The sequence below is a fragment of the Ixodes scapularis genome, unplaced genomic scaffold (genome assembly GCF_016920785.2).
Source record: "Ixodes scapularis isolate PalLabHiFi unplaced genomic scaffold, ASM1692078v2 PGA_scaffold0__279_contigs__length_252992795, whole genome shotgun sequence".
Taxonomy (NCBI): domain Eukaryota; kingdom Metazoa; phylum Arthropoda; class Arachnida; order Ixodida; family Ixodidae; genus Ixodes; species Ixodes scapularis.
In genome coordinates, this window is record NW_024609835.1 from 90,490,379 (window position 1) to 90,562,467 (window position 72,089).

Here is a 72,089-nt window from a genome sequence, read left to right on the forward strand (position 1 = left end):
GGTACTGCACTGGATGGATTTCTCATCTACGGTGGAGACACCTGACGCCCACTGGGCTTCCTGCTTTCGAACCAAACGCACGACGCAATTAGCACCATCAGATCGTGGCTGCGTTCGGGCTTAGATGAAACCAAGTGTAGAACACCGCACGGATTCCGAAGTGAATGGTCGCAGCGAAACACACGAAGGCATTGACGAAGAGTATGACGGAGGTTCAAAACGTGCAAAGCGGGATGTGTACATAGCGAATTAATTACGTGCCTTGTATTCACGGATTTCCTCTTTTGGATTACGGTCACTCATTGTTTTGCACTCGCGGTTTTTGAAATTCCTGCGCTATCCCATTTATATTTATTTTCTTCGGTGTCCCGAAAAATGAGCTTGTTAGAGGTGCTGGGCGCTTTCACGCTGCTACCACGTTGTGCCAATCAGCAAGTAGCGCATCACCGTGATGTCTCGTATACAACATAGCATTTTTTTTAGCGAAAATAGTTATTGTGCAGGCGAGCTGGGGGAAGTATACTGTTGTGATACGAACTCGAGACTGGGGCACGTAAAATGAAACAATTTGAAGTGCAGGGGGGAAACAGCGGACAGAGAGCGCCTCGAAACGTTGATGCGTCGAGGGATTGTTTGCCTTCTATTCTTTTCTCTTTCTCACTTTACGTTCTTCCTTTTCTTCTTTAAAATATCGGGTTAATATCACCCTGGTAGTTTTTTGAATGCTGGGTTTGCTCGTCTGAGTGTAGAATTCTGGCAACTTAAAACCTGGCGTCCGTGCACTCAACACGGTCTAACATTTTAGATATCAAATAAATCTTCACTAATAGCGCGCAAGTTCGCAGGCACGTTTTTTTGGAAGACTAACCTTTTCATTCAAGCGTAAAAAAAAAATAAACCTGACAACAACCTGTTAGTGACGCGCATGCGAGTATTGCTTTTGTCGTTTTCGATTGTAGTTGGACGAGACACCGGCAGCTGACGACTTTGCCATGCAAGAAAGCATAACTCTAAATTTGGTACCTCTCGAAATAGCAGCAGACAGGAGTCATGTTCATAAGCGATGCAGACATGCACAATATCTACACAAACAAAATAAATGCACACTTTATGGCACTAAAGGCAGACCTAGTCAACGCAATAAGATTGCCCGTTTGCACTGGTTTGAAATTTCTTCAGATTTTGTACCTTTGACTGGAGAAAAGGAAGCCGCTTAGATGTCTCAGGATACAATACAAGACCATGATGTAAGGCGCAAGAAACAACGGCCACAAAGAGGAAAGCACACGCACAGGAGCCTTTAAAAGGAAGAAGACACACACAGGCACCTTCTCCCTTGTGTTCGTTGTTTTTGCGCCTTGCACCATGCTTCATAACATTCACCAACTTGCCCAACCACAAGTTCTACAAAGCAAGAGCGTTTGGCTAGATAATTAGATAATTTTAATTATCTGACTTAAAGCTAAGACCTTTTTAGGATGGGTACAAACTGCTGTTGTAGCAATTTAGTAATTCATATTGACCTTTTATTTATTTGGGCAACTATTTATTTCCGGGAACCTTAGTATTTAATTAGTAGAGGGTTTTAGGTATATGATGCATATATTCGGTATATGGTGTATAGGTTGAAAACACAGTAATGATAATGAAGCTATTCAGCGTGTCAGGTACATAGATCCATGAACAGAAATCGACATATCTTTTTTGTTGAAAATAGATACAGGTTCTTCAAAACACCGTTGTGTGCATGTACAGGGTCGTCAAGATAAATCCGAAAAATTAATAATATTCAGGTAAAACGCAAAAATGTAGGAAATATTAATATATGTGTACCAAACTTGGTACAAAATTTGAAAATATCTGAAAGAAAATGAAATTATTCGAAATTATCCCCATCAGGTGCCACGAGCTTCGCAAGCGTGGACCTGAAACGGCACCAAGACGGAGACGAGGACACATGAACAAGACGGCTTCGTTTCCGTCTTGTTCATGTGTCATCACCGGTATTATTGAGGCCTTCAGGACATCTTTGGTGTTGTGAATCGTGGCATTCACCTTTGCCTCGACCACGCCCCACACAGAGTAGTCGAGAGGATTGCAGTCTGGATTCGAGGGAGGCCAGAAATCAGGGGCCTACGGTAGGGCATGTGATCGTAGAGCCAGGCCTCTTCTTTGCCTTGTGAGCTGAAGCAGAGTCCTGCTGAATCACCCTTCCAGCGGTCACCTGGTCCATCCAGGGCTTTACAACCCTCTCTAGCACTTCGACGTAGCTCTCAAAGTTCACCCTCAGACAACTTTCGAAGATGTGGGGTGCCATGATGTATCCCTGGTTGCTCGCGACAGCCAGCACCATCACAGAGATGAATTGTTTGGTGTCCATGACTCTAGACACGTCAGAGGCATTCCGGCAGATCCATCAGCCATTCTGCCGATTCAGCTTTCTGTCTGGATGAAGTTTTTCTCGCCTGGAAAGAACCGCAGAAAGCCGGCGCTGTCGGGCTTTCTTGTTTTTCTTAGTGAGGACTTGGCAAATCATAAGCTAAAAGGACGTGTTCTGCCGGTCTTAGTGCAGTGCCAAACTGATTGTCGACCTTGCCACTCCCATTTCATTGTGGAGGTCGTTCTTGCTGCGCCCATGATCCTGTTAATTATTTTGCTTTGATTCGCAGACGAATTTTTAATTTCTTTTGCTATTCGACCGTCGTCTGTGCTTTGCTCGGTCTGCCGTAATGTCCCCTTGGCTGACAGAGTCTCTGAACATCTTGGTGGCAATGCCGCGAACTTGTGTTTTTTTGTAGCATACCTTGCAATGATTTGCTTGGACCATTTTCCAGTGCGAAGCGATTTCAGCATTGCCGCCCTCCAGTCGTATTTCCGTCAATTTTTGAGCAAGTCGCGAATTGTTTATTATGCGATTGTCCGCCGTCGAATGGCGTGGCCGCAGAAGCGGAATATGTCCGGTCAGCTTCACTTAGCCGGGTTGCCAGATCAAATCAGAACAAGCCCTGATTTGTCTTTACGACCCATTATATAAAAATGCGCAGTGATAGGTACATCACGATCATGATGAGAGGAGGAAGCACGACTAACATTATAATTCTGCTTAAAGAAATTACCACCCATGGTTGTGTACATACCTAGCTGAACGACTCTGAACACCGTAAACTAATGACATGTTTTCAGCAGGACGAAATATAATTATAAATTTGTACACATTGTTTTGCTTTTGGTCAACTAGAGACAACTGGAAGCATGGCGTCCCGACTGAATGCAAGCACGTGCAGCTTGCGCGTGAACATAGCTTTGGCAAGCTTGAAATTGCATGGGCTTGTCCTCACGAGCAGAGACATGGCGGTGGCCAGTGGCCTTGCTTGCAATCGTCTATGCTCTGCGTCAACTATTTTGTGCTACATTGTCAAAGCTACCGTAGCTTTGACTGTGCAGCAGTTCTGCACTGCTGCGAGAACTCGTGGCTCTGTCTTTTGCGCCTATTTGCTAGCGCTCGCGCAACTAGCTTTCACAGAGTCGGAGCACTGTAGAAGCTAGGCTAGCTTGGACAACGTAGCGCAAAATTGTTCACGCCGGGTACAGTTTTATTTTTTTTTGCGCGAGAAAGTTGTATTTTTCAAAAGATCAATCACTACGAACATTTACTCAAATCGAAATGATGTAATGGTTACGTCTATCCACCGTCCAATATGTCCGATTGTAGACAGAATTATACGTCAGAGAGATCAAACATTCTACAGCAATCAATCAAATTTAACACGTATTTGGGATTTGCATGCCATCTCTTTTGCTTTCTGTATAAACAGGAAGTCGATGGATTGATTAATTTGGCGTTTGTCATCGAGCATCATAGGATAAATACGTCTCTTTTATCTCAAGCTAGAAGGTGATGACCCTCCAGGCATGCCAGTTCAGCATGCAAACGTACGCTAAATTATTCATGCATTCATCTCGTCGCCCTTCGGCAAGTTGCTTCTGTCGATGCAGCTAAGAGCCGAATAAATTTTACCCTCGGTCTCTACGGGATCTCCGAGCTCGCTAACCTCAGATGCCTACCAGTGCAAGCACGCTCCAGTCTGTTAGATCTTGTCGGGGGCGGAGGAGTCTTCAGGATCAGATTCCTGGATACAAGGTGACTTACTGTTGTCATAGGTCATGCTTGTTGAGTGCCGTTTACACACCTGCAACCGAGTAGGACAGAGATAGAAAAGACCGGTTTTTAAGCCTTTTGCGACGACGTAGGACCTGCTCCGCAGCAACGCGTCCGGTCCTGTACCGTCGCATGGGGCTTAAGAACCGGTCCTTTCTCTCTCGATCCTACTCGGTTGCTAGTGTGTGAACGGCGCTTTACTGGATGTGAGCCGATGTTTGAGATCCTTGTCAATCTGTTAAGCCGAGATAAAAGTTGAGATTTCGCCGTTGACAGCTGTGGTGCTTATAGTTGGTGGCAGGTTAAGAACCCAGTAGTCGCTCCGCCTCCAGCACGCGTTCCTTGCCTTCTGCTGGGCTTAGGCTGCGCGCGCGACGAAGTGCTATCAAAGGCCAGAAGCTCGCGCCGATGGCGTGTAAGGTACTTCACACTGAGGTCTCAACCTATCACCGACTATGGGCTCTATGTGAGTGTTATGGCTTTCACGTTTAACCCACTCATTAGTTTACGATTCGCTAAGCGGACCACGGCGGCAATATCTCGTACAGGTTTCAGTTTGTACTCGGAGGCAGTGTTTTGCTTTCTGGCGACGAAGCAAGCTATGCCGGCGGCGTCTTCCGTTTTCAGAATGCGCATCCGGAAGCCTGAAAGAAGGCAATAAAGTAGCAATCCAATGATTGAGAGTAACTAAGTATGCACTATAATTTTCTCTTGAATGTCTTTGCACAGGACTCGCTAGTGCTGTAGTTATTCGTATGTTTCACGCTGGACTAGCTACTAGAAAGAAGACATACTTAAGGACGGCCGCACACAAGCCTATATACGTACGTGCCTCCAGTTACGTACTAATCAAACATTAAAACACTCAGAGGCGATCAGACATTTAAGTGGTATAACTATATTTAAATGATTTGGGTATTTTTGCGCCCTTCTCAGTGTAAAAGTACCTTATACGTTTGTCGGGTCTGAGTCCCGTCAATGCACACTTTGCATTTGTTTATGTGAGAATGTTCTTTCAGCTAATTTTCGAAACAAAAACAATAGTAAACTATTTTCGTTTGTTCCTGAAAAAAGTAAAACCCAATTTTTCACGCCGTGCGAGGGTTCTGACATGTTTCCGTTCGTATTTTCGGTGTGTTTAACCACTGATTGTTTTCACTATGGGATGTCACGTCGAAGTCATTGCCATGTCACGCAAGTTTTGTGCAGTGCCGGTTCAAGCGCTGGAATTCCAATAATGTGGGTAAACTTTTTCTGTCTACATTTTTAGAACGCCCCACGTGATCGTGATACTAGATCTCGACTTGCACACGCCGTTCCTCCGTGCAACTGTATGCCGCTTATTTACGCATCCCACTGCACCACTTCCGGGCTATGATATGTCGTGCATAAGTTTCACTTGTGAATAGTGTGACCTTAGTGTTGCCGTCAGTCGTCTAAATTAGTGAAACTAATTCACGAACGTGGCAAATGATAGACCTTTGAAATAAAATGAGGCAAGTTATAATTTTATATTGTGTTCAGGAATTTGTCCACATGTCATCTACGTGGATCGACTCGGTTAGATCTCAGTGTACCAGTTTTGCTTCACCAAGTTTTGTACTGCAGCGGGTTAGAACCTGTGATATATCACAGGTTTGGATCCGCTGCAATACAAGACTTGGTGGCGTTTTGTTTTCTACTGATTGGCACTTTTAGGGTGGCATGAGATAGACACTGGGAACTTCGCTAACAATCCCCTAGCTTCTAACAACCGTTCACCCAGATGCGTGAAGTTTCTTGAAAATATAAAAGTTTATCAGTCAGGTAACTTAATTCATAGTTTGCTTCTCGTATAATTGTTGCGCTAGGTTTTTTTTTTCACTTCGCGTCTTTCTATGCATGCCTGGAACTACAAACTTGTTGTGTGCGTGTTTATCGATGATGAAGATCAGAAACGGAAGAAAATTAAACTAAAACAATTAAACGATGTCATAAAGGTTTATAATGGTTTCGTTTGTCATAATCGGGTAGTAATTTGGGTTAGTTAGAGCCGAAATATCTACTTAAATACGTACACAAATCATTAACTTTCAACAGAGGTTTAATTTCGTCCGTCGCCTCTGCGCTGCTGCTGTGAGAAGTGTGTTCGTAACGATTCACCAGCTCGCCGGTTTCTAATGCTCCCGTTAGGCCTAGTTTGTCTCCACATCTTCACCGGGTTCCCACTTCCTCCCGTAAAGGCCATTCGCATATAGTTGACCAACACGCAAATTACAAGGGGATATCAGCAAATCACCGCTAATAAGACATCATTACTGCCACAAACTGAAGATGACTATTCCCAGCTTCAAGCGCCGCGCACTACAGACCCATCTGGCACGCCAAGCTTCCGCTAGAGCCCGGTGAGGATCCGCTTCCCGTACCGCTCAGCCTGTTCGGATGTTGCCAAGTCCGCCTCCTCGTCCATAACGATTTGTTTACGGGCATTACACACGCGCAATTAACATTCCTTGGGTTCGGGCCACCCGAAGCGCGGCGGCACCTTTATTCTTGTCCACCGAGAGTCGAGCAACGCCTCCTTGTCGGGCGGCCGGTTACATCATCTTACACAATGACCACGATCAGCTTACAGCATCGAGCATGTCCAAATCGACGTAAACGCGGAAGTGGTACCATCCAACAGACGTCTGGCGTTTTCCTGCGCGCGCGCACATTCATCAATGGGGGAGGAGACCACCCCAACGTCACATGGCCCGGCGGCGCGTTTCGTCTGTGGCAGCTTCATCACGAGCTGGTGACCATGCTCGCTTCCGCTCGGAGGACGAGGGGAAAAACGCAAAAGGCCGGTTACGAGAGGAGTGGTTTTCTTTGCATAGAGCGACCTTGGTTTGGCGGCGTCATTCGCCGATGAAGAGCTGCTCACTTTGCGCGCTTCTGGTTCAGAGAGCGTTTTCCGCCCGACTCGACCAGGTATTTCTGGTGGGATCTCGACCCGGTCACTGGAACTCGTCCGGGAGAGTGTGACCACGTCGGGTGTCATCGTCTTGGCCGGCGACGTTGTGTAGAACCAGCAACGTGTTTCAGAGGTAGGCCACCGAGTTTGCTCGTTTCTTTTCAAGTCTGGCGCGAATGCAGCGCTTGTCTTCCTCAGGCTTTTAAGAAAACTCCCAATTCTTAACCGTGTTCTAGTTGACTCTTTTAGAGCCGTAAGACAAAGGCCAGAGGTGTGACCACAGTGCATCACTTTGCTTATACTTGCGGTCATATTGTCGGCTTATTAAACGAGGAAATTTTTAGATATATTCCATACTTCAGCCCGAGACTTGGCAAGAAAAAAAAAAACAAAACAAAAAAGAAACGGACGTAACCAGACAATTTAGCAAGAATTGAATACTTCGCGTTGAAGTGTAGAATTAATTTGCTAGCTTGCCGGCGTTTTTAATCTTGTATATTTATATCCACCCCTGTTTTGCTTGTGAATCTAGTAACACTAGCCGCCATGACTGCAATTTAGGATTTGGCTGGCCTGCCTAGCCTGGTAAATGGCAACATCTACGTTGAGTGTCTTTGGGCTACCTTATTTTGACAGCTATCCGTGGCATTTAGGTGTCCTATGCTAGGCTTATCACGTTACAGTTCTTCAGATCTGATTAATGTACTGAGTTCGTAGGGTCTCTCAGGTATTTCGAATGCGGAAATCTTTTGGAGACCGTTTTCAATATTAAGTAAATATGAATTATGCTAACTCTTTCCTCTTGATAACGCATCTTCACAATTGGGTCCTACGTATCTTTTGGTACCTTGCATAGTGTAAAATTAAAATAGGTATTCTTATTAAGAAACAATAAAAAAAAGTATGTCTTTTGGTAAACATGTAGTAGCAATCTTTTGCTTATAAACAATCATGAAGGCTTTCGCTAAAATATTTTATAGTGCTTTTTAATAGTGGAGGGTTCAAATAGAATATTTAAAATGATTTTGCATCAGTTTCTTCGTGGTATGTAGAGGGTGTCACAAAAGAAAATTTACACGGTCTTTTTTACCGCAAAAATAAACTAGGCATCACCGCACGCTCATTCTTTGCCCAAAGGTAGCGCTAGAGGTCACAACCAGATGCCAAAGTTTCAGCCGGATCCGATAAGCTAATCAAAAGTTATATGTGATTTTCTGAAAATTTCAATGGGAAAATGGCGGCCGACGGTGTTTTCAAACACATGGGGCTCTATGGCACCAGAAACCGAAAACGGGCGAAAATGGTCTCCATTAGATACGATGCTTGTGTTAATGTGATGTAGATACGTGTGCTTGTGTTAAGGGTATCAAAATGCGAGCATTGGGCGCTTTCTTCATAAGATAACTTGACCTTCAGTACCTCTCGAACTTTACCTGGTGGAGTCGGTTGTGCAACATAGGGCTCGATGACTTCTCTTCCATTAGCGATGGCGAAATATCTGAGTTACAGCTAAGCATTGAATAGCAACCTGTTATGCAACGTGCTGGAGGAATTAGCTCGCTGACGCCGGGGATGCGCCGGGGTCGCACTGTTGACACATCATACAAGAGACAGTCAGCCAACACGAGCCACCGCGATATCCGTGGTTCGAATACCGCGTGCCCAAGTTTCTCCGCGAAATCATTGCCATGCGGCATTCAAAGCACGGATCCCACGGTGACTCGTGTTTGAGCACGCGCCAGACTGAGCCGCCGTAGCCGACTTTCTTTTGTTTTGCCGAAAGCCCCTTCATGTTTCAAAAATAGCGCAAGGTGTGTTTAATGCAAGAGGCACGTGCAACGTGCAGCCCTTGGGAAGATCATGACGACACAGCGCAGCACTGAACTAGATTTAAGGTCCCATATTCTTCCTAGAAGCGGCTCGCGGCACGTGTCTCGAGTATTTCCACAACAATGAATGACACCACTTTTTCCTGGATAAAAGGGCCCTAGTCTTACCGAGATGCCGAGCCACATAAGCAGGCGTTGACGAGCCTTCAAAGGCCTATGCTGGGGCGAAGGAGTAACACCTAAAATGACAATAACCTCTCCTGCTTTGGTGATGATGAAGTGAAGCGAACGGAATAACATTGAACAAAATCTGAAGGTCGGTTATGGCGGCGCCCATGCACAGCTGCTTGAAAGTGTTTATCAGCAGCATGATCCGGGCTTTAGGAAAACATCAATTACTTTTGAAGATAGAGTGAGCAGGCAGGCGAGTTGGTTGATGTTAAACATTTTTGAAATACCGGAGACGGCGAACGAAAAATGCGACAACAGATAAAATGTCTTAAAACGCAGCTCACAAAACGTCTTAAAACGCAGCTCACAAAACGTCTTAAAACGCAGCTTCTAAACACTATTGGCACAGTCGTTTATATGGTGGCGCCCGAGGCATCTATATCGCCGACGGCCGCAACCTCGGCATTAGCGAAACGTAAGTACGTAAAGGACGAGCGTGTTGTTTAGGGTGCTGAATATGAGGAAGGGACAAGGGATGGACGTGGTCTTCCACGCCAATACACCGTAAACGAACGAAGGGAGCAGAACAACGACATTCATGCTTTCGTATTCACAACTCATAAGATGTGATACGGTGTCCTCGGAATTTTTTAAGCGGGGTTCCGGATTTATGCAACATATATATAGTTTACTTATTTTTCGGTGCCTTTGCTCTTATTTCTCACCAGCAAGTTTGTTAGCGCACGTTATAAATTCAATGAGGCTGGAAAATGAGTTTATTTGCAGAATCATCAAACTTGTAGTTTAGCACTCTTGTTTTCAGTGTCGCACGTGTGGGAAAATTTACACTAAAGATTTCACAATAAGCTTGGGGCGTATCACTGAAACATTGGTAACCGTGACACTTTTCGTAGTGCACGCCGAAATTAAATTTTGGTCGTGCGCAACAAAAACAGAGCAGAAACATAATTTCTATATTTTTCTCCCAGGTTATTAGGGACTTGGTAGGTTTGAGCTTTGAACTTTATTACCAGTGCTCTTGGAGCACGAAAGTGGAGGAATAAAAGAGTTTCTCAATTTTATAAACGATCTATTAGTGGCGTGTTCTGAGGTGTTATTAGACTGAATTTCTCCCGCTCTTTATATTTGTCTTCCGCTAGTTGTGTAGACTAATGTTGCAGAATTCCACTTTCCGTTCTTCTGAAAAATTTAAAAGTTGTCTAGCTTATTCTTAGTATATGCCATCGTGCAATCTAAGTGAAGATGCAAGTGACTCTTGTTTCTTTTCATTTTGAAACAACAACAACAATCAGAAATCTACTCTGATAAACGGCCTTTTTTTTTGCTAACTGACTGATTTGGCTTGAAGAGCCTAGAATTTAGTCCAAAATTTAGGTGACGTTGCATACACTGACAAAAATGCGTACATACCAAAATCAGGTCGAAACGCAAAAAAACGCCACGCTCGTCTTTTTATTAAGCCTCAGCAGGTGGCTAAGTAAGTTAAGACGAGTCTTTAGGCGCGCCCCTCGACGAAAGTCGGCACAAGGCGTTTATTGACCATGAAGCGGGTAATGTGTAGTAAATGCGATCGTTGATACCCTACGAAAAGCGCAGCCGTCATTTACTTTCTGTGATTTACGGTACCAACCCGCGGGAAAACTGTAGAAACCATTTCTTCGAATGACTCGGCGCGAATGTTGGAATTGTCATGGTTCTTATGAATCTCGGCGGTGTCAACTTGGAATTTCCAAGTAGAGGCAAAACCGAGGTGATTTCTCAATATCCCAAGAAGATCACCCTTCAGAAGGAAAAGCGGTTTTCGTTCTTTGTGGTACTTTTTCCCCTCGATGATGGGACGGTGTTCGACATATCATTAGGTCGTGGGCGTTGCTAGGCAGCCTTTGTCCGCGTTCCTTTGTGTGTCTTATTTGCCTGGCAACACATCACATGCTTGGGGAGTGTTGTTTTGCTCCGTGAAAGGGGAACAAAACAAAAATAAAATAATTCTCTGAAATGTGAGGCGGGAAGACGCAGAGGCGTGGATAACATGGGTACATCATGCAAACAGTAAATAACTATCTTAAAACTTCGAACGTTTTTTGTTGAAATATTTTATGCGCATCTATGACACGTAACGTTCGAAGAGTCTCGCAGAGGGGGGGGGGGGGGAGGGGGAGGGGGAGGAGAGGAAACACTTGACCGCTCTTGCACGGAAATGTTGAAAGCAATTTCCGCAGAGCCGCAAATAAAAAAAAGAAAGGGAATTATTTTTGTCACAATATACGCAGCCTGTATGGGACAACACACGTTGGTATATAAACGCGCGTTTTGCTTTACGCGATATTGCTGTAGCCTGAAAAAAAAGATACCATTATCTTGCCGAGATAAGCTATCGGGGTCGTCTCGACACATAGTAGAAAGCAATTGTAACACGCTCGGCACCAGTGAATCGTTACAACTTGACTAACAAAGTCCGCAGAACTCAGGGCGTTTCTATGCTTTTATTTCGCAGGTAGAGACACGTATCTATCACTATGACGCCGATGCTTCTGTGGACGATCGTCGCTACGGTGGCCCTTTGGCAGTTTCCTTCTGCGCGCAGTCAGAACTGCAGTGATATCCATTTGCGCTACCACGAGAACCACACGCTGTGTAAATCTGAAGCGGGATGCAAGCTTCAGGTGACCGGGATCGAGGAAAACATGAAGCAGTTCATTCTCAAGCTGCATAACCACTATCGGAATCTCATCGCCTCTGGCAACGAAACCAACATGCCGCCAGCCAGCAACATGCTCGAGATGGTGAGTGCCTGTGCGTTTTGTTTTTATTATGGTGCCTGGGGCGCTACTCTGACTGGTGTGTTTAGCGCGCCTTCAAAAGTGTGCGTATTTTGATTTTTGCCCGAGGACGTCATAGAGCTGTCGTAGTGCTGCCTGTCGGAATGCTGATGGTGACACAGCATGTATAGGTCGACTCGGCGGACGCCTGTTCCACTGAAGGTGGCTCTGATGCCACGCAGTCGATGAAAACCAAAGCAGACACTTGTTTGGTCGCCGCGACGACAGCGACCTATATGTTCGCTCACTTCTTCACCCGAATTTCTATGACCAATCGCCCAGGATTACTACATCCAACAACATGCTTAACACACCGGATCTTGTGACGTAATTTGTTGCCACTTGGGACCACTTTCGAAGCATGGGCGTGATAGAACGATAGAAACACCACTAGAAGACGCGATCCGGACACTATACGTCTATTACAACTTTCTAGTGCTTATACCTAAGGTAAAACAAAATGCCGAGTCATTGAGCTGCGGACGTATGCGGCACGCCCGATTTTCGCTGAAGTGGGCTAGTACATATGCTCAGAACGCGTTCCATGACCCTTTAGACAAAAAATGGCAGCGCGCAGAAGTTAGGTTATGATTATAATGGTCGATATTTCGTTTCCCCCTATGATGAAGTAAAGCTCAAAACTGCGGCGGTCCGGGTCCAGTCACGAGCCAAAGAGGAACCTGGTGTTTGACGAAGCAATATATCATGTGGTTTCTAGCTCGCTCCTGATTGAACCTTGCTGCGCGTAGGTTTGACGTTTAGTACATCGTATACGGTGAAAGGAAGTACGATACATGCGGGTTTTTTTCGCGTCCACCTCCTTCCTTTTTAAATTTTTTACGGGTTATTGTTTTTATTCAATGTCGGTACACGGCGCACAATTACAGCATAATCTTTTATCTAGCCCAAGGTAAACACCGCCTTTATCTTCAAGATACTAACTGCCTTTTAACAGTAACATGATCTGTTTTGAAACAGGCCTACAATCTGATCCGCGCATTTAACCAGGTAATTGGGATTCAATAAAACAGCCAGTACAGACGATGATTTAAACTTAAAGCATTAGGCTCCGTACGAATCAAAGCTGTCTAGAAGTACAAGCAGAAACAAAAATTAATCGATTAATTTACGAAATGAGAGAGGGGTGTTCAGACGATTGCTCCCTCAACCCGACCATATATTTCTCCGTATCCATGCTCAAAGATTGGCCGCCGTCTGTGTGCAGCCTGGCCCTCACGGGAAAGTTCACGCAGTACCCTCGTAGATGCCGTAAACGAAGAACGGGACACGTGTGTACCCATTACGAGAATGCGAGCTGATCGCCGGGAACGGGAAAGCGCCGAGGCGGTAATTGTCAACTGGCGGAAACTTCCTCTAGAAGCGGGATGCAAACTAAATGGTCGGAGCAATGTCCCTGACTGCCGCACGTCACGTCGCTTTACGACGACCGGGGCGCTTCCGCGGGCGTCTCCTCAATCTTTTCTCCCTGAATGAAAGACGAGTGACGTCACAGAGCGAGTAGGCGACCTTATCGCACGCTGCCGCCATTGACGACGACATTGTGACGTCGTCCGCTGCCGTCATGGCGCCGTCCACTAGGGGTCTATTGGTACCGTTGTTCGGTCTAGCCTCGATTAGGGCCCGCTACGTTGAAGGTCAAACATAGTGACTTGGAATGGCGTGCCTCCCGGGATTGCTTTGGCGGGCGCCGAAGTGCATCATGCCTGCGGTGTCAGTGCCAGAAGCAGCCATGGTTCATTATTAGGGTTCTACGTTCTGCGATGAACATACAAATAAGCAGAAAAATAATCTCGCCGGTAAAAGAGAAAATAGCATTGTGTATTTGGATTTGTACGTAGTTCTGAATTTGTTGGCTACCAGCTGTAAAAACGCGACCGATTGTTATCTTTTCCTAAAATCCTGGGACAGCATTTCCGACTTTTTATCGTTTCCCACTTTTGTCTGCAAGGGTCAAAAAAAATGTTTTTGACCTATCAGAAAAAAAAAGGGGGGGGGGGGGGGGCACCGTTCCTACGACATGGGACAAAACACGCCCGGCTTTTCCTGCCGCTTAGAACTCTCCTCCTGGACGTGCCTCTTGCCTAGATATTCATTCGCCTCTCTCAAGCCCCCTTTCCTGTAACTTATGATCCGCACTGTTGACGAGCGTTAGATATATTCAGTGGGATTATTCAGTTCCTAACCACGATTGACAGGGAGCGGAAGCTCCTGGTAATTAAGCCTAGAAGTACCTAGATTTTGAAGTCACTGGCAGCAACATTATTGTTGTCTGCCCCTTTTTGCCGCGTACAAGTTTGAACAGCTAACACTAAGGACATCCTCCGCATCGTTGAGTACTCGAATTCCTATCAGCACATTAATCTCAAGAGGGCTTCTGGAGAGAAATGAAGGCATTGAATTCATTAACCATACGCTTACTTGTGACAAAAATAATAATAATGAAAGGCGGTTTTCTCCAACTCGCAAATCGCTGTGCTCTACCTGGGCCAATGATGCTTACCCCCCCCCCCCCTCCTCCCCAACCCTCCTCACACACGCACACAGACAAATTTGTACGGGAAGAAAAAACTAAAAAAGAAAAAAAGAAAAAAACTAAAATATTTTTTTATTTTGCCCGAGCAAGTTTGGAGGACACTTAAGCGTCGCCTTTAAGAGTGGAACGTGATAGCGTTATCGGGCCCCGTTCGCATCACCTTTTCATTCGCTTCTCATGCTCTTCCTGCCAGTGAGCAGGAAGTGCGGCGGACACGGTGGCCTAGTCAATGGCATGTATGGCTCGTAACCGAAAGGACGTGGGTGAGAAGCCCGCTTAAACTTGTTCAAATTTTTCTTTAAGGCAAATGAATTACTTTATAAGGGAAATCATTCGAGACATGCGGCGACCTTTATTAGCGTTGCGTGTCATATCTTAAAATCACTTTCATTCCGCGCTTGGCGTCACGTTTCACGTGAGCGTTGTGGTTCGTTTGAAATTCTTGCGTGAGGTCTTGTGGCGATGACCCTATCGACCAATCAGGATTTTCGCGTCCACGCTTTTCTTGTCACGCCACCGACGCCTGCTTTCAATTGCCATCGTCCTTAACCGTTTTGAACTCACTTTCGGGGGACTATCCTCTTTCTGATATGGCCATCGGTGAGAGGTCGAACTCACCAGAACTGCGTGATACTTCACGACGCAAGTAATCTAAAGATATGGGCGTACTCCGGTGCTTTCTTTCATAAAGCCGTTATCGTGTGCCCTCTGCCATTTTTAACAGGAATTTAGTTGTTAAGTGTGAAAATGAGACACTCCCTAGATTCCACTTCCTAGGAAAAGCACGTAAAAGTGAAAGGCTCGCTTAGGTACATGCTTTCTTGTCTCTCTTAGTTTAGCTCGTAGACAGTATAGTTATGTTGTGTGGTTGTTCAAACAGGGTAAAATTAGTCAGTCCCAATGGGCGTCTGGTGTTTCTGTTGTGGATGCAAACTTTAGCCAGTGCAGTGCGACTGCTAGCCTGGAATTCTTAACATGCATCAAGCAGCAGCTAAACACGACCTTATACAATATTTATTCAGATGGTGCAGCTCAACGGTGAGGATTGAACCCAAACTACCTAGGTTCTGCAGCTCACGTGATCCCCCCAGTAAGCAGTGGCGCTTTTTTTTTCTTTGTTCCGATGGAGTTGAACATGGTTTTAAAAACACTTAATGTGAATCATCACACGCGGGCCTTTTGAAATTCGATGCATGAAACCGGAAGAACTCGATATCTTAAAACAGATGTACACCCTGGACCCGGGGCTTTGTGTCACAAATACAAACAAAGTGCCGTTTTGCATTTCGTCCCTGTTATTACGTTAGCTAGGTCTTCACCAGCTCGCCTATGTTCCGACTATTACCGCATTTATAAGCCAAACGGACCGTCAAGGCAGAGCATGCGTTCAAAGTCCTTGAAAGATAGAAACCGCTGGCAGCTTAACCGTCACGCGGTTACATTAAACCTTGCAGACAAAGAGACATTAAACTCCGTCATGGGCCTATTCAGTGCAGATCTTCCCTGCCACGCGTCGGACCTTACAAAATGTTATCCGGTTTATGGGCTATGATTATCTACCTCGGTACCGATGGCTGCCAACCATACTTCTCCGAGCGTGAGTGGAAAGTCTGACTCAGAACCCCAATCTTGGGACAATCCAGAGAATAGCGGCGACCTTGATGGCCTCCCTCCGCCTCGTACCCGCCTTGTCAACCACTCCGGGCTGCATTTGGGAGGCCATTAAACAGCGGTTACGTAAAATGTTACTTGGCAATCAACAACGTTGGGCAGCGGCGATTTTCTTACGGTGTCAGACGAGTCCCTTTGTGGAGGCGTCACGACCTCTTTCGCATTATCACAGCTGCCGCCGCTGCTGGTGGCTCCGCAGATCAGCAGCGCACACGCTCAGTCACGATCGCCCGTCGACGCCCCGTGGGCACGAGTGGTGAGAATTCGAGAATCGAGGGGAAAGTTCCCTGCTGGGACTCGGCTGCCCTCGGACAAAGCTTGGCTCTTTGCCTCCATCCATCTGTAGACTTAGAAGATAGGTAATTTATAGTATCGCCTGACAATAGCCTAGAGGCATGTATACGACAGTACACTTTTTCTTATACAAAATACCTATGCGGTACAACAGTTTGCATGCCAAAGACAGAGTCAAAACGTAGATGTGGATTCCTTCGCGCAGGGCAGGCGTTTTATAACGCGGGGTTCTAGACAAAAAGCAACAGCACCAACAAAACAAACAACAAACAAGGTCTCCGGAATCAAAACAACCTGCCTGGAGAGTTTTCGGCAGAGTTAGTTAAAACGACCGAGTCGAGAAGTTGAACTAGCACGCGAATGAGCGAGCGAACGAGAGTTCGGCGCCACTGTGGTTGAGCATGCCCTTTTCTATGTTCCAGGACACGCTGAATTGTACCTTTGACTCGCGTTCTTCGCTTCCGCCCTCTTGCGCGGACTTGCTTATATCTGGGCGAGTAATATCCTCAAACGCTAAAGCGTGCTCGCATTATCAGACTGGGTGAGATAACAGTGTCGCCGTGCTCTCGGCCGCAGGCTATTTTTCAAATCTAGTTCAACTTATCATCTCGGGACGGGGTCACTGGAATTTTTTTATCATCGCTCGGTCGATTCAGCTTACGTTGTCGAAGTGTTTTTATTGCAATCACTTGTAAGAAGGCGAAAAGTAGCAAATGTTTCTAGAGGTGGCAAGGAACGACAACACATTTAGAAAGAGAGGAAAGCGGATCAGGCAGCATATTAGTTCTTTTGTGCAGATATTTTTTTTTATTTGTGCTGTTCAGAAATGAGGCGCTAAAGCTTGAAGTATGCGAGAAATCGTGATATAAAAATAAAAATAAACATATAAATAAAAAAATGAAACGAGACCCATTAAGTTGCTCTTCAGCCCTAGATCAAAAATATGTTGAACACTAGTAGCACAAGAGTTTCCGAATGACATTCGATGGGATTCACCATATGTTAGAAAGCGCTGTGTACAATTGGCTACACCTCTTAACAGGCTGTGGGATTTTTTTGTTTCTTAATAGTGTCAGCCTTCTTGAAATCAAAGATGCGTTCAGTGTACAATACAAAGTGGTGTGCCACAAAAGAAAGATCTTTGCTGAAATGAAAAGTTTTGTTTTTTCATCAAGATCTTTACGTACTGAATAGATAGGGGTTAACAAAACGTAATCCAAATATCAATTGAAAACAAGATGCAAATAAAATTTCAGATTGGTGCCCGCCTCATTAGGCGCCGATTGCTTTTGATTTTGTGATTCTGATATTTTTGAATCGTGGGATTAGTCATGGGTGTGCAAAAACTTTTTCACGGGATATATTTTCTCGCAACGATTTCATTATGAGCTTTTGGTGATTAACTGTTCGCAACACCACAGGGTGTTTCCACGTCAGATCGTACAGTGACTGTCCGAGTCATATTTTTGATATTTCTGTAAAAAGATATATGTGAAAACCATGTTCTTGGGAGGAACATTTAGGTATATGTGAACGCCGTAGTTAAATATTTCGCAGATAATTAAAATGAAGAAGCTCAAGGCGTGCTTAATGCCGAGATTTCACTATGGTAATTTGCACAGCCACCAGTGTCACACCAAAGCAAGCAAGTAATTAAAACGTTTTTCATTTATTTCATAAACAATTGGCAACATGCATGCCAAATATTAAAAATTACAACAAATATATATCGCTGCAAGCAAAAAATTACGAAACAAGTAAAAAACCACGTCTTTTAAACACATTCACAATTTTTTTACTAACAAACAAATTTATGCAAAACTTCGCAAAATATATTAAAGTGTGCGTTTTGAAATGGAGCTTCTGAATTTATAAGAATATTTGCTTAGCCGTCATTGTAGTTCTGTTATTAATGCAGAATCGTAAGTCATTTCTCCAAATGTATCAGAAATCACATCAATATTAAACAAAAACTACTTTTATTTTTTAAAACTTTCCTTAAAGACTGACGACCAGTTCGCGCTTTCCACTTTTCCCCTGCTTCCTCCTCTCCCCCTTTCCACCCATCCACCGTTGCCTGTTTCCTCCTCCCCCAGGGTGAGGAAGATCTTCTGCCTTGCAGAATCTCGTGTATGGTCGTCGGCCTTTAACTCCTTGCAGTAGCTTGAAATAACTTGGTATGGCAAAATATTAGGGAGAAAATGACATCCAATCGAGAAAAGCGACAACAAATGTTCACTCAAATTGAAGTAGCCTGTCTTCGTTCTTGGGACTTTGCAACACGAAGTCGGCTGCAAAGGTATTCTCTAGAACCGGCAAATTCTGTACAGCGGTGCTGCTCTATTGCAGAGCGTCGAAAGCCGTCATAACTTAAAACTATGGGTCTAGCAAGATTAAAATAAGGACAACAAGAACACAAAATCTCAAGAACAGCTCAGTTTATTAGACCACACCAAAACAAGAAAATATCAAAAAGAAAACTTGACGTCGCGAAGATTTGACCAGACGTGACTTGACAAGCTAAATCCTTACAACACTAGACAAGCTTCCGATAACGAGCATCCGCAAAGATAATTTCCGTCAAGACTACGAGAATCGACGCCTACAGTTGCGACAAGCCTTTGGGGGAACTGTAGGCTGTAATTTCTCAAAGTGTGAAAAGTTCAAAGACTAAAACCAAAACTTCTTTTAAAAGCTGAGAGGTGGGCCGAAGAAGAATGGAAGGCTGTTTCAGCTGATATTGTTCGCTATAGTCTCAGGCTACTCCTGTGCTTTGCGCCGACCGCCCTTGCTGCATCGGTGTTTCAACACAGACCCGCCATCGGCAGCACGGCATCCAGCGCCTCGCTGCATGCCGTGCTGTGAAGATTGCAGGCTTCAGACTGTGTATTTGTAAACAATTGGAACGGAGCATACAGGAGCTCTGACTCAGAACGTGGGAATAGCCGTACGTGCATCAGATACCGAGTAGTGGCATCTTTTTACAGGAATTAATTGTTGTTCAGCAACATTTAATTGTTGTTGAAGAGCGGGGCAGGTAAATTCAGATGCCGCATGGCATATATCCGCCACCGTGCCTCGAGAATGAATATTGTTGCGGAATATTGAATAATCCGCACGAATGCCACTGTATTCCTGCGGAACATGCGGCAGGTTGTCGTGTGTCTGGACCCCGCGTCACTGGGATGTTCGTGACGTTACGACGATTCCACTTCTCATTTCCCCAATGTATAATGTCGCGGATTACTGCGAGTGATTTGTGACTACTAAGGTGCGGAATTATGGGTTCCTCTGAATGCCTCTTGCGCTTTCAGCTTCTACTTGGAACGATACTCCCTTTTTAGTTCACGCTTTGAAATGCCAGTTCATTTACACGAGGTCCCACTCCACTGGTTATTCCTACACTGCTTTAAACTCCAATTTTACAATTTTCTTTATAAATACCTGAGACTGGGTGGAGAAACTTGAAGCAACCAAAGTAGAATAAATAGAGAAAGAATGACGAGGAAGCCAATGCCTCAAGCTCAACTCAACTGAATTTGAGACGTTGATTTATGTAGTCTTTTCTCTGCTTCTTGCACTTTGATAGCTTCCAAGTTCTCTATCCAGACTCGGGTGTTTCAAGAAAGCGGTAAACTTAACACCAGCTCGCATACGCCACAACTGTATTATCGTTAAACTGCAATATTTGTCTCATGTTTTTTTCCCCAGGAGTGGGACGATGACTTGGCGAGGGTGGCACAGGCCCATGCTAGCCAGTGCGAATTCGAGCACGACTGCCCTGCGTGCAGGCGAATGGGTAAGCTTCACCGCTCGATTTTGCCCGTCCGACGCTCGACGAGTATACGTGCGAACACTGTGCTCAATTCACGACATTGACGGTGCGGTGGAAGCTACGTGCTTATTGTACAAATCACACGCCCATCTTTCTCCACTCGATCGCGATACTGCCCATGACCCCACGCGAAGAGCGAAGTCATGTGACGAAGGGGAGGTGTTTGATTGGTCCGGTGGGAGCGTAGCTCCTACCGCATTGTCAGCTTAGGGGTGAACGGAGTACAAGCACATACCGGGAAGGATCGATGCTAGTAAGATCAAAATATTAACGCGATGTATTTTACGCTATGGCCGTTGTGCAGCGTAGTGGACAGTTTTTGAAATTCCTTCGCTAGCGGGATTTGAACCTACCGTGCACGCGAAAAAAAGGCAAATAAAACGTAAATCGTAAAAGCACAAAGGAAAGAGTAAGCCTGTGTAAAGACTTTATTGAAGTTTTCTCTCACGTATTTTTACAGTTTCGTGTCGTTCGCTGTCGGGCATTATGGTTTTTTATAAGGAGAGCGGAAACTGCCAGTTCTATATCAGTGCAATATTATTATTGGGACCTTTGCTGCGGTTATGCTTTCCCAACCCTCCGGGCAGAACCAAAAGAAAAGAAAAGAAGAATGGAAGCTGGACATATCTTAATGCTTCGTGAATGACATGGTGAAGTAGATCTAGAAGCTTCCCAAGTTTATAAACTAATGAGGAAACGTTTTTGCTACCGTAGCAGACCATAACCTTTTCTTTTAATGTATGCACTGGAATGCAATAACTAAAATGTATGCACTGGAATGTAAACACTGAAATGTGTACTCTGAACTCTATACACTGACATGTATACACTGAAATGTATACACTGAAATGTATACACAGGATTTAATACTCATGAATGAATACTCAGGAATAAATGCTCCGGAATGAATGCTCAGGAATGAATACAGATGAATGAATACACATGAGTGAGTACTCAGAAATAAATACACAGAAATGAGTACACAGCAGTGAACACACAGGAATGAATATATTTGGATGTATAAACACGTCCCCGCGTGTATTCGGCAGACTTCGACCCGTATTTTTAATTAACCGCACAATCCCCAGTTAACAAAAACGTTTTGGGCCAAATTTTTTTTTTTTGAAATTTAGGGTTTCAAAAGGCTAGAAGAAGCCGAATTTGAGCCAAACTTGACCTTCTTTGGCCAGAGTCTGGCTATCTTCGCCCTGATCCGCCAAACAAATGCCAAAGTTTAGTTTCACGGCGGGTAACGCGGTTGTCATCTGGCATCTTTGGGCCGAAATCATCGAACAAGTGCCAGATTTAGGCTTAACTGCTGGTGCTTCGGTGCATATGCGGCATCTTTGGCTCGAGTCTGGAACTTTGGCAATTACGTGGCGAGCCACAGAAAGGCCATAGAAACGCCAAAAAGAAAAGTACTCTTGAATTAACTATACGCTATGGAGCAAAACCGCATTAGGACCAAGTGAGGTCCCTAGGATTGCCAAGCTTATACCAAGTGACTCGTTTCTCTAACATGCTCCCTGGGCCGTCCTCAGTGAGGTAATGAAAGTTCCAGGGCGAAGCTCGCGTAAAAGCACAACCGGAGTACACTCTTGCGGGGTATGTCAGGCGCCTTGCTTAGACTCTGTCATTGACTCACTGGGGCCGTTGCTTTATGCTATCCGTGTAACGCCGAAACAGAGCTCAAGATGAGTCTGATACACCGAATAGGTCTTATTACAAATATTCTGTTCAGAATACCGCAAAAAAATTTTAAACGTTTACACATGATCACATTTTTTAACGCTTGATCCAGCGTCTGAACTATTCTGCTTTCACTATTAGTTGGGGCGGAAATAAACGAAAGAGAAACACGCAACTTGAACGGCTTTTGCGAGAGGTACAAATAAATAAAGAGAAGAGTGGCGAAGATAGTAGTTTTCAGCAGATGCACGTAGTTTCCGAAAATTATACGATCTGGTCGTTGTGGGCGAGCTTGGAAAATATACAAAAAGAAATACGGGAAAGGAGACACCTGCTGCAGGGTTTTTCAGTCGTGTTCTTGGAATGGGTGTTATCTGGCCATGGGCGTTCGTGATGCTCCCTTGACAAGTCCGTAATTCTGTTGTGCTGGAACATACTACTAACCGTTGCTGAGGTGTTCCGAACAGACAAAGATCTTTAGCCGCAGAAAGGATCAAAAAGAGTGCGGCTGTTATGTTCCTTCACCTAACAAAATTTGCATGGAAGCCGACGAAGATTTACATCTTAGCTTGGGTTTCACGGGTTAGCATTTGGCCCTTTTAACAGTTTCATTAACGGCATGGACACGTTTCTGAGAAGCAAGAGCGAAATTTCATCGCCGAACACGAGCCAGAAATGAGACGGTTTAAGACTTTTTTTTGTTGTTGTTAGTTGGGAGGTTTGGAAGCGTATGGTTGAAATATACGAGGAGTTATTAAATACACCAAAGTGTATGCATCTATGCATGGAGTTGAGAGTGTGTTTGGTACACAATAAGTTTTCTTTTTTTAATATGCCAAACATTGCATCCTAAGATATGACGCTTCCAGTACAGTTAGGGCTATTAAAATTGAACTAATAAATAAAAAGCATCGCTGTTAAGTACATATAACTTTTAATGTCTTCTTAGTGCCAATTAAGCAAAATAATCCCTAGAGTAGTCCAGTGCATAACTGTATTCCATGCGTTGGCGCAGTGATTGACTACATTATGAATTACGAAGAGACTAATTTAATTCGAGTTTTTGAATGAAATGAATGCCATTTTTATTTATACCTCATATGCGTGTAGCTTGCACTTAATGCAAAAGGTTTCACTTTTATGTCATATATAATTTGATGTTTCATAAAAACAATGTGCCCAAAAAGGATAAAGCACTGGCACACGAATCTCCAAATTAATTTTAGCTTTACCGACACGTGCTAGCTGTTTCATAAAAACAACAACAGCAACAACAAACTTGCGGCTGTTTGTTTTACGAATTAAAAAAAATTCGAACCTGCCTAAAGTGTGTATGATTTTTTTAATGACAAGTTCGGGGAGTTTAAAAACCTGCGGTTAAAATAATTACTAAAGCAGTTAAACGTATTATTGATTTCCATATGTTAACTCAAAAGTTGGCGGGAAGAAAAAAAAAAAAATCGAAGCGATAACATTACTGAAATCAGAAAATTCTATAATATTTGAGAAAAATCACGATGGCGGTCTCCGACAGTGTGAAAAGCTGTCGTAGGAATGCATGAAATAAACGTGAACTGCCCGTTGTGTGATGCAATGCTGTAATTGAAATTAATTAATTTTAATTATCCTCAATCCTAGCAATACAAGAACTTTGAGAGGACGGTTCTGTTTGTCCCTTGACGTTTATTTAGGTGACGCAAAACAACAACAACAAAAAAATGAATGTTTTATTTGCTACATCTGCCACAGTAAACGGATGTTCGCCACCATTGTCACATTGATGCATGTCATTTATTGTTTTGACGAAAGATGCCGGTTTACTCTAATCGAACAGAAAAGTTCTCGGACGTGGGACAGAACTTGTGCCTGGACCGCACTACACGGGACAACCCCCAGCCGGACTGGGAGAGCTGCATTCGGCGCTGGTACGACGAGGTGACCCTGTTTCCCAACAACACTCGCTCGCCCTTCCAGTTCGACGTGGTCACAGGACACTTCACGCAGGTAATGTGCCCCTCGGGAACGCTTTAACACGGAACGTGTTTATGGGCTACATTTCACGGGAAAAGCGTTAAGCTCGGCCGTAACAAAAAGCCGTGGCACGTAATTAAGAGCAAGATAAAGCGCACATAGCCCATAATAAGCGATGCATAAGGATACAAAGCATCTAAAGGCGTACTTAATCATAATTAGGGAGATTTACCGAGCGGCGCGGCGGGGAATCGAACCCCGGACCGTGCCATCCGCAATCCGACGCCTTTACTTGGTGCCACAAGGAGGGGCGTACGGTACCGCAAGCAGCTCAACTAAGTATGGCTCAAGGGTGCCTGCGGTAGTCGGTGACTGTCGGCGCTCTCACACAATGTCACGGATCCTAAATTAATTTCTTTGAGACAAGTTTGAATTTTTTTGGTTTTCATCTGGAACCGCTGAAAATGAAATGTAGCGGAATTGGATGTGCGTTGGTCTAAGAATAACTGCGCTCCTTTTAGATGGTGTGGGCGACAACGTGGAAAATCGGCTGCGGCTACGCCAGGTATCCGTCCAAGGACCACCCTTTCGTGTACGACCTCCTCTACACCTGCGACTATGGACCTGGGTAAGCAGACAGTTTCTGAGGTCCCGACTTTCGCATAATACCGATGCCCATTGAGATTGTCTTACGTGTTCTTTCTACTGCCCTCTGCTACCTTCGTTTGAGCGTATTTTTGATTAATACTCATGAGACCTCAAAGAACCTGTTGCGCTAATTCACGAAATTCAGTGATTTGTTAGTAACCCAAAATTACGTGATTCTTTCGTGTGTTTTTTTTCTTTTGTCTTTTTTATATTAATTCTGTCATTCACTCCTTTGCAGGGGCAACTTTATTGGTGGCGACATGTACGAGGACGGAGAAGCGTGCTCTCAGTGCCCCGAGGGAACTTGTTGCGGCGGCTCGTGCGACGAACAAGGCATCGAAAGTAGATTCAAAAGCTTATGCAGTGAGTCTTTTGTTTCCTGTCGACATACGTTTTACGCCGTGTCATGGGACATCCTTCTTTTTTTTTTTGTTGAGGAAAGTTGAGGGAAGTTAAATTAGACAATTTGCAAAGATCAGTCGTCTCACCGACTGAGTTCGCCTAAACATGTTTGAAGGAGATGTTTCGTGTCGGTTTTACCGTTTACGTTAACGTTGGAATGTTGGCTAGCAAAAAGGCGAAGGTTATTTCAGCACAAAACGAAGCTCTATGCTTAACTAACTATAAATTGGCGTTAAACAAGTCCTACATAAAAAATCTACAGCGTAAAACCAGGCGTTTCCTGTGAAACATTCGTTAAATAGTGAATCGACGTTCAATCGTTTTGTCCGTCTTGTAGCTTTACCTTCAACAATGTCTTATTTGATAGGAATGGTCCTAGTGAGAAGTGACGTCACACTGTACTGTTTTTCAAACAACCTACGACGTAAAATTACAAGGGACGTGAAAATAAAGGACGGAATTTAAGAGCGCTGAGGGTAATCTTGTCTTCCACACTGGATAAGTAACGAAGATGATACCGCTGGCTCTTGCAACTTTCTGCATATACCACACAGCGATATTATAATTTAGCTAAATTGGTTCACATCTGGTCTTTACAATCATTGCAACGAATCGGCCGTATCAAATCCAAAGAAGGCAAGAAGTAACTTAGCTAATTGGTTTGATGTATTTTAGTTTTATTTGCTGATCGCCTAAACTATAATGAAAATCCCAGCCTGCACTGTTTCACACCTAGGCGCATATGTAGATTTTCGAGCGTGGAGCTTTAGAATCGTGTTGTTGAAATAATCTAGCAGTGACCCAGCGAATAAAGTTTTAATCTCGCGTATCAGCTGGGATGAATGAGCGAACAAGAATGTATATTTTCGAATGTACTGTCGTAACAAAATATAATAAAAAAGACATTATTTTCAACTTAGGCTCGAAAATAGACTATAAAAATAAGCTAATCTACGAGATCCCAACAAATGCCTTTTTGTGCGTTTTCTGGGGGTGCTTCTGTTAAACGGACCATGACAATCCTGTTATGCAGAGCCAACAACTCCCGACGGCCCGAGTACAGCGGTGTCAAGAAACGGCTTGATATGGGCCTGCCTCTTCAACAACGAGACCCAGGAGTCATGCAAGATCACGGATGACCCACCACAGGCTTTTAAACACAGGACGCTTTTTTCGTGTAAGTGAACCTAAGCAAGCAATATTCGTTTAGGTGTACGCCAAAGATATTTTATAAAATTCTGCTTTTTTAAATGTTTAAGAGGAACTGAGACTGTAACCCTCCCAACAGTTAGCTTACGCAGAGAAGTGTGCCGGAGATAGCAATGCAGCGGTTTCGTGAGATCTGGGACAGTTTACCTCATTGCTCGGCAACGAAAACTGAATCATGGCTGAGAAACTTGACTCAGATGAAGAACTGAAACTCGCTTTGTTTCCAGATTTATATTCGTTTACTCGCATATTCTTTCAGACAAAGATTGTGACAGTTTAAACGGGACGGAATCGCAGAGGGGCTTTCGCATCCTACTATATCATTGTTATGCTTTCGTGACTTTTCTTGATAAATTAAGTGTATCATTATTTTGTTTACAGGCAATAGACTGTGCTACTCAACTTTTCCAAGATCTCGAGCGAAGCTAACCGGAAGTGAATGTGTTTTAACAAAGAAAACCCGATAGGCCGATCTAACCAGCCATTTTCGTTGCGCCACTGCTGCCGCCATGCATCGTGGGAACTGTAATCTTTCTGTGCGAGCGACAACTCCGTTGCGGGTCTGCGCGAGTACAGCACGAGACAGCAAGAGCTGTCTCGTGCACTGGCGCCTGCTTCGTGTGAACTACAGTTACAGCGGCTTCACGCATCCGTCGCATGCGTGAAAATTGGTTAATTTTTTATTGACATTCTGTTTAGGGTGATTCCAATTTTTGCAGTACCGGACGCGAACGGTATGCGCTCACACAGAACATAGGAAGAAATCGTTAACAAGATGCCGGCGTAGCACTGACGATGCCGAGAGAGCTCATGTAAGGAGACACTCTTTCAATGGCTCCAGAACAAAACGAAAAATAATGGTCGCGAATAAAATTCGTCAGATGACATCACCCTAAGCAAAGCGCACATGAAGGCACCCTTGTCTTGTTGGTTCAATGTAGGTGTGCACACTTACAGCGATTTCGACGTTAACATCAGTTTTTCCACCGACCCCGCAGCTGGCTTCCTGGAGACGGTTGTGGAAGGCGGACAGCGTGCAGAGGTTACCTTCAGCCGGTTAATCAAGGGCGGGACAACGCCGTTCTGCATGACGATCGAGTACAGCAAGGGACCCAACATGGCCGGCGAGCGCTCCAACAGCACCCTTCGACTGTTCCTCACGTCGCCCGCCCTGCCTCTGTTTCAAGTGGACGCGGAGATGGGCCGTGGAGTTTCCGGACACCAGACTTACGGTTTCTCCATGGACATCAGCCTTCCCGTTCAAGTAAGTTCAAGCAAGTTCAAGCTTAGGCTGCTGTAATAAGCGCTTCTTTGAAACCTTATGCTCCCCAAGATGTACCGCAGATGACGCGAGCCGTCGAAGTCAGTCCAATACCGTATAACTGCCACGCAGTGTTGGCGGTAGCGCGTCACAAGTAACGGCGTTACCGGTACCACGTTACTATTTTCGGTGACGTTGTAACGTACTCGTTACATTTTCAAAATCGTAACGGGTAACGCACTTACGTTACTTGTTCCGAGTAACGTGTAAAATTACGTTACTCATCTTCTTTCCGAGGCTTAAAAATATTACTTTTCAATTCTTTTTCTTTGTATTTCTAAGCGCCAAGTTATATAAATGTGTAAGCTTTTTTGTTTTTCTTTGCGTTTTTTCTCTTCGGTGTTTAGGTAGAACCGTAAAAAAGATAAGGTAATTATGTTCAGTTTCTTGATGGACATAATATTTCTTGGAATATCGCGCTTATGCATATTTGTACGGTTGAAAGAGTAAAATGTGTTAATTCAGAATAATAAAAAAAGTAACGTAAAAGTAACTTGCGTTATTCTTTAACGGTAACTGTAACGGTAACGCGTTCCTTTTATTTGCAAGTAACGAGTAACGTATTTCGTTATTCTTTTACGGTAACGCCTGCAACACTGCGCCACGTGACCTCGAGAGGGGGCGCAGTGATGCTCGAGTCGAGTGGTCAAGTGATACTTTCACAGCATTGAAGTGGCTGGGATGCAGCGTCCTCTTTGGTACATTGTAATGGGAAGCACGTATATTCATAATCAATGCCCAAACTCTTTGCGAGCCTTCCGCGTGACCGTATTTTACATTTATTTCTGACGTTTTCTTTTTCTCACGAGAATATTTCATTTCAGTGTAGAGCGTGCTCAACTGTTCAATTTAACGCGGGAGCGGTAGCCGAAACTGGTATCAGAGCTGTCTAGCGACCAAATCAATGATGCGCCAAAGAATAAAGAGGCTCTTCTTACGATTGTCGCCACTCCCCGATACAATTATCGCATGACCTCCTCGGTTCTTCGTTTTTTTTTCTTTCACCCACGCTTTAAATTTTTACTTCTTTGTTTTGTTGCTTTTGCCACTCTGTTTAGTCGCACCTACGCATTTACCATGCGGGGCTACGATATCTCGGTGTCCTTGCAGTGTCTCTGTCCTTGCAGTGTCTTTGATAAGGAACACCCTCTTTAAAAAAAAAAAAAAAATCAAAGAGCGACATTTTTTTTTTCTTTTTGTCGCCGAGTTGAAAACAACGGCGGCATAAGCTGCCAGAGTGAGCCGTTAGATGACGGATGCAGCCTCTCCGGCCACCGCTTCCGCGTTATATATAACTGTTGAGTACACTGTACGTTTATCTAGTGCCAGCGGTCAGGTCTTGGTGTTGTTTTTATCCTTACTTAGATTATGTATTCTGCGCCATTTCAATATTTATCTAAACAACGTTGTGTCATGATTTTAAGTTTCGTTCCCAAGGTTGATAACAAATTAATAAGGACGTCATACTTATTTAGGCACTGCTCTAATTATACTTGACACACCCATTGTGATAAGGGTGTTCAAGCAAAACAAGTTTTGGGTAAGGTAACCTGCGTCTTGCTAGTACCGCGAAGAAATAGCTAAACCTTTATGTATTACACTTCTACTGAAAGGATGAGCACAGGGACGGAAACGACGACACATCGACTTTGAACGCATAAATAATTTATTTGAAGTGGACAGTAAACCAGTGTCGCCGCACCTCAAAGGCAGACCGACTTTACGCTGTATAATCACGAACGTAAGATTTTTTTCGTTTTTGGTTGCCATCACCATGTTGGTACGTTTTGGGTGACAAGTGTCCAGGATAAGTCGGTCAAAACAGATTCCGGTTCTCTACTGAGCGAAAATCGTCTCCCGTGTTCTGGGCCCACTTGAGGTATAAATTATTTGCTTTGTTGTTTGAAGATAATGCCTTAAAAAGAGGAGGAATCGAATTTTATATCATGCATCGTTTCCTGAGAAAATTTAAAATCGGTAACTTTCCAATTTTATATCCAGCCCTTAATACTTTCGCTGAATGTAATTTTGATTTTTCTTTTTCAGATCGGTTTTTCGTTTTCTGTTCCGGAGAATTCTACAGCACAGTACTTCAGCATCTACAAAGTTGTAAACACTCACGGTGCATGCCAATACTGAGACATGCGATTTTCTTATGTTTACGTTTAGAGTTGAGTGCTATCCCCTCGTCCTCTTGTGCACTTTTGTGAAATGTACGACGAGCACAATTTAATGCTCAGTCTGTTACGCCGATGACTTCTGTATTATATTCTTGTCTAGTGTAATATATTTCACTGAACAAACTGAAAATATTGTTGCTTTTTAGCGCAAGCCTCACTGGCTGTATTATTGAGCATCTTTTTTATATAATGGTTTGCATTTTACTTTACCATCAGTTGTTTTTATTTAGCTCCTATATTTTCATCATTCTCGTTTTTAGCCCAACATATTTCATGATGATGGTAGTCTGCCGGACGCAACCATGTACACAAGAAATGTAGACCACTGTACATCTCGATATCATTCCATTATAACGAAAAGTTGTGCAATAAATATGTGAAAAGAATAAAGCTTTTTTGTGAAAAAAAAAGATGAAACTCTCACAAATGTTGAGAAGTGTTCTTTTACATCGGCTTATAGATGTCTCGTACGACGTTGTCAGGCACTTTGGCATGCACCTTGGCATGAACCACGGGCGGGCAACCATCGCCCATGGTTCACGGGCGATGGCTTACTACGTGACTTCACTCTGAAGAAATTTAGTGCGTTTACTTTTTCGCAAAGCACTTGGGAGATATCGGGAATCGACGGTGCCGAAAATATGTTTCGTAGGGGTGAGAAAATAGTAAAGAGAGTGCGAATATCGCTTCAAATCGAATAGCGCATTGTCATGCAGTGTCATCTCTAGCTTTAACACTCTCGAGAAAAGCGATTGTTGTGGCTTTCTTTTCCACTGCGAAGGTTGAGAACGGCGCTGTGCTATTCGAATCAAACCGGTGTTCGGACACCCCTAATATTTTTTTTTTGTTAAATAAATAATGGTGCAAACACGTACAAGCGATTTGGTATGCAAAAATTGCAGGCACATTTTATTATAGGCACGAGCCTATGGATAGTGAATTGTTTTGTTGTAAATGGTTGCGGAACACGTTATTTGGATTGCGAACTAATAATTTATTCGGAGAACGACACCTAATACTGTAAGAAGTCGGGGGGGGGGGGGGGGGGGAGGGAGGGCTTCTACATTTTGCTTGGAATTTTATTTTTCTTACTCGTTTATAAGTCGTAAGTTGCGCAATGGGGGACACTCTCGAAGTTTGTTGATTTGTTTTAGGGAGAGCAATCGAAGGGTGCTTTTCGCAGAGCACTAGATCATTCGAAAACAATCGGTTTACTCAGGAAAGCAATCGGAGGTTTTCGTTTATTTCTCTTGGGTTTGCTCAATAATTTTTTTTTTAATTGGGATGAGCTCTTATGTAAGTTTGCAAGCTTTTTTTAAATAATTTAATTTTTTTTTGGCTCGGATGAGAAAAAGAAAAGAAAAAAAAGGGGCTCCTCCGCGGGGACAGCGGCACCAATGTGATCGTTTGTTTCCTCGTAACTTGGTAAATGGCTTAGGTTATTACCCCGGTGAGCCAATCACCGCATAGGCCGAGGCACATGACAAAGTATCGTCAGATTGCTTCCCTCCACCGGAGAACTGTCACATGCTTCGCTTCGTCACTCTGATTGGTTCAAGTGGCATAGCGTTCGCTCGTTGCCAAGTCAAGGAAAAACAAAAGTTTAACGTATTTAGCGTCTTCATCTCGCATACAGGTATGCACGTCGTGAAGTTTTATACAAATCGGGAACAAAAGGCAAAGAGTTGGTATAACTCCATATTTAATCGTGGTCGAACCCGATGCATGTTTTCACAGATAATGTCCGGAATACTTTACCTATACCCTGGCTTGCCTCGCTGGTGAAGGTTCAAGAAACCTCATTTCAGACGAAGGGGATTTAGAGTTACTTCCTTCCATACCTTCCACTAAGCTTAAGGTTTTTTTTTGTGATTGTTTTACTCGCCCATGTGATGTTTACAAAGTGTGAACCAGTTGCTCAAGAGAATGCACAGTCCTCTCGTTTCTGCGCGAACACGATTAATGAAAAAACGAAATGAAATATAAAAGTGGAAAGGTCGTTTCGGCTTCCCATGTCTCATGGTATTGAAGCCTCAGCGCTTAAATAAGCTTGAAAGTTTTTTTTCTCTTTATCATGATGCTTACAATTATATTTTAAGTTTTTATTGCATAAATTCAGTTTCAGCGAATTTTCGGTTTATACGCTACGGTTTGGTACTGCGGTAAAATGCTTTGAAAGTGAAGGAAATTTGAAATAAAAGTCGTTTCGCCTTAACTGTGGGCGCAGGCGACGCTACGAGCTGATGGAACCCATCATAAAACTTCAAAAACGCTCCACCATGGGGATCGCCATGTTTGTGTACGTGTTCTATCATCGCTGAACCTATCATGTACCGAGAAGGCCCAGCAAATTGCGCTGTTGACACTGTTTGAATGGTCTCATCAGCTGCTACCGTCGGCTGCGTCCGGGCTTAAAGTAGAAAGAAGTACAAAAATACGCCCGTCGCCGAATGCAAAAATAAAAATATTTAAGTTTAAGTTGTGATGCTTGTGTGATGTGAGAGACGGCATAATTTAGTCTGCGCCACATTTTTGACAGGAGTAGACGCCTGCTTTCAGGTTTCTTGGGAGGTGCATAAAATAAGCATGTAAATGAAAATGGCAACTAAAATAAAATAAGATTATGCAATATTAAACAATTTCGTCTTAGTTGGTGCTGTTTACATATAAAAAACTGTAGAGGCCCGATGCTAAAATTTTCGCGCGTCGTGCTGAACCAATTTGGTACCCAACGACAAATAGAAACAATTATCCTTCGCGAATCACGCCAATTCAAGTGGGCAATATTTTATTCAATGCTACTGGGTTCTGACGCCATGTCAAGTCGAGGCTCTAACGTTGATGTGCAAAAATAAAATAAATGAACTTAGAATAAATTGCGGCTGTCACAAAATACAATCAACGTATCCTGACATGCACCACAACAACCGTTTCGAGGATGCGTATCTTCGCCACTCACTTTTGGGCAACTATGAGCTTGCTCAAACCGTGTCGACGACATCTCGGCAAACGCCGGCCACGAATTCACTCGGGGAAAAGCGTGACCACGCGTCGTCGCGACGCCATCAGCCTGATTTAAGGCGCTCGTTGAAAGTCACGGGTAAGCAAGCTGCCATGTGTCGCAGCACCGGGCGACAGCCTCCGGGGCCGTCGTAAGTACAACCAGACCGCCGCATTTACTATCTTGCAGTCCGCGCCCCGCTGGCACCATGGGAACCTCATGGCCATTCGTGAACGTAACCAGCCTTCACGCGTCGAAACAACGGAAGTTCTTGGGGATACTTTTCTTGTTAGATTTCGATGGGATGGTACGAATGCCCTGAAACTGGCTCATCTGCCGCGGTCGGTGGCGAAGTTGGAAAACGCTGCACGCGTGCTTTAAGCGCCGCCCCAGTCGCTCGTCTTCGTTCTGATTGGTCCTTGAGATGACACGAGGGATCCTCCGAAAATTAGGATGTCGTAGGTTTTGAGATGTTGTCACGAGAATGCTGCGGTTTCTCGCTCGTCGTTAGAGGTTTTTGTAGGCATAGGTTTGGTAAGTCGAGCCAAAGGGCAAGAAACAGGAAGCTCAATTGACGTCAGGCGGCCTGGGGGCATCTGTATGTATCAGCATTTGCAGCGACCGTGATTACAAGGTAAGTGGTCATAAACAAGTCTTCGTCGGCAGCCACTTGTTGGAAAAAAAAAAAAGAATTAACCGGAGGATATTATTCCATTTTTGTTGTTGTAGGTACCAGTTGCAGTGGGCGTAAAATGAGAGGATGCGAAATCGTGACTGTTCTATGGAGGAAAGAGGAAAATTGTAGTTAGTACAAGGGATGATGTAGTTGGTCTCGTTGCGATGCAGAATTCTTTCCCTTAGACTGCAGTGTAAGTTCCTTATTAGAAGATCGATGTGAAGCGAAAAGTCGGAAGATAAAGCAAAGAGGCAACACTTTTTCATCGCGTGGTGTCGGTGAAAATAAAGGCAACGTGCATGAAAAGACATTTTCACAATTGGTTTATAAAAAATATTGTATCAATTATTGAAGACAAATGTCAAAAGAGATATTTGTACTCCTGTCGCACGCACTTTCCAAAAATAGAATTTGAAATTGGCCCCTTGGCATCGTACGTTAGGCATGCTGATATGCTGGGTTGTCAAAGCCCAAATAATTTCAATGATCAAATCTTAAAAAAAAAAAGAAACCTGTTCAATGAGAAGGGTACCTTAATACCTTTGACCCGATTTTAATATTGGTTGCATATGAACCCTAAATATTTTATGTCCCGAATATATATATATATATATATATATATATATATATATATATATATTACAATTACGCATATGTCAAAAAAAAAAAGAAAAAAAGGAGAGAGGCAGAAACCAAGAACATGTTCAAAGGAAAATGTCCAGTTTCAATCTACAATTAAACGTCCATTATCATTTGTTCAGAAACTGAACAACATGCTTATTATTTTTCAGTTAATTTACGTACTATCGGGTTCAAATGAAATGCGAACAGCGGAGCGCGTGGCCGTCGGTACATGCGGCGCCTCCTGGAAGCCTCTTGAAACTGATAAAACTGCGGGTTGGAGAGCAGGGCGCTGCGAGGGTGCGCATTCTACTCCGATTTGCTTAACCCTCGCCCAGAACAACCCAAGCTTCGACGCTGCGCCGGTGGTGCGCTCTGTTATTCTAAGCGTTGTGACTCGTGAGTGCAGATTGGGAGGGGGGGGGGGGGGGGGAGGAGGGGGGCCAATTGTGTATGCGCACTGGGCGCTTTGGTCGCTGGCTCTCGGCGGGGGGGGGGGGGGGGGGGGGGGGGAGTGTGATGGAGAGAGGGGGGAAATAGGAGTACTGGAAGTTCCGTCGCAGCGCAGCCACTTTCGTCTTTCGTTGTCTCGGCAGGAGCCATGCGAGGAAGCTCGTCGCTCGAAGCAGGAGCAGGCTGCTTGCGCGCACGGCTTGCGCGCGCGTTGATGGAGCAATATTGTAACGTCATGTTCTCTCCTAATTTGCGCAGTTGTTTTTTTATTTTCTTAATTCGCGTTGTCGTGGTGGTCGAGGCCGAGTGATAGCGGCTGGGAGCATCGTACCTGGTATCCTGCCTAATGGAAGGTCTGCCTGGTCAGATGGATGCCGTTGTAGACGAGTTCACAAAGTATTAATTGGCTCCTCACCAAGATCAGCTTAGTGAAATACAACAACGAAAGCAAGCCGGCCCAAACAGCTATTGTCGTGGCTCTGCCTGAAACGTCAGCTTTTGCTCAATTGAAGCATTTGTGTTTCCTTGTTGTTCATTATTTATGTTTGCACAAATGCTCCCTGGCACTGAACATGTAATTTCCCGTCTACACTGTTCCACTATGTTGCAGGAGTTGACGATCACTTCTGCGTAGTTCTGATAACTGATGTCAATCAACCTTCACAGGTGTTCCGTGCACGAACGAACTGCTTTACCTTTTATCTCACACTTCTGACACATGGGTGATAATTTATGAGCACGCTAAACGAGATTCTGGCTGGCTGCAGAATATTAATGATAGTTACTGCATTTTGTTAAGATGTTTGGTGAATGCGGAAGCTAGCGGACCTGCATTTTGGCAGTCCTAGCGCTACACACGAGGCACACGAACTAGAGGAGCCACTGTGCGAGCACTGGGAGCTGATACATAAGCTTGGCCGTCCCGGGCCCCCTCTTGTTATTATGTTTCAAATTTCGCACAGTTTCTGCTATACACGAACTCAACTCTTTTACGTCACGGCGCGGTGGTGGCGCGTCGAGTGCACTTCCGGTCTAGGGCTACGGGCGGAAGTCACCTGGCGGAAGCGCCCAAAGCCACGGGCCGCCAGGCCCAATCACGTTCCACGCTATACTATGACACGCTTAACGTTGATTAGGGGTGGACGAATAATGCTCGAATCCAAAAGCGCCGCATCATTTCTATAGTTTCCACGCTGCAAAGAGCTTATTTGTAGAGGCTTTCTTTGCGATGTAAAATTGTTGAGTCAGTCAGTGCTGTTTGATTCGAGCCACTGTCCACCCGTCCCCTCATCAGTGATCCGAGACGCGGGCACCAATACGGTCATCGAAGCGAAATACCGCACAATTCTAAACATATCGTGATTGGATCTGGCGGTGCGTAGCTTTGGCCTTTAGTCCATCATAGGGTGAGCCGAAGTATATGCTGTCCACGAGAAAATAAGAACAAATATGAAGCAAAAAAAAATATCTGCACAAGTTAGAAAGGAGCGTGACGCTGCGGTAATGCTCCACGGACGCGCACGCAAGTCACGCGCTCAAGCAGCCTGCTCCTACTGCGAGCGGCGAGCTTCCCCGCATTGCTCATGCCAAGCCAACGAGTGGCTGTGAGGGAAGTTCCAGAGCACCACCGGCGCAGAGCCGAAGCTTGGGTTGTGCTGGGCGAGGGTCAAACACATCGGACTAGGACGCGCACCCGCCGCAGCGCTCTATTCTCCAACCCGAAGTTTTATCAGTTTCAAGAGGCCTCTTGGAGGTGCAGAATGTACCGACGGCCACGCGGTCCGCTATTCGCATTTCATTTGAACCCGATAGTACATGGCACAGCCGTAAGGAGCGCGTGCTCCTTGAAATATTTTAGTTCCAAACGTACATGGATACCTGATTTTTTGCCCGCGAACGTAGTTTTGCAAGAAGATTAGTCTGTTTTGTTTTTAGAGACCAAACCCAGAGGGGGTCATTCATTCATTGAAACGTGTTTATTTAACGACTAAAGAAGTGGGCATCACATGCGCCCTGCTGTTTTGTCAAAATATTAAAAATCGAGCGAGAACGGCGGCCATGCATCTCCTATGCGCCCTCTACCGGGTGCTCGTCATCTGCTCACATGGTTTGTGAGCTTGCTCCCATGTGGTCATTGTTAATTTATTTTGTTGAAATTATAAATTATCGCGATTGCTTTATTCATCGCCAGCCTCTGCTATCGGTTTTTAGAATTTTTGCGTTCAGCAAACCAGCAGGGAGCGAGTTCGTAAACCATTATGCAGACGAAAAACAAGCTGGTATGGGATATACGAAATACACGGTTTTCGGTTTTGCTTTATTCTCAATATTAAACTACCTCAAAATTGAGCCCTAATATAGACGTAAAACTTTTGGCTAAACTACGTTAGCGTGCTCAATTTCAGGTATGCTCCTCTTGAATTCGAACTTTGCAAAACGTGCCAAATGTGTTGTCTTTACGGCCGCGCCCAGTATACTCGCATATAGCTAAACAAAAAAAGGGAGACGACGGAATATCACTGAGTTTACGAACCTCTCGAGGACGTTGCGCGGTACGAGGTGTGATCGATTTCTAATTAGTTCGAGTGGCATTATAAGGACGAACAAAAAGGTGGACTGCACAATACTGATAGTGATAACACAACTTAGATATTTTTTCGCATTTTACATCGAAAGGGTACTGGCGGGCATCGGAATTTACCACTTAGATTAGTACCACAATTGAGCACTGTCCATTAATTATTACAGTAGTTTTGATGACGGCTCTTCAACAGTAAAAACAAATTGAAAAAAAAAAAAAAAAAAAAACAGGTGGCCGGGTTTGTTTGCGTTAAAAGTGGATGCATCAGCATATGGGGCAGAATTAAACAGGTCGATATATGAAGAGGCAATATGTAAAGCAGGGTACCTTAGAAAAAGTCGCCCTTCACATTCAGTTACGCGTCCCTTGGCTTGTTAAGGTGGCGCATACCATTTGATAGTGATGTAAACGTTAAAAAAAAAAAAAAAAAAAAAAAACGAAATACATTACTTGGTACTTGCAACAGGAACAAGTTACCGACCTGCATTAATTCGAAATGAAAAGAACGCGTTACCGCGCGCGTACCGTTACCGATAAGAAAGTAAAGCACGTGAAATTTACGTTACCTTTTATTTATAAAACGATAGTGCTTTTCGACACTGCGGCAAAGGGCGTTGGCCTTCAGTGTTTGCGTGGGGAAAATAAGATGTTTTTTTTTTAAGGTATGTAGAATGAGTGCAACAATTCACATGACTTGGCGCCTAGAAACACTAAAAAAATTGGTCTAATTTTTTGTGGAAGAAGCAATGAGTAACGGAACTAGGTTACCTGTTACTCGAAGTAAGTAACGTAAATACATTATGCGTTAGTGTGTTGAAAATTTAACGACCACGTTACGTGCGGAAAAAAGTAATGCATTACCCGTAAGGCGTTATCTCAAACACTGCCATTTTATCACCCAGCCATGTCGTCCGGACAGGAATAAAATGGTTGTCCCTCTAGGCTCTAATTTAGCGGTCCGGGTTCTCCGGATTCTTGATGTCGCTAAGTGTCTATACTTTGTTCCAGACGCAGCCGACACTACGAGGTAATGGGACGAACTAACAGCGTAAAAAGTGCAAGTCACTAGGCGTTCCCTCTACATGATTGGCCCAGCGATGATAGTACACGGACATAAACATGATGAACACCATGACGGTGCGCTTTTGACGTTGTCTGATCGGTCTCATCAGCGCGTGGGGTCGGCTGCGTCTGGAATTAAGATGAAACGGAGTATAGGACAATTCATTAACGGTCCAGTCAGATTACAAAGACATAAAAACGGAAAAAAGTTTAACTGAAAATTTGTGCAAGCGGAGTCTCCAAGACCTGCGGTGGCATGTCAACCACGGCTTGCTTACCACCGACTGACATCACACAAACCTATAAAAACCGACAAAAACGGCGTTTGGTTTTATTAAAATAAATAATACATATAAAAACAATAAAAGCAAAAAAAAAAAAAAAAACTGCAGCGGCACTAAATATGAGAACAAGGACAAGAAATAGAAATGAGTACGATACATTAGCAAACTGTCCCGGAGTAAAATAAATATTGATGTTTCTTTTCACGCAGATATTTGGACTGCGCGAATGAAGGCCACCCGATGTGGCAGAATCCTTTTAAACGGAAGGCTGCTGTTAATCCTCGTATGGCTCATCTCAATCCTAGTTCAGGACTCACTAGCGAAGAATAAATGCAAGGCCAAGTACCGGAAGTTAAGTGCTAACCACACCATCTGCCTACCCCCAAAAAAGGTGAGCATTCCGCATTGCCGCACTCCGAACCGCCTCATCCCTCAACAGATTCGGGGAGACGCCTATGTTAATTGCAAATGAGGAGGAGAAAGGGAGGGTACGGTATTTCTCTCCTCCTCCTCCATACCCGCCTCTCCTTCCCAGTTTTCCCGCTAAATTTAGCGGGGCAAATGACGTCACATGACTGTTTCACGTCATCCATAAACAAACTCAATTTTTCCGCTAGATTTAGCGCGAAAATTGACGTCACGTGACCTCAACACCAATTCATATTCCCGCTAAATATAGCGTGGCGGTTACGCCGACGGCGACGCCGCTATTTGCGGAAACGGGCGCCTAAAGCCTGTCTCACATGCAGCGACCATTGCGAAAAATATCGGTGCGACAGCCGACGCAGCGAGTGCGATTGCAATGTTTTGTTTCACATGCTCCAACCACCGCACGATTTCTGTCGGCGCGGCCTGCTGTTCGGACACGGAAGCGACGCGTTTGACTTTGCCTAAAATATAACAAAAACGTCTTAATAAACACAAATCTTTTACGAATACAATATGTAACTTGAAATTTTTAATAATTAAGCATTAAACCAAACGTTTTAAGGTGTCTAAATTTATTTTCGAATACGCAACTACCGCGGATGAAAGATGGCTGATGAACGGCTGGTGGACGATGAAGTGATCGCACCGACTCTGCGGCAAAATACTAACTTGGTGGAAACCAGTCACAGAGCCGCTGGGACAGTGCGACTGCGATTTTAATTGCACATTCACTGGAAATCACGCTGATTTCGGACGAGGCTCTAAAACGCAGAGAGTTGAGGTGGTGAACAGTGGAATGAATGAAAATACACCAAAAATGTCACGGGCGAAGAAGTATCGAGACTTATTTTTGGTCTCGGTGGACCGCGAGAAAAAATAAAATATTGTTGCCAGAACGGCTATTTTGCTGTCTGATTGAGCTTAAACGTACCGCAGTCACCGACAGGGTAAGAACGGCAGGAAGGAGCGTCAGTTGTCCCGCCTCCAGCGCGAGCTTCCTATATACCTTCCAATCAGGTAGAGGGGCTTAGCGCGATAAAGCGGGGTTCCTGTCCACACGCGAAGGTGACCTTCCCCACAGGCAGCCCCCGTTGTTAGGAAATGGGACTACTCGTCACGTGATCCAATTAAATACATGACGTCACCGGCAAGATGGCAGCACCCCGGCAGTGCTTGCCACAGCTTGGCCGGAGCCTGTCGGATACTTTGTTTGTTGTTGCTTGTCTGAGCGAGTTGATTTCAGATGCGGGAATCGTGATCTGAAGTCAGTCGAAAGCGACTTCAGAGTTCAGCTCGCGGTCTCACCCCTAGGTATAACTTGAAAATACGGTACAACGATACGATTTTCGCTTGCGATCGGCGTGTATATGGCCGCAAAAGAGACAGATTCGGCCCTGCTTTGCTCGGATCTCTGGTTGATTGGCATGTCGCTAGGATAAATTTTAAGGGAACGTTTCTGTGCTCTCGTTGACCATCAAAATTTCCGAGGTTTTTGCGTGTGCGATACATTTGGATACACAATTTAGCTACGGAAATTGCGTACGTCGAGCTTGGCAGTGCTCCAAATGACCGGAGACTCACTTCGGTTGTGCAGCGCACCGTAAAGCTGCTTTGAAGCTAGTTCCTGCCTTGGACGATTCTGCGCTCTTTTATAAATTATTGTAGCATAGACGCGTACTTTCACGAAGCACAGGTGTAGCAGTTCAACGCCAAAAAATTGCTCCCACATCCGTTTCCGTACGGTTCGTAAAGGGCAGTCGTCGAAACACTGATAAAGTCGACGTATTCGGACATTTACCACTAACGCAAAGCAGCTTCTTCACTGGTCGGGATAATTGCTCTTCAGTAAGCTTTCTTATATTGTAACTGGTGCTTGGTCCAGTCCTTTCTTTTATCAATCTTGGCTATTCTGGAAATAGCTGTCACCGTGTGTTCTGGTGGCGGTGTTGGGTACATTGTCCTATGCCGTTTCCTCATTCACCCCGAGGAGCCGTGAACCAAGTCGGATCCCGAGCCCGGTAGAAAAAAATGAAAGACGTTTACAATTTTCTGTAACGCTGATTTAGAGCGCAGCTTTTGAGGAGGAGGAGGGGAGGGTACTGAGGGAGGGTATGCCCCTCCTCCTAATCCGTACCCTCTCCTCCTTCCCTCCTCCTTCTTTCACACGTGAAACACGCGTCGTCAATCGACGTTTCGGCGGGGTGCCGAAACGTCGGCGCGGTGCATTATGGCAAACGCCCCATAATGCAACGCGACGACGTTTCTTCGTGGTGACGTTTCGGCACAGTGAAGTTTCGGCACCACGTTGAAACGTCACCGCGGTGCATTATGGGACGTTTGCAATAATGCAGCGCGCGGTTACGCCGACGGTGACGGCGACGCCGACGCCGCTCAAGCCTTAAACGGGTGGCTAAGAGCTGCGCTGTAAAACCGCAAAATGAGCGAGTCCCACAAGAAGAGCGAGCCCCGCGAGTAGACTGCGAAGAACCTAAACACTGAGTCAGTAGCCGGAACCAGGTAGATCCACCGGAATTTTGTGTCCTGTCGGAAAAACCGAAGCGGACTAAGTCAACGACGACCAAACCGTCGCAGCAGACCTCGGCCGTTCCCACCGTTGTTAACATGCTCATCGCTCCTCGCACTCCGACGCCCTTCAATGGCCAGGTGTACGAAGACGTCGAGGAGTGGACTGACCAATGCGACCGTGTCGCCCGCCACAACGAGTTAACAGACAACAAGCGCCTGCAGAACCTGTACTTCTAGCTGGAAGGAACTGCCAGGCACTGCTTTGAGTACCACAAATCCTCTTTGACGTCGTCCGAGGTTTGTAAGACCGAGGTAAAGCGCACGCCCGTCAGTCAGCATCGACGAGAGAGAGCCGAAAACCTGCCTCGGTCCAGAACAAAGGGCTCCAACTATCGTCACCATTCGTGGATAATTGCGCCTGAGCGCCCGCTCCGACCCTCAGGCTACAGAAAAGAAGAAGCTGAGAATCCTCGGGGAGGGGGGGCGTGGGCGACAACATTTTTTTTGTCCGCAACCCTGGGACGACAGTCGAAGGGTTAGTCCCCGAGGCTCCCAAATCGAACGTGCCCTGCACGCCCAAGCCGGTCGCTATCAATGACTCTCCAGCGTCTCCACACTCGAGTCGGTCAGCTGCGCCCACAATGCCAGCCTCCCAGGCATTTGCGTCACCCGGTTTCCATTTCAATTGCCGAGGTCGTTTGGGAATAAGTTCAACGGGCATTTGAACTGGAGTCTTCTGCGAACAAAGTGACCTCTAACGAACCGAGGGTGACCTACGCCGCAATGGTACGACAATCGCTCCCGTTGCCCGTTAGTACACGACTCCAACTCGACAGGACACCTTAACGCCGCAGGATTCGCGACGTCAGGAAGAACCTGTGTAGGTCCGGGGTGCACAACGTGAACCGCGAGGAAGACGGACGTGTGGCGAACGACCGACCGACGACCGCTCTGCTACCACTGCAGTGAGGCCGGCCACGTCTAACGGAGGTGCCAGTACCGACGATTGAGCCTGCGAGGGTGTGCGCCGAACGACCCTTGCTCATGTCTCGGCGAGCCACCACGGGACATTGAGGAGTATCTTTGGCGGCCTCTTTACCCGGTGCCGACACTACCCGGAAGCTCCCGAGCGCCATCGCCTCGACGGGAGGTAACCACGACGCATGCCTTTACACTAAGCACGACAAAGCAGGTGCGCGACAATGCAATTTTAGTTGATTTGATGTCGGTCGTCGTCCAAGGACAATACTAATTTGACGATACCAATTATCCGTCTCCACTCCACGAGGGACACTTTGCACGGGATGGCCAACTTTGAGGGAAAATGCTGCTAAATAATTCAAAAAAAAAAATAGAATAGTTGTTGATGTCGTGGCATGCAGAAGATATTGCCGTTCAGGAATGGGAGTGAAATGGCTCAGATAGGAACAAAAAAAATTTTTCATTAGCTGTCAAGTTAACGTTACAATAAAAATCACAGCCACGTAAGCAACACAAGCGCGAACTTGGTATTTTGACGCAGAGAACTGCCACAGAAGTTTATGAATTATAAGGCTACGTGATTTGAGGACAGCTATTTTTCTAACTCTTGCATCTCATCTAGCCCTCCAGCTTCAGCGCATGGGACGTCAGGGGTGGGGCACATGACGTACAATTACAAGATGGGAAGTTCTACCAGACCCAAGCAAATGCCGCTCCCGAGTTCCGAGAACATGGCGCTTTGCGCATGAGGCTCTCGACCAAACTTAACACCGACGTGCCAGAAACTGGAACGTCGTCCGGCAAGGACCAGAGGCATTATGATTGAACATCCGACACGAGACTGTCGCAGGAAGAACTTGTTAGGAAACCGTTCGATAAGAGTCAATAATCATGTAATCAAGTGAAAATAAACATATTCCACATACTAACCAAATACTTATCATATTCCGACTCCAGCCTTTACTCCTTCAGAGTCAACACACCAAGAGTCGCAAGAGTCGTGTTCACTGCATGTGGTGAAGCTTTTGAGGACACTCGCATCTCTGACCCCCCATTATGAATAAATGGGACAAACGACTTATTGCGTGGGGCTGCATTCCTTCCACCTCTCGTAAACACGTGCTAAGCCCCGAGACAAACTCCAGTGATGTAAACATGGTATTCATTCATTTATTTCCTCCAAGGGTCCTTGCAGGTATCGCAGAGGGGATATTTAAAACTATACACGCATGATAATAACATAATGTCCACCAACATTAAGGAGCCCAAAACAGGACCAGCTACTGAAAACAAGTATTATACTCGTTAAAAATGATTGTTTCTTTAACTTGTCAATTACAGAGACGAACACACCTCTGAGCATCTAGTTTAATAGTATGTGGTGATTTTGGATATTGGCATTGTTTTACAGCAGGACATTCTATATACATATGGCAACAGACACTTTAAAAAAAACCATCAAGCAACACCGACTGTCACAATATGTTTCGGCGCAAAGCACATGAATTAAGCCCAGTTCGTCGAACGCTTATGCAGCACATGTGTTCAATAAGTGCTGAGCCGAGTTCACAATGATTTCTGACATCCCATTCTTGAAGAATACATGGCTAGAGTGCATTCTCAAAATATGCAGGCTTCCAGTAATTAGCGCACTAGCTACTCTACACAGTTTCACCACAATTTGGCAAGTGGCGAAGGCTGTAGTCCCAGTGAGCCAAGATACACGTTGCAGAGAGGCACGGGACAACAAATAATCGGAGTGCTTTCTTTCTGTGGAGACTCGTCACATACCTTCACTCCCTCTCTCCGACTGGCTGGAGGGGGCTGTAGCGTTTTCTCCTGGCTAAGTTATGGTGCAACAAAGTATAGGCAGCAGTACTCTTGAAAAAAAAAAGTCTACTGAAGAAACTGCCAAAGGAACGGTAGCCAACATTTTGAAACAAACCTGCTTCTTCGGGCAAGGGACGAACGTAACCACAAGTTATTTTGTCCGGGTGATTAGAACAAGTAAATAATAAACCGACTGATACAATGAACTCTTGATGAAAAATTAGGGCTGCAATAAGTTTCTCGAAGGTTAAAAATGTGTAGTTCGTTTTTCATTTCCAAGTTGCTTTAAATTTAATGAATTTGGGATATGTGTTGTGCTATCTCTGGACCTCTAAGGAGCAGAGCTGCATTTTTTAAAGATTCTAAATGTTGGAATTATGGATGAGACAACCAGCTAAGAGAGGTCTGATCTCACACTGAAGGTTAACGGGGACGTTTTATACCGATAGGCAAGGTTAGGAGCCTACTAATACTGATTTCTGAGGGACGTCGGATGCAGTAATTCGTGCACTGACCAATCAAAAAACGCTAAGACATCCTAACTGTCTTGTGAGTTCCAAGGGGATCAATAAACTGTTTTTAAATGTTAGTAATGAACTATTTTCTGAATCATTAGTTCAAATCTTTTGTAACGGTTCGCGTTGACGTCAGAGAAGGGAACGCCCACTTTTCACGTAAAACAAAATACTGCGATCAAATGCAAGCTACTGCATTGAAAGCACATCATATAAAAATCTTGAGAACCACCAATTCGTAAAATTGCTGATCAGTACAAAATGTCAAAGATCGCAGGAGCTTCCTGGCTAATAGTTGCTGCCATTGTGCGGTGCCTGGGTCTAAAACAACTTTTTCCCTATACGTGATGCATACCTTCCGCTTCAATTCTCAGACATTCCAACGTTCAAACACAACTAGGAGAATGCGAAAACTTTGCGCTCAAAGATATATCGTAAAATCGTTGACTAAATAAAACACAAGGTAAAATTGCAGCAGGTTGCTCGATAAAACTTGCTGATATTATGCGGTCACCTAGGACTGAAACAATTTCCCCTAGGCCTTACACTCGACGCATACCTGTGGCTTCAGTTCTCAGACATTCCAACGTTGAAACAAAGCTGGGAGAATGCAAAAATGTCATGCTAAAAATTTTATCGCAATATCGTTGATTAGTGTAAGAGGTAAAAGTTATCAGGCGCTTCCTGGCTAAAACGTGCTAATATTATGCGGTGATCCAGGGCTGAAACAATTTCCCCTAGGCCCCATACGCGACGCACACCTTTCGCTTCGATTCTCAGACATTCCAACGTTCAAACAAAGCTAGTATAATGCGGAAATTTTATACCAAATGTTTTGTCCATCCTCGAACAGATCTGGGAATCCGAGCACTGCTACGGCGATACGACTGACGCTGTCTCTAACATAAGCTAACATCTAGAGCGATCTCGCTGAAAAAGCTTATAAGGTCCCATTCCTTCAGATATTCACGTTATACCTGCCTCAGAGAGCCCGAAGAAGTCCGAAATCGTCAGCAAGCAGCTGTACATTACAAAGACCGCGCACCGAACCAACTCATATCCACCAGTTCTGGGCGCTGACATCAAGGCTCTCTTGAGGTGACGTGACGAGTAGTCTCACTTTTGCGTACAACACGGCGACAACCCTTCGGGGGAGGGGACCTCTTTCAAGCTTTCGATTTATCCCTTTAAGCCCCCCTAACTTGTTGCTACCTTTGATAACTCTTTGGCGTATTGTGAGTTTCGAGCTTGAGCGCGTAGCCAAAGCACGATGAAGGCAGAGAGATATCGTTAGGGATAGAAAATTTCTGGAAAATTTGAAGGCCGAAAGAAATCTAGGAAAAAAAAAACAAGTTTCTTTTCGGAAGTTTTGGAAACATTGAAAAATTGTTTCAACACGAATGATTCAGCAATACTCTAAAAGGTAGCGACAAAAGGTCAGTGACTGCAAGAGTTTTTTTTTGCGAATTCTTGGGGTGTAGCGACAAAAGGTCAATGACTGCAAGAGTTTTTTTTTTGCGAATTCTTGTGGTGTAGTATGATATTGCATTAATTGTTTTAACGTTAATGCGAATTAAGTTGGCAATGCAGGCGAGTTGGTTCATGACTTTCTCGTCCTGTGTGCTTCCCTTTTAGAGCGCAGCTCTTAGGGGCCCGTTTCCGGCTTGAGCGGCGTCGCCGTCGCCGTCGCCGTCGGCGTAACCGCGCGGTGCATCATGGGAAATGTCCCATAATGCACCGCGCGAGCCACCCACCGGGGTCACGTGACCTCATAGGGGTCACGTGACCCCCCGAGGTCACGTGACCCCCCGGTCACGTGATTCCCCTGAGGTCACGTGAGCCCCTCCTCGAGGTCACGTGACCCCCGCCGATGTCGCGTGACCCCCCGATGACGTCATCGTCACTGATGATGTCACCGGCATCCACATCGTCATCGTCATCATCACTGATGACGTCACCGGCATCCACATCGTCATCGTCATCATCACTGATGACGTCACCGGCATCCGCATCGTCATCGTCATCATCACTGATGACGTCACCGGCATCCACATCGTCATCGTCATCATCACTGATGACGTCACCGGCATCCACATCGTCATCGTCATCATCACTGATGACGTCACCGGCATCCGCATCGTCATCGTCATCATCACTGATGACGTCACCGGCATCCGCATCGTCATCGTCATCATCACTGATGACGTCACCGGCATCCACATCGTCATCGTCATCATCACTGATGACGTCACCGGCATCCACATCGTCATCGTCATCATCACTGATGACGTCACCGGCATCCACATCATCATCGTCATCATCACTGATGACGTCACCGGCATCCGCATCGTCATCGTCATCATCACTGATGACGTTACCGACATCCGCATTGTCATCGTCATCATCACTGATGACGTCATCAGTGACATCACTGATGTCGTCACCGGCATCCGCATCGTCATCGTCATCATCACTGATGACGTCAACAGCGACGTCACTGATGACGTCACCGACATTCGCATCGTCATCGTCATCACTGGTGAAGTCATCAGTGACGTCACTAATGACGTCATCGGTACCCGCATCGTCATCGTCACTGATGACGTCATCAGTGACGTCAGTGATGACATCGGCATTGGGGGTCACGTGACCCCCAAGGTCACGTGACCCCCCCCTGGTTAGTTTAAGCCCCCCCCCCCAGTGCCCTTGCCTCCTCCTCCTCAAGAGCTGCGCTCTAATTCGGCGTTACAGGGAGTTGTAAGCGGCTTTCATTTTTTTTGTCCCTGTCTTTTATGCACGCTGCTTTTAATTTATTAAGTTAATGCGAACTTCTTTTAATTTAGCGAATTCCTCGCTACTCATCTGGCATCTGTCATCAGAAGAAACCCAATCGAAAGGGTAAATACAAAATAATTTGATGCAATCGACCGGTAGATCGCTTTACCTTTGCAAACCCTCATGCGCAAAGCGCCATGTTCTCGGAACTCGGGAGCGGCATTTGCTTGGATCTGGTAGAACTTCTCGCTGCCATGATAAGACTTTGTTTAAATAAATGGGTGAACTTCGATGCACCCTACCATGGTAAAGGACCAGCTGTATGCAGATTTTGTTGTGCGAAGTACGAATTTCCAAACGCAATCCATTTGAGGCTTCACATCGCAAGATGTTCAAAGTGACCCCTGGGCATTCGACCTACGGCAGTACCAGCTAAATTGGCCAGATTGGAATCTGGAATGATGTATTTCTCAAGAAGGAGCCCTTCCGTAGATATTGTGTGACCAGAACGTTCACCGCTAGAAACCGAAAGCGCAAACTTTCCAAGAGAAACTTATAGTCCTATCAACCAGGTTACATTTATGCGAAATGTTGACAGAATGACACCGAAAATTCAGTGAAAACTTGGTGAGGCATTTGAGCGACCGATATACAGGGTCTGTCCAAAAAGTATCGGTACTACATGAATAAAAATCCATTATTGGAGATATACGTAAAATAAGTTAAAATCCCTCAAAGTAACATCCTTCTCCGTCAACATACCGTTACCAGCGTTTTTTCTAATCATGGTACGCACCCCCGGAAGTCTGCAACCGGAATCTCCTTCAGGCACTGCGTCGAAGCCGTTTGTACTCTTTACACTGTCCCATGATGGTGTCGTGGACAGTAGGGAGGCTGAGGCAGCGTGGCCATGTTGTGTTTCGCCAGCAACTCCCTTACGCGTAGCGACGCGTGGCTCGGCGCATTTGACTTAGCACACACTTTACTTGGCTGCACATCGTATGACAATTCGCGATGAATTTTTTTGCATTCAAAATTTCCGTAATAATTCTCACACTCGTACGTCGATCACAGTCTAAACGTTCTAACACTTTTGCTACAGTTTCCTCATTTGTGTTTGTCGACCGACGTCTTCCGCTTTGCACCTCCTCGACGTCCTCTCTTCCTACTTTAAACCTCTTGTGCCACTCGAAAACTCACGTTTTTGTCGTGCAATCCTCCCGTAGGCTTCACAGATCTTGGCAAGTGTCTCAGCACCGAATGCGTTCAGTTTCACTCAAAACTTGGTCGCATACTGTCGTTCATCGTGCACCGCGTCGTGGTGCCCGACGACACAACAAAACAATGGCTCACTCTGGGCGCGATCCACACTCTGCAAAGGCTCAGAAGCAACTGAATATGATCGCGCCGTATGCTTAGAAAGCCTCACTAATGTCCCTGCCTAGTGAGGCCACCTTGCACCCAGTCCCCTTCGCTAGCAAAAATCAGTCCCGATACTTTTTGGACGGACCTTGTATTCTAGTGGAAAGCCTTTGTCAATCACCGAAAACAGATACTGGAAGACTCGCATACACACCGCCCTCCAGACAAATGTTAGGTAGTCGACTATAGCAGGCGTAGTACGCCCGAGTGATGACACATGTAGAAGACAAAATCAAGTCTGCACTTGGTGTCACCATACTCAAGGACGGCTGGATGAACGTGCGAGGCGACAGCATCTTGAACTTTGCGGTGGCCACGCCAAAGTCCATCCTATAGAACGCGGTAAGGGCACCGGCACAGAGGATAATACATCACAGGAGAAATTTCGAAGGTTATAGAAAAACTTAAAACTGAACAGTTTTTTGCTCCGGTTACAGACCACGCAAACAGCATAAAGGCCGCTTAGACGAGTGTTTGTCAGTGCTTCCCTCACATTACTGCTTTGGTAATCTGTGTTCATGAAATGAACTTGCTTTTTCCGACTTGTCGAAGATGGCGGCATGGCAGGAATCTTATAAGTCCAAGTCTGTAATCAAGTAAGTCAAGAACTATCACGTTTGAGCAGCCCGTTTTGCGAAGAGGCAAGAAGAGTGCTAGGCTAGAAATGACACAGCACTCAACTTTCCAGCTGAAACTCGCTGGGCGCACAAATTCATGCAACTTGATGGCAATTTGAAGAAAAAAGAAGTTTTATAAAAAAAGAACCCGCTATGGTTGCTGAGTTTCAAATCAGTAGAGAAATAGGTAAGAACACCGATGTTAGACAAAGATGACTTTTGGCGAGATTGGCAGAGCGGAAAGGAAAAAGCAGTAGAAAGCCTGCATAAGCGACGAAACTTTATTTGTCGTCGGTTTGCGCCTCTGTTCTATCTTTTTATACAGATAACGTAATGTACACAAACTTACGCATTTCATCACCAACGCTAGCGCCACATTCTCAATAGGCTTCAGCTTTCTGCGATGTGTAGTTCATTTCTGCGAACTGAAAATCTAGGCTTTATTTTCTCTCACAAACTTGGAATTTAGTAGACTGCGATTATTACTCCTCGACCTGTTTTCTCAACAAAACCATGTGATGGATATTTTTAGTTTCCACACAGTCAATACTTACTATTTCAACCTTTTGTTGCAAAAATTTAGCTTACCAAGTTTTTTAATCCTTGATTAGACTGAATGAAATTTTTTACTGTTTCTTATGTTTAAAAGTAGCCCCCCCCACCTCCCCCCCAATTTTTTTTTCTCGAGTTTTTGCATTTCTAGATATCGTGCTGGAGATCGAGCGTTCCAAGAAGACGCCTGGCCGTTTTCATCCTGTCAGTAACTGTAGTACGGATATTATCCAGCGACGGGAAGAATATCGTGGCTCTCTCTATGCCCTTTTACGCGGCTGAAACTGCTACTGGCGTTTATTTATCTTTTAGAGTCGCCGACACCTTTAAAAAACGCTTGGCGTTGCCTTTCGTGTTTACTCTTTGAGCTTTGTCATTAGTTCTTCGGCGTCCCTATCTGCGGATGCTATAATCTCATTCGCTGAACAGCGATATTGAGATTCTTGACCACGCCCTGAGTTTCTAAGGCTGTCACCGACTATAGCTGTAAACGTTGATTTTCAAGAAAGGAAAACTCTATAGGCTTAGGCACACTCGTCACTGCAAGGTCTACAGATGGAACTTAGAAAAGAGCGAGCCCCAGTTAAGTTTTCATGCAACGAATTGCGGCTAAGTTATGTACTGCTGGGCCTAAAGTGATTCGAGCTCCGCGACTTCCTGTAGGGTACTATATATTGTAATATAAAAAAAAAAAAAAGAGAGTTGTTGTTGGCTTTTTTGTTTCGTGTCTAGAAGAAAAGGTAGTCGATCTCGAGAAAATGATTACCTCGTCGTACAGTCGGTAACAGTTCAATAATATTGCCCAGAACTGCGTCGTGATGAATACAGGTGTGAGCCAGGACGAAGTAAAAGAGATACTCAGGTTGCACAATGACTACCGACAAAAAGCTGCCCAGGGACTGATTCGAAACCTTCCCGCCGCTGCCGACATGATGGAACTGGTGAGTTTTGTTTTCTCAACCGAAACAGCCGCGGAACATGGGAGCTGCTTGCATTTTGTGATTGTGGTGGAGCGATATGTAAAAATGCGCATGTACTCTTTCTCACTAGTTTTTAAAATATGGAATAAAAGAAATAACCATTGGCTTCGGTCTTTGTAGCATAGTGGCTACTACTCGGTACCCGAGTGAAGGTGAATTTTACAAGTTGGATACGCATATTGGAGTTGTGCGCTTTCCCAATATTTAGAAATAGAGTCACGCCTTGTCCAAAGCAGTTTAGAAACGGGGGTCTTCTTCAACAGGTAACATATGTCGTCGGCCCACGAAGAAGTCAACTAAGCTACACAAACATTTTGGTGAAAGATTTTCGTAAAGATAGTTGGCTGATGAACTTCTGCTAGACGTTTGTTCCTCCACTCTGTGGCCTGATCGCTGCTCCAGAACTGCTACTACATGATGCAAATGACAGTCTGCAGACATGTCCTAAGCATGTACGAAGGGAACATGCATCGAACATTCAAGACGGGTCTTCGCAAATAATTTTATCACCACGTCTGCAGGGAGCATACGGTGTCTTTGGTATACGAGGTATATGCAATCTGAACGAGGCTTTGGGGCATGCTATTTTCTCCCCCTCAAAATACCGAAGATATATAAATATATATATTCATTCACCAATACAGGAGTACATTTCACAATTATATTTATGCACAAATAAACACCTCGGGTATGGACAATTAAGACGATCGAGTAATTAGATGAAAACGTTCGTTTCGGGGCTGTACCTGCAGAGTTCGGTGAAAGACGGAAAATTTGTGCTTAGTCCTATGTCGTGAGCAAATTCGTCGGTATACTCAAAGAACTGACCAAATTTGCGGGCATCTTCTGAGTAATAAAGTGCGGAAAAATTATACCTACTTTTTTTATATCCGCAAAACTAAAGTTTGGATCACCTAATGCTTCGTTTGTAGGCCAAATGTAGGGCTAGCGGTTGGGACCAGGTTCCGAAATTCCAAAACGTGCCGTTATCTGATTCAAAATTATCAGCGTTCTTCAAACATATTTAAAGGGGCGGTGCAACGATATTCAATTGGAATGTTTTTCACTTTACACGAGCTTACTGGCACTATACTCCGTTTCACCTTATGTTGTACCGCAGAGAAGGCTAGAAGCGCGAGCTCATAGCGTTGGGAGCAACTCTTAACGCACGAGAGCTTGTGCCGCCTTGATGTGCCCTAGAGCAAGGAGCTCGCACTTGTAGCCTTTTCTGCGGTACATCATAAGGTGGAACAGAGTATAGTGGGGACACAAGGATACTCGCACGCAACGCCACTGACCAAGAAACTCCTTTGTTGCGCTGCAATGTCGAGGACAAAACCGAGCGTTTACATTCAATTTCTGCTTCGCAAAACCTGATGACGTAGCTGGGCGGTAGCGGTACCGCCCAGTGACGATATTTGAATGCGGCTCATAGATTGGACTCGAGCATGGCGTGGACACTCGATTTGGGCTCGTGATAATCGATAGTTCGAGAAGCATTCGGGTAGTGTCCTGTGTCCAATCGCTGCAATGACGGCAACAGCCGAACCATAACAATGTCTGGAACGCACCGCGTGTACTGTGCCTTGCCAACTTCAGCGCGTGGCTATGATCAACATTGGCGGCATATAATCGGCTCCATATCACGTGGCCGCTTGTTATGGCTGCGAGTTGAGGGGGAGAACTCTGCTTGTTTTTCTTTATTTTTTCTGCGACTTCGATTGCGTGTGGTGAAAAACGAACGGGTATTTCACAGGTCGATAACGCCAGGGATCCGTTCTAAGCGGTATTTGCGCAAAATACAAAAAATCGTTGCATCGCCCCTTTAATGAGAACCACGGCAGGTAATGAAGTGCTAGAATACACGGAGATGGTGATGTCTGCTAGCGGGAACGAGTTACATTCGCTCATCAAACGTTTTTTTTTTAAATTTAGGAATACTACTGGCTCTACTCAAGGAGCCATGGTAGGAGCGGTTACAAACATGTAAACAAGATGCAGATTTATAATTGAAAACTCAATTAAGTATAAATTCAACAGCAGATACAAATTTAGCAAGAGTTGTGTTGACGACGACATCATTTGGTAACTCGTTCCATTCTTGAATTGTCTGAGGGAAAAAAGAATATCTAAAACAGTCGTTCTTGAGCATGTATTGTTTTAACGCTCTTGTGTGGTTTAGACGTGAGGACCCGGTCGATAATGGTTGTATATAGTTAGAGTTTTGAACACGAAGGAGTGCCGTTAAGGATATTGAACAGTAATCTTAATCTATCAGTTTTTGCTCTCATTTCCAACGGTTGAAGCTTCGCTCAAATAACTACTTCAGTGGACGATGTTACTCTACGATAGTCATTAAAAATAAACCGAGCAGCTAACTCTTGGATACTTTCAAGCTTCTTATTACCGTTTTGTGTGAAAGGGCACCACAGTGAACTAGCATATTCTGGCACAGGCCTAATAAAACTTTTATAAGGAATAAGTTTAGTGTCGAAATCAGCAAATTTTATTTTCCTACGGCACGCAAACAAAGTGCCCCTCGCTTTGTTAACTGTTAATTGTAAGTGCTGGTTACAGTTCAGTTTATTGCTAAAAAGAAGTCCTAAATACATGTACTCCTCGACCTGGTTTACTGGTTGTCCATTAAGTAAGTAATTAATATTAACTGGCTTTTTGTTTACATGAAACTGTCATGACGGCTGTTTTCAAATAATTTAGCTTCATTTGCCGTTTTTTAGTCCAACGTAGTATCTCATCCAAAGCTTTCTGCAGTGTAAAATATTCGGTATGCCTTTTTATTGTTTTATTTATAATACAGTAGTCAGCGAACAATCAAAACGGGACATCAATATTGGCTGGAATGCCATTAATCTAAATCAAAAACAAAAGTGGCACTAGCACGGAGCCCTGGGGCCCTACTGAAGTGACGAGCAGTTTGTCCGAATCAACTTCGTTATAGTGGACATATTGGCTTCGGTTTGATAAATATGTGGTTATCCAATTTATAATTTGCGAGTTTTTGAGTATGTTAGGAAGTTTTGCCAGCAGCTTTGGATGAGACACCGTGTCAAATGCTTTAGAAAAATCTAAGTATATTACATTAATCTGGCCCCTCTCATTAATGGCTTCAGCCAAATCATGCGTACATTTTATGAGCTGAGTTGTAGTCGAAAATGATTTCATAAAACCCATGCTGATTTCTATATATTAAATTATGCTTATCCAAGTGACATGGCACATGCGTAAAAATAATATGCTCTAGCTATTTGCATGTGCTGCTAGTTAAAGTTATTGGCGTAAAGGTTGATGCTGTACTCCAGTCACCCTCTTTATGAATGAGATATTGCTGTCGATTGCTGTCTTCCAGTCATTTGGTAATAGTGCATGCTCTGCTCAAGAGAGAAACAAAACAAAACATGTAAATATTTGGACATCCATTCTGCGTACCTTTTCAAATAAACGAATGTTTGGTATTATATCCGGCCCCGTAATTTTTTTTAGTGTCTAATTTATTTAAAATTAAGTTAAAAATTCCCTCCTGAGTTATGACAATGTCACTAATTACGTCCGTATCGCTGACTTCGAGGCTTGGGACAACTCCGTCGTCAGTAGTAAATATCGATTTAAAAAAATAATTAAACACAGCCGCGGTATTATTACTTTTGACAGATGACTTATCCTTAGGTGAGATATAACGCCAGAACTTTCGCTGATAAATTTTGAGTGAGAGGGTGGCGTAAGTGCTGAAACTTTAGCATCTGGTACCAGCTGCTAGCGTTAAATTGGTACCGAGACAGTGCGTTCGGCAATGCGTAGTTTATTTTTTTCCGGTGAGAAAAACAGCTATTTTTGTTCCCAAACACCCAGTATATTTACTGGCAACAAGCAGTTATACATGTGCAAAAATAAAGGGGGGGGGGGGGCTTAAAACAAATTAGTTAAACATTGGATTTTTACAACTTACGTTAAAGAGTTCGAGCTGTTTGTTTCAAGGTATTTATTTTTATGAATTTATTATTATGAATTTGGCAATACATGAAACAAAAAGGGCCAAATCATTACATATAGACAAATGTTATTTGATTTCTTGATTAGAGTATTTATAACGATGATTTCCACCCAAACATAGCTGCGGATACAAATTTAGCATTGTAGGAACATCATAATAAAAAGAAATCTTCAGATTAGACATGCAAGAACTTCCGAGTTAAAAAAACAAACAAAAAACTTTGATTGAGCGCGTTGGTAATAGATTCAAAAATACGAAAGAGTTAGACAAATAGGACTTAGAGGACAGGCATTCAAAAAAATGTATGACCTGTCCGTCGTCTTTGTCTAACTCTTTTTTTATTTTTGAGAAAAATGAAAAGCTTCAGATTAGACATGCCAACAAAATAACAACGATGGTTAAACTTTATTATGCTATGCTGGGTTCACAGTTGGATGGTATAGATATGCCTAGAGAGAACGCTTTGGATAACGTTTGCATTGCCCGCGGTCTTAAAACTTGAGAGGACTCCTGAACCCTCTCATCAGGACTGCTAATAACACGCGACAAGAACCAGCGTTCTGAGATTGCCCAACTTTTAAAAAACATGTACGGACTCGCAGGTATGGGACAGAGAGCTCGCCACCATCGCGCAGGCACATAGCTCCCAATGCCAGTTCAAGCACGACTGCCTCGACTGCCGCAAAGTTCGTAAGTGCAATCTCCACGTTAATATCGTTTGAAACAGGGACAATGTGCGGTCACGTCTTATAGTTGCGCCATCTGCAACTCAAACAAACAGTGACTGTGAGGACGATCATGTGATAAGACGAACACAACGCGACACTGTTGGGGCAAAACAAGCCATCACCGTTTTTGTTTTCGTTTTTTTTTTTTTATAAAAAATTGTTAGGCTCATTGACAAACCCAACTCACTGACATCACGCTACTGCAGTGGCGCTGCTGTCGGTACTGCGCACGCGCAGACGCCTCGCTCCTCCCGAATTTGGTTTTTGCATACGGGAAAAAAGCGCAAAAAACTGAGACAAAGTAAAGAAGACGACAACACAAGTCAAACTCGCAACTGAATTTGTATTTAGAAAAAAAACGCTGTCTTAAATATACTTTGAAACACCCCGCGTCATTTTCCACGTACCCACAATTTATTAAAAAAATATACGTTTTTTATCTGTCAGGGTCAAGGGAGGTTCGCTGATACCCTTATCTGCACCCTTTGCTTTTATAACATACGCCTCATGGATTTCCCTGGTCGTCTTTTTGCTGTGTCGCCTCAGGATAGCAATGACATTGAACACTGGTGTACACATATATCGGCTGCAACGAACAGCCAAATACCAAGAAGGTGACTGTTTTAGGGAGGCAGCGTGCTCTTTTGCGCGATCATCCACACAACGGCCTGTTTGGCTTACGTAGGAGCCACCGCAGGAAAGCGGTATGCCATAAACACCGGCATTTGCAGGAAAACGTATTTTTTAAAATCTAAAAACCAGTTTTATTTTTGGTCGTGACGTAAGAATGACCGTTTATTTTCGCAGCCAGATTCGCCACGGGCCAGAACATGTTCAGGTTCAAGACCAATGATCCTAACCCGGATGAGCCGAGTGATTGGGAAAGCGCCATTACCTCCTGGGAAGAAAAAGAGGAGCAGTTTTTTGACCCATCGGAAGTGAAGAAGCTCAGAGCAAAGAGCGACAAAGCCGCCCACCTGTCACAGGTACCTTCAGCTGCTCCCCAAACATCATACAAATCAAGAAAGAAGATAGAGAGGTTAAAACGCCTAACTATACTTCGTTTCACCTTAAGTTCAGACGCAGCCGACGTTACGAGCTGATGGCACCAATCAGACAGCCTCAAAAGCGCAGCATCATTCTGTTCTTCATGTTTCTGTACGTGCTTTATTACCGCTGAACCAATCACAAACATATAAAGTTTTATACAATCAATATTCATGCAGGGTAAACACAATTAAAAATACTTAGAATTATGAATGAAAATAAATTCATCAAAGTGCAAAAAAAAAGAAGAAGAGTGTGATATATAAAAATAGGCACAACAAAAACACCTTGAACGTTAGAAGGATCATGGGATAATATTGTATTACTATAACTATAGTCATTGACAGTTTAATAAACACAGGGAATGGCGAGTTCCAATCATCTGACTCTCGGTCCTCAGGCAATGAGACTGAGGGACTAGCTTTTACGCTTTGCGGTTCTTAAGCTGTCAATGGCGACAGACATCTTTCAGACCTAATTTATATCCTAATGTTTCTGTAATACGCGAATGTTTTGTATGTTTTTTTTGATGATGGTGTTGTAGACTAAGTGGAAGTTGGAAGTCGGGACTGGATCTGATTCTAAAGTTATTCGTTATACTATCGATGGGAAAATGAGGCCCGTTTCCGACAGCTGATGCCATTATCTCTATGCATTTGTGGGATTCCGTGATCGCCCTCTTCTCACCGATAATGTTTTAAAACTGCTCATAAGTTTTGAACTAGATAATGGCAAGCTCTAAAAGTTTGGGATCTGGTCCAGATCGCTAGCACTACATTAGAACAAAGAGTAAGCTTAGGCAATGCGTACTTTATTTTGCCGGTAAAAAGAAAAAAAAAAGAACGCAAAAGGTTTTGGGTCATCCGAAATGCTTATTGTTGTGGAGTGCTTGTCCGCGCTCTAACCTAAGAGATAACATTTTGTTACTCATCAATACCTTATGTCAGTTGAACAGGAAAGTATGGAGGTTACGTTTGCTCTAACTTTGTCACGAATTCACAAACGTGTCTAATTTGTATTTCCTTAGGTTCTATGGGCTAAATCTGTTTACCTGGGATGCGGACAGACAAAGTACAAGTTCAAAGGTGAAAAGCATTATCAGAAACTCTTCACTTGCATCTACGGACCACAGTGAGTCTTGCCGAACAAAAATTACTTTCAATAAATGCTACCTTATTTTTTTAATAGTAAACTAAGATGACTTAATGTTTAGATCCTATAGCCTCCTTAGTTTTCATACTTATATTGCACATCCCATACGAAAATGTCCTATGGTCGGCTATAGAAAATTCTTTGTATGGTCAACTTTAGCTATTTGGCCTAATTAGCTAAAGAATTTTCTATAGCTCTCTTTACAATTTTTATGGTCGTCTTTATAGGCCTCTTTAGCTTTGTCTATGGCCCTATCACTGTCCAGCCATAGCGCTCTTTAGGTTTTCTAATGGCTGGCTCTCTATTGTCAGTATGGCTTTTCCTTTGGTGTCTTTAGCGATTCGTATAGTCTGCTAAAGAAGGCTGTATGGGTTTCCCTATGGCTCTCTTTAGCCGGCACACTCTAAAAAAATGTCTTTCAGGTTCCCCCAATTTTAGAACGTTACATTGTAGGTACAGATACCTATACATCACTGAACACACAGAAGACAAAACACACTCCCCCACACAACAGCAAGAACGCAGCGATACCGAAACCCCCACACCTCTCTACGAACACTAAGTTCGCACTATCTCTATATATGGCAGTCTTATTTTTGAATCTGACTTTGCCGGTGATTGCCGTCATGTGTCGCATAAACACGGAGAGGCGGAGCACATATTACTCGTATTTAATACATTATTTTATTTGTCTCTTGGAGTAACCCCCATCTCTTAATTCAGCACCCTGAAAAAAGCAAATGTAGATCATTAGGCTAATTAACCAAAATGTAGTAAATATATTTTTAATAAGTTTGATGAATCATCTTGACAATGCAGTGATGAAATGCAGTACACCGGTGCTGAAGATAGCAATTAAGCTATTGCTTGATTCCAGTGTTCGGTGTCAGTGTAATCTATTTTCACCAGCGGGTAATAATTAATTTTAAATGTTGCACACGCATTTCACTTGATTTTTCGAACAAACAATATTACTGGTTTTAACAAGACTAGTTGCAACAGCAGAGAACATATCTTGGGTCATGCTTTGCCACCACTATTACAGAAATTTAGTATTGCTTTAATTTTTTTACCTGGAGTGTTTTTGCTATAAAAAGTAAGTGCCGGTAGTGACTTTCTATAGGCGTGTAAATAAAATTGAATGGTTCCTGGTCTTTAGACCTGTGGCTATAAAGTTTTTTATAGACGGGTAAAGACAATTTATTGGTTTGCGGTCTTTAAACTTGGGGTCATAGAATTTTCTATAGGCGTATTAAGACAATTGATTGGTTTACAGTCTTTAGACTTGCGGCCAGAAAATTTTCCATAGGCGGGTAAAGAATATTTATTGGTTCTGAGTCTTTCGACGTAGGGCCATAGATTTTTTCTATAGCGGGCTGTAGCTGTATTTATGCATTTCTATAGCCGACCATAGAGGGCCATAGCGGGTGATAGCCTGTTATATAATTTTCCATAGACGACCATAGTCCATTTTTGTATGGGATGTGGCTTAAGTAGGAAACATAGCTTACGCTGATCTCGAGCTTTTGATCATACCTCATCTCAGGTCATATGATACAAGCAGCTGTGGGTATATACAAAGTGGACCCTTTTCAAAAGTGTACGTCCTCCAGTAGCTGCAGAGTGGATTGTCTGAGGCTGCCATATTTTGGGCATGCACTTCGAGCCTATATATATATATATATATGTGACACAAATGCCGCGTCAGCGTTTGGCGCGTACTCGTGTTCACGAGTGGTGTGTCAGCGTTCGGCGTAAACTCGGACTCAATCACGCGCTGCGCACAGGAGGCTATGCCCAAATAATGGCTGTTCCCAGTGTTGCCTCATCAAATTTTTAAAAAGGGTCTATATGAGAGAGGGCTTTCTGGCCGCTGATGTCTTAGCTCTCGCGATCAAGCTCCTTCTATTGCAAATTGACGAAAATTACCTTCGAATGAATGCTAAATACGTGGAGACACCAAATGAGTAAAACCTGATTCACATGCTTCAATTATTCTTGCGAATTCGCAGCTTCGGCTTCGCTCATGCGGCCATAAAAGCGTGGTGGAAGCTGTGGTTATCGACGTTTTGGCTGTTAATCCACACACTCGCGCTTAAAAGGGACCGAGTCCATTGAGCAGCGCTTCTGACTGTCAATAGCTTTTGTAACACTTTTAATGCTGTAGAAGGTTACGTCAGATTTCATGGCTGTAGTGATTCTATCTGCTTAGGATGAGCTAGGCCGCTTTATATGTTTGTAATTCTATTACAAGTTCCGTGGTATAGGGCGCGTGCTCAGAACGAGCTAACAATAATAGGAGACCGGGAATCTTTATTGTTTCGCGTTTCAAATGAACTGCGGAAGGTCGCTATCAGCTCGCTATCAGCTCGCGACGTTACGTAGTTATAACGTGGCCCATCCTCTCGTCAAGCTTCTGTTCGGAACGTTCGGAACGGACGACGGCCAAGTGACAGCAGCCCAGCTCGTGACCACAACCAAAAAAAAAGCCCTTTAATTTCACGCGCCGCTTTTTATATAATCCTCTATGAATGATGGTGTCCTCTGGTGAGCAATAAGAAAAAACACCATCACTTCAGTAGCGCCCACTACATCTCCCCTCTTAAGATCTATAAGTCCGATCGCCTTGGCGGTCGAATCTCACGACCGCAACGTGTGCGTCTCAGCCGAAGTCCTTCTTGCTGAGGCTCTTGCGATGATACTCGTTGACCCTCAACAGGCATAGACTGCTGTGAACTAGCCGACGGTTCCTCTTCTGCTTGGCCGTTTGCGAAGGGGACAAGATGCTGACGGTTTCGCTGCAGAGTGCCCCTGGGCGTTTCCACCACATATGACCGTGGTCGCTGAGCTGGGCTGAGTATACGGCCTCGGCAATTGACGTTCTTAACCCACACGTCCTCCCCCAACTTCAAGGGAGTCAGAGGACTTGAACTATGCCGGCGATTGTAGTTCTTTGCCTGCTGTAACTTGTTTGCGGCATCTCTCGCCTTAAAGTTCTGATGGCTGGGCAATGCTGGCTCAAGTCGTTCGGGTAAACCAGGAAGTCGAGTTTGGAGTTTTCTCCCCATTAACAACTGTGCAGGAGACACGCCATTGACACCAGGTGTGTCTCGGTATGCTAGGAGGGCCAGGTACGGATCAGAACTTTTTGCGAACAAGTCCTTCACGGTACGCACCATACGCTCTACTTCGCCTTTACTCTGGGGGTACCGCGGGCTGCTAGTCTCATGGCGAAATCCGTACGCCTGAGCAAAGTTTGCAAACTCGTGAGATGCAAACTGCGGTCCGTTATCTGACCGCACGACGTCCGGGATCCCATAGCGAGCCATGAAACTCTTGACAGCCGAGATGACTGCTTGCGCAGATGTAGATCCGAGAGAGATGACCTCAGGAAACCTTGAGTAGTAGTCTACAATCAGAACGTAATCACGTCCTTTTAGCTGGAAAAGGTCTATCCCGAGACGCTGCCACGGTCTTTCTGGCGTTGGAGTCTGCATCATCGGCTCAGAGTGTACCACACGAGTTTCGGCGCATTTGGCACACTCGGCTACAAGATGTTAGATGTGTAAATTGCAGTTCGGCCACCAAACGCTTTCTCTGGCGCGTTCTTGACAGCGGCGAACGCCCTGGTGCCCTTCGTGCAGTAAGGCCAGGATACTCTGTCGGAGAGCGGACGGAATGACGATGCGGCGATCTAGAAGTAGTACGCCTTTGTAGACGCTCAATCGTTCTCTCTCCTTCCAATACGGAGCAATCTGAGCTGGCACTTTGTTTTTGCTGGTCCAACCTCTTCCACAGTAAGTTACTACCATGGAACACTCCCCATCTTGCGTTTGGTGCTGGCGGACGTCTTGCAGTCGACTCGCCACCGCTGGCGGCAGGTCTGTGAAGACTTCGCCAATGAAGAGTTCCACACTCCCTACTTCTTTCGAAGCTGGCGCGTCACAAGGTGCTCGTGAGAGTGTGTCGGCAGTCCCCAAGAGCTTTCCCGGTACATACTTCATGTTGTACTGATAACGCATCAGCTTGATTGGCATGCCTTGCACCCGCGGTGGCAAAAGCTCCAGGTCCTTTCCCCCGAGAAGGGCGACAAGAGGAAGGTGATCTGTCTCGACCTCGAAGTTCAGACCACGAATATACTGGTCGAACCGTAAGACGGCCCACGTTACGGCTAGAGACTCCTTCTCCGTTTGACTGTAGCGACCCTCCGTGGGAGTGAGGGATCTGGAAGCAAAGGCGACAGCCCGCCGAGTCCCCGAAGGTTGCTCTTGAAGCAGCACGGCTCCCAAATCATAAGAACTGGCATCTGCAGATACTACGGTAGGGTAGCGCGGGTAGTACTTTGCCATGCATGTTTCAGAGCTAAGCAGTGACTTGAGGCGGGCGAAAGCCTCCTCTTGGCTAGGACCCCACATCCGTGGGGTCCTGATAAGTCGCGATCCATGTCGGCCATTCCGCCGGGCTGGTGAAAGTGAATGGAGCCGGAGGATGAAGTTCCGACGCTCCGACGCGAACCACTTGGATACTGGGTTCACCTTCCGCCATAGTGACGGCGTTAACCAGCTTCTGACACCATGTTCGGAACGTTCGGAACGGACGACGGCCAAATGACAGCAGCCCAGCTCGTGACCACAACCAAAAAAAAAAGCCCTTTAATCTCACGCGCCGCTCTTTATATAATCCTCTATAAATGATGGTGTCCTCTGGTGAGCAATAAGAAAAAACACCATCACTTCAGTAGCGCCCACTACAGCTTCAACCTGCTTGCCGCTTGAGTCGGGTCGGGGATCTACTAAAGATGACGTCATATGTAGGCCTTGTCCTCTAGGTGGTATTGGTCGAATGCGCCCACCGTGAATGCGCCAATGCCAAATACTCGAAACCCGTGCCTCGTGCGGCACTTGGAAGCAAATGGAGTCGCAGCACTGATATGAGCTGCCCTTCGAAACCGATGGTGGTGGAGCACTCGCTTGCGGCACGTGGCTAGCGCGTTATCACGACGACAGTTGTCATTAATTGTAGTTGTGGGTGTGTCTATGTTTATACAACCGTAAGTTTGTCCGCCTCAACTGGCGAAATGTCTTTCGGCTGTAGAGAAGTAGTTTGGCTAGTGCAGTACAACTGCTAGCCTAGGATCTTTAACGTGCACTACGCAGTAGTGACACACGATCGCACGCCGGTACGATGCTCCTTTAGATCGAAAAGGGGGTGGGGATTGAGCCCAGGATCTCTGGGTTCGGCTGAGCGAGCTTCCGCTCTACCTGCTCCGAGCTCACGTGCGCTAGCCCACTCCTCCACCGATCCGCCCTCAGCGCATGTAAGAAACAAAAAGTGTGAATTTTATGAAGGGGCTTTGTACCCAAATCACACGGCAGCGTAAAGGTACATTTAGCAAAGGTACCTGTATTAAAGGGAGCTCGAGATCGTGATCACACGGCGCATAAAGGTCCTTTTTCGCTAACCGCTCATTCACACTGGAAGCGGATCCGCGTTCGCAAAGCGGTTGCGAACGCGGTTGTATACAGATCCAGTACAATTGCACGTGCACTCGATGACATCAAGTGCGCGTGCAATTTCACTGGATCTTTATACAACCGCGTTCGCAACCGCTTTGCGAACGCGGATCCGCTTCCAGTGTGAATGAGCGGTAAGGGAGGTTCTGTGTTAAACGGAGCTCGCCGAGCTCTCTTAACAGCTACAGGGAGTAGCCTCGGACCCACGAACTCAAAATAATATCACAGATATATGAATATATATTGTTTAATGCATTATATCAAACTGAATATATATAAGTATCAACTTATGAAAGGATTGTGAACACAAATGTGATGGTATAATACATTAACGAGGAAAGCATACTCTAGCTAGCAGGTAACAGCGGCGGCACGTGGAAAGCAATGTCTGCTGCGAACCCGAAGGCGGTGGACCACAGCGAGCTCTTTTTCGGGGTTGTAGACGAATCGCCCGGCTCTCCCGCCCAGGAGCTTTTATCTTCGTCGTCGTCCATCCCTTTCGATCGCGTGACTGGCCGCGTAACCTTGAGACTCCATCGTGGTTCGTTTCTGCCGGGCACTCCTTAGCTACTTCAGTGAGAACTTTGCAAGAAAATGGAGCTGCTAAACATAAAAAGGTCGCCCACCTCGCAACGCGTAAACGCAAATGGTTTAGGGCCGGTGTGGCCATACGGGTAGGACGTTTTAAAACAGGACTCATTTAGGTGCGCCCAGAGACTTTGAGAAAAAGTAAAGTGCCGCAAAAGCAGACAGAAATAATATTTACGTTTTAAACGTGATATTTCACACACAACAATAATAATAATAATTAAAAAAAAAAAAAAAACTGCGCGTCAAACCGATTTCGAGGAATAATTGTTTATCACGTGCTCCTCTCGCGGTTAAGCTGGAATGCAATCGACATCAACTTAAAGTACTCCGTTTATTTTTCGTGTGATCCAGAACGCCGTTTACTACAGGTTTGTTCAGCTAAGGTACCTAAGCTAAAGGTACCTTTACGCTGCCGTGTGAATTGGGTATTAGACGAGAGACGAGAGTTGACGAGAGACGAGAGTAGACGAGAAGACTCACTGGCGCTACCTACTGGAACGCTCCCCAATGGCGTACTGTGTTTAAAAGGATCATAAAATGTTTTTCAGTTTTTACTAAACATTTAATTTTCTAAACTTCACAAAGCTCAGAAGAGGAAACCTTTTTGTTTGAGTGTCATTTAACTCACACAAAATACCGAGTCGGCTTCTTGTCTGCGTTGCGCTTTTCGGTGTTAATGTATATATGATGATAACTCAATCAACTGGCTCTAAGCATCCTTATAAACTCTAAATCACACCAATGGGCATTCAATTTCTCTATTAAAAATATAATCAAAGATTGTGACACACCCCTCTTTCTGCACCTTGAAGCACACACCATTTGGCAACATCGGACGGCTTTCTCAAGCAATAATTGCTGTATGACATCTCCTATATAAAATATTTGACGTTTTTGCCAAATCGTAATGCACAACGCTAATATAAGAAGCCATAATAGCAACGTGACAATGTAAGAAACCGAGGCACCCCTCGCGGCTCAAGAACATTCCGGGAAACCTTTGTCAACGGAGGTTTTAGTTTTGGTTCCCTATATCAAACCTCGGCAAAAACGGAAAGAAAACACCATGGAACTGCACCACGCCCTTCAACGCAGCGTACCTCGCCGAGACTTCTTAGGTTGACCTACGTATGAATGTGATGCAGTAAGTATACTACATCTCTCGTGACTTTATCACCTGGTAACTGATTCAAGGCGAAGGCAAGCCACGTCGCTTCAGTGAAGCTAAACCTAATGTTGATCGGCGTACACTGCACTACGCATAGACTCCTCGTGGGTTTTTGTTTTCGACTTCAACAAACTTCGGGGAGTACCACCATCGAGGTTTAGGTTAGTATCGGACTTTCACAATGTATCTATGTCGCGTTTTACATGCGCTCTCAATCCATCATCAGCTTTTACTTTTATTGCCCGATACTTTTGGCCCCTAGATTCCACTACGTTTTTGTGTTTCCCGAACTTGCCTTCGCCTTTAGTTAGTTACGGTCTGATAAAGTCACGACAAGAGAAGTATACTTGCTGCATCACATGCACACGTAAGTGAACCTACGAAGAATCGGCGAGGCACGCAGCTTTGAGGGCCGTGGTGCAGGTCCGCGATGTCCGCTTATGGTTGGCCGTGGCCGGATGAAGGATACCGAAATTAAAATCTTCGCTGACAAATGTTTTCCAGAAGGCACTTGAGCTGCTAGGGGATCCTCGGTTTTGCACAGTGCCCATTAGATTTTTCCGTTGGTCAAAGTTTATGGTGAGCCGGCATCATCTAATATGAACACAAAAACTGGCAGATAAATAGAGCCACATCAACTGCTGTTATCATTGTAGAGCAATCCCACTTCAATAAATTTGTTCTCTCTGATACATCACACAGGTCACACATTCTTTTTAGACTTTTTTTTTTTTTTTAATTTCATCTGCAGCCCTTTTTTCCGCCCTTAAAATCACACGACCCCACTTCGCGCACAGCGGCGTCGCTCGGCATCTGGAGCAAGGAGGGTTTTTCTTTTCACGTGTAGTAACCCACGTTGGCATATTTTCATAAGATTTCTCACAACCTGAAGAAATACGCGAGGCAGTTTGGAGTGGAAAAATAATTGGGATTGTGTAGATATTTATACAGCGTGTAGTTGGTCAGCCATTTCAAAGTTGCGACAAGTCACTCGCTGTAGATGAGCAAATTAGCCAGTGCAGTAGAACCGCTAGCCTGGAGCCTTTAACGTGCACCAAGCAAGCAGTGATACGCGTGCGACCGCGCGCCGGCACGATGCTCATCCAGATCGAAACGTTTGGAGTGGATACCGTCTTTAGTTAAGGTTTTAGGTTAATTAAATTGACGTCATTTGAAACATGTACAAGTGAGTGCAAAATGACCTTTCGTGAAAAATCGGTATGTTGCGAGATTGGTGTTGTGTATGAACAACCATTGGAGTGTGAGTTTAAGTTCGTAGGACAGACGTCGTGCTGCAACAATGACAGATTACACGGAAATAAAAGAAATGTGAACAGCAATGCACAAAACTCGGAGACCGCGAAGCATAATCATGAATACAACTGCACGGTGCTATGGTCGGAGACAAATCATACATAAAAAGATGAACGATGTAAAAAATAAAACTGGGGTGCGTGTACGTTTATACAGCCTAAAACATGGTCTGCCTCAACGGGCGACGAGTCTCCCAGCTGTAGATGAGCAATTTAGCCAGTGCAGTACAACCGCTAACCTGGGATCTTTAACGTGGACCACGCAGTAGTGATACACGACCGCACGCCGGTACGATGCTCATCCAGATCAAAAGGGGCGGGGGTGGGGATTGAACCCAGGATCCTGGGTTCTGCAGCGCGAGCTTTCGCTCCACCTGCTCCGAGCTGGTGTGCGCTAGCGCACTTGGCCGGTGTAAGGACTGTGCGTATAAAATCTTAAGGCATTTGTATAAGTCAACTAAACTGTACGCCAAAAAAAAAAAAAAGAAAAAAAAAACAGGGACAAGAGGAAGAAGGGGCGTCAACGTGCTGTCTCTTCTTATTGTCCCTGTTTTTTAGGCGTTCAGTTTTAATGAAGAACCAACTAGCCCAACTTAATTTTTTATTTTTATTTATTTATTTATTTATTTCAAAATACTGCCAATCCCCGAAGGGATTATTGCAGGCATTGGTACACAATAAAAAGATACATGTGAGGCACTTAACAACGAATGAACAACACTTCTCGTCATTCAAAACATCCAATAATTACGAAAAAAGTTCATCTTCGACTGCATTGATAAATGATTCAACAGTGCCGTGACTGAACACGTGTGGATCAAGGCTATTCCAGATTCTAATGGCAGAGGGAAAAAATGAGTGTTTAAAAGTGTTATTATGAAACGAATAGTCAACAAGTGTATGGCTGTGCTTGTGTCTAGTCGGTCTTGTGTTAGACAATTGTACGTACTTGGATGAGTCAATCTTAAAGGCGCCTTGTAAAAGAAGGTAGAGAAATTTTAGACGATTTAATGTTGCGCGGTCAGTAATGGTCTGTAAACCTGCTCTTTTCAGAAGCTCTGTAGGGGAGTCAAAACGACCATACTTATGATAAACAAACCTAATTGCCTTTCTCTGAAGGCTTTCAAGTGTGTTTATGTTTATATTCGTGTGAGGGAACCAAGCAATATTTGCGTATTCAAGCACTGGACGTATAAGGGTTTTATATGCTAGGAGTTTTGTTTCACAAGGCGAACCTTTTAAGGTTCTCTTCAGAAGGAATAATTTCGTGAGAGCTTTATTAAATACATATTTAACGTGTGCGTTCCAGTTAAGATCAGATGTTATTAAGACTCCTAGGTACTTATACTCGGTGACTCTATGCAAGGGTTCATCTTTAAGGCTATATTGAAACTGGGAGACATTCTTTTTCTTTCTCGTGAAACTCATGGAGACTGTTTTTTCTTTGTTAATCACCATTTGCCAGTCATCGCACCAGTCGGAAATCTTTTTAAGAGATTTGTTTAGTAGGATGTGATCGTCTTGGTTCTTAATTTCTTGATATATGATACAATCGTCAGCGAATAATCTTATGTTAACATCAATGCCATCGGCTATGTCATTTATGAAAAGTAGAAATAAAAATGGAGCTAAAACGGAACCTTGTGGGACGCCGGATACTACTGCAACTGGTCGCGTACTTTGTCCCTCGTGATAAACAAATTGGAAACGATTTTTTAAGTAGTCTTCAATCCATGCAATTATCGGTCCTTCGCCCATAACATGTTTAAGTTTTATTATCAGTTTGTCGTGGGAAACGCGATCAAACGCTTTCGAGAGATCCAAGAACACTGCATCTACCTGACTTCTGTTGTTTATGCCCATCGTGAAATCGTGAAGAATCTCAATTAGCTGTGTAACGGTCGATAGTCCACTTCTAAAACCATGCTGATGTGGGAATAAGATATTGTTATTTTCTACAAATGATGTCATGACTTTGAGAATAATATGCTCGAGAAGTTTGCAGCAGGTGCAAGTAAGTGATATGGGCCTAAAATTTGAGGCTAGAGTTTTATCGCCAGATTTATGTATAGGGATTACTTTCGCAACTTTCCATTCGGCGGGTACCGAAGAAAGGAAGAGAGACTTGTTAAAAATTAACACTAAATACTTGCTAACCCATTCGGCGTATCTTTTAAGAAACATATTCGGAATTTCGTCAGGACCGTTACCTTTTTTGGTGTCTAAATTGAGTAAAAGTGCAAATATGCCTGGTTCCGTAACTATTAGGCTTCCAAGTTCTTCAGCAGTGTTGCATTGTGGTAAAGTTAAACCGTCATTACCATCATCAGCTGTAAATACCGACTTAAAGTAATTGTTAAATTCATCTGCCATTTTTTGTTTCTCTATGGAGCTCATACAATTCATTTGAGACTTTTTAGGGTTAACGTGGTTCCAAAATTTCCGAGGTGACGCTTTCATGAACTCGTGGAGGGTCACGTTATAGTACTTATGTTTGGCTTCTTTAATTTTTAATTTAAGAAGTTTAGAGTGCTCTGAAATCTTTGCTTTGTAGTCGGTGTTATCCTGGAGGGAGTGTATTTTTGATGACTTCCTTAGCCGCTTGAGTTTGCGTTTCAGGTGGATAATTTCTCGCGTGATCCATGGGTTGTGCTTTCTTGTTATTTTTTGTTTTTTTGGGATGAACTGTGTAACACAGTGCGTGATAATTGATTTAAACTCGTTCCATATGTCGTCAATACTGACATCTATCTCGTCACAAAGTTCACGGAAATCATAAAATCTATGAGCAAGGTACGTTAATATACACGCGTCATCGGCACTGTTGAAATCAAGTACAGTTTTGATGGTACCATATGAGAACCTAGATGTTCGTATAGGTATGGTGCATATAACTGCTTTATGGTCGGATATGCCCGTTACTACTTCAACATCGACTTGGCTCTGGGGGAAGTGGTCACTAAGAAATACAAGGTCAAGCAGACTGCTGGACGTTCCCTGCACCCGTGTTGGCTCTCTGACGATTTGTGACAGATTAAACGCAAATAAAATGTCTAATATTGCATCAGAGGTAACAGTGCCAAGTTGCAGCGAATCCCAGTTTACCTCAGGTATATTAAAATCGCCAGCCATAATAATCCTTTGATTTTTAATGTGTTGTTGCATGTAATCATATAAGTTGTACAGACACTTGTGGTCGGAGTTTGGAGGCCGATAAACGACACCTACAACAACAGAATAATAATCGAATGACACTTTGCACCATAAAGATTCAACATCTTTCACATCAGGCATATGTCCGTAGGGGATACCTCGTTTTAGAAGTATTGCTACTCCGCCACCTCTAGTCGTTCTGTCTTTTCTCAGAATGATGTAATTTGGTGGGACAATTTCGCTATCAAGTATTAAGGGATGTAACCACGTTTCTGTGATTGTAACTATGTGTGGATTAAATTCTAAGAGAAAGGACTCCAATGAATATGCTTTATTTTGAAGACTCCTTGCATTTATATTTACGACTCTAAGGTTAGATGGCAGAATGTGGCTTTCGGTTAGTTTTCGTCGGGAACATCGTTTTTTTCTACGGGAATTATGTCTTCTTTTGTCTCATCCCACGCATAGAGATGCCCATTTATGCGAACCTTATCATATGTTAAGAAAACCTTTTCTCGCTTATCTCGGTTTGCTTTAGTGCGGTCCCAAAGCTTCTTACGTATTTGCTGTACGTGTCGGGAGAAATCTTCACCGATTGAAAAATCTGTTCCTTTCAGTTTGACGCAGTTTTTCAGTATCTTTGATTTATCTCTACTGTCCAGTAGTTTGAGTATGACTTGACGGATCTTGTTATCAGCCTGTTTCCCGAGGCGGTGAATTCTTTCGATGCCTGCTATTTGTACGTTTAGAATTCTCTCGAGAATTTCACCTACGACCACTCTTTCGAGTGTCTGACTGTTTTCGTTCTCTTGTTCTTTAATTCCGTAGACAATCAGATTCGACCGTCTACTTCGATTTTCTAAGTCGTCTACCTTTCTGGTAATAATTTTAACAGTCGTTTCAAGTTCAGTTATTCTCTCCCGACATGCACTGACGTTCTTTTGAAGCGTACTGAGACTTTCCAGTTTGTGCTCGATCGCAGAAAGTCTGTCATTTGTTATACCCTTTTCATTTTTAATTTCCTGTATGTCCCGGGCGATTTCTTTCAGTTTTTGTAAAATAGCGCCTGTTTCTGGACCAGGGTTGACCTCAACATCGCCGCTCAGCAAAAGTAGCATTCTCAGAGAGAAAAACACATCGCACAACCACAAGTAACAGGACCGTGGGCACGGCAGCAAAATCAAGCAAACATTATTGCTACGGTAGGACTTGCAAAATCGTTTGCTTACCTGGACGAGAAAGACGAATGGGTTGTTAGCCCTCATGTTGGCAGTGCTGCCGTGCCCAATGCTGTGGAGCGTCTCGCTGCGCCGTTTTATAGCCCGAAACGGTGATGTCACAGTCGAAGATAAAAGTTCATCAAAAAACGAACGACTGATTCCAGGTTCGAAGATAAGATGCTTGCTGTCGTCCAGCGTCGGTGCAATTCCTCCGATGACGGAAGGGAACGGCGTGTCGCGGCGCGCAGCATCGGTGCCTGCGTTCAGCTTGTTGACGTTGACCGGCACCAGCACAATGTCAAGCAGGATCTGGACGAGAAAGACGAATGGGTTGTTAGCCCTCATGTTGGCAGTGCTGCCGTGCCCAATGCCGTGGAGCGTCTCGCTGCGCCGTTTTATAGCCCGAAACGGTGATGTCACAGTCGAAGATAAAAGTTCATCAAAAAACGAACGACTGATTCCAGGTTCGAAGATAAGATGCTTGCTGTCGTCCAGCGTCGGTGCAATTCCTCCGATGACGGAAGGGAACGGCGTGTCGCGGCGCGCAGCATCGGTGCCTGCGTTCAGCTTGTTGACGTTGACCGGCACCAGCACAATGTCAAGCAGGATCTGGACGAGAAAGACGAATGGGTTGTTAGCCCTCATGTTGGCAGTGCTGCCGTGCCCAATATTTTGTATAAGTCAGGTTTTGTTACAGTTCGGAAGCAATTCAAACAGCTTTTTAAAAATGTAGTGTAAATTTTTCTTGTGTGTGTGTTGAAGTGTGAATGGTAACCCTCCGAATGTGATTGTCCAAAATGACTATAAAGTGCACTTTTTGTTTTTTGGTTTCTGACGTGCGTTGACCCGAATACCGTTTCGGTGTTTGTTGGAGCATAGTGGGCGGTGAGGGCGTCTTTTGAATCAGACTCTGGAACTGCATTTGGAATAGAAGGGGAGATATATACTTTTGTTCAAGTTTGAAGGAAGATGGATGTTGCCTTATCGCGTTAACCTGTAAGTTTATCAACATTCTTATGTTGTGTGATGCAGACTGTTGTGCTTGAACTCTATAGACTTCGTCTTTTTTTGTTTTTGGTGATGACCTTAAGGTTGAGACTATATAAGGTAACACAGACTAAATGAACGAGTTAGCTGAGTTTGTGACGTCGTCCTATCTATTTTCTGTCTCTTCTACGCTCT

General features: G+C 44.5%; 3 protein-coding genes across 3 annotated transcripts; 2 read left to right on the forward strand and 1 right to left on the reverse strand.

Moving 5' to 3' along the window:
• Window positions 1-6,968: 6,968 nt before the first annotated feature.
• LOC8036657 (CRISP/Allergen/PR-1) lies at window positions 6,969-30,135 on the forward strand. The gene is made up of 9 exons (XM_002403081.5): window positions 6,969-7,227; window positions 11,610-11,898; window positions 20,165-20,252; window positions 23,812-23,981; window positions 24,470-24,576; window positions 24,835-24,959; window positions 26,032-26,175; window positions 27,206-27,471; window positions 29,575-30,135. Exons 2-9 carry the CDS (start codon window positions 11,632-11,634, stop codon window positions 29,665-29,667), a joined length of 1,260 nt encoding a protein of 419 aa, XP_002403125.3. The 5' UTR covers window positions 6,969-7,227; window positions 11,610-11,631; the 3' UTR covers window positions 29,668-30,135.
• Window positions 30,136-49,074: 18,939 nt separating this feature from the next.
• Window positions 49,075-57,932, forward strand: LOC115318321 (CRISP/Allergen/PR-1). Its single transcript, XM_042292427.1, has 5 exons — window positions 49,075-49,143; window positions 50,840-50,974; window positions 55,625-55,712; window positions 56,558-56,736; window positions 57,825-57,932. Exons 1-5 carry the CDS (start codon window positions 49,075-49,077, stop codon window positions 57,930-57,932), a joined length of 579 nt encoding a protein of 192 aa, XP_042148361.1.
• A 12,050-nt stretch (window positions 57,933-69,982) lies between these two features.
• On the reverse strand, window positions 69,983-71,530 carry LOC115328799. Its single transcript, XM_040215133.3, has one exon. The coding sequence runs from the start codon at window positions 71,250-71,252 to the stop codon at window positions 70,086-70,088; it is 1,167 nt and encodes a 388-aa protein (XP_040071067.1). The 5' UTR covers window positions 71,253-71,530; the 3' UTR covers window positions 69,983-70,085.
• Between the last annotated feature and the right edge of the window lie 559 nt (window positions 71,531-72,089).

Bases quoted from the DNA above. Each gene is read 5' to 3' on its own strand.
- LOC8036657 (XM_002403081.5), top strand. From the start codon at position 11,632: ATGACGCCGATGCTTCTGTGGACGATCGTCGCTACGGTGGCCCTTTGG. The intron at 24,577-24,834 runs GTAAGCAGACAG...ACTCCTTTGCAG, and splicing joins ACCTGCGACTATGGACCTGG to GGGCAACTTTATTGGTGGCG. The intron at 27,472-29,574 runs GTAAGTTCAAGC...TTTCTTTTTCAG, and splicing joins ACATCAGCCTTCCCGTTCAA to ATCGGTTTTTCGTTTTCTGT.
- LOC115318321 (XM_042292427.1), top strand. From the start codon at position 49,075: ATGACACATGTAGAAGACAAAATCAAGTCTGCACTTGGTGTCACCATA. The intron at 49,144-50,839 runs GTGCGAGGCGAC...AATATTGCCCAG, and splicing joins TCAAGGACGGCTGGATGAAC to AACTGCGTCGTGATGAATAC. The intron at 50,975-55,624 runs GTGAGTTTTGTT...ACGGACTCGCAG, and splicing joins CTGCCGACATGATGGAACTG to GTATGGGACAGAGAGCTCGC.
- LOC115328799 (XM_040215133.3), bottom strand. From the start codon at position 71,252: ATGAGGGCTAACAACCCATTCGTCTTTCTCGTCCAGATCCTGCTTGAC.